General features: G+C 38.2%; 1 protein-coding gene across 3 annotated transcripts; it reads right to left on the bottom strand.

The window, feature by feature from the left end:
• Positions 1 to 18,428: 18,428 nt before the first annotated feature.
• Positions 18,429 to 45,908, bottom strand: TANK (TRAF family member associated NFKB activator). Of its 3 annotated transcripts, XM_051623367.1 has the most exons (10): positions 45,813 to 45,908; positions 45,085 to 45,218; positions 41,413 to 41,559; positions 38,130 to 38,238; positions 37,181 to 37,293; positions 30,331 to 30,510; positions 29,003 to 29,079; positions 26,732 to 26,850; positions 24,570 to 25,135; positions 18,429 to 20,247 (listed from the first exon to the last, which is right to left on the bottom strand). In XM_051623367.1, exons 3-10 carry the CDS (start codon positions 41,509 to 41,511, stop codon positions 20,080 to 20,082), a joined length of 1,431 nt encoding a protein of 476 aa, XP_051479327.1. In that variant the 5' UTR covers positions 41,512 to 41,559; positions 45,085 to 45,218; positions 45,813 to 45,908; the 3' UTR covers positions 18,429 to 20,079. The 3 variants fall into 3 exon arrangements, with proteins under 3 accessions (XP_051479327.1, XP_051479328.1, XP_051479330.1); XM_051623368.1 differs by lacking the exon at positions 45,085 to 45,218 and having other exon boundaries at positions 45,813 to 45,891; XM_051623370.1 differs by lacking the exons at positions 38,130 to 38,238; positions 45,085 to 45,218; positions 45,813 to 45,908 and having other exon boundaries at positions 41,413 to 41,506.
• Positions 45,909 to 60,884: the final 14,976 nt, after the last annotated feature.

Below are 60,884 nucleotides of genomic sequence, written 5' to 3'. Positions count from 1 at the left end.
GCTGTTTACCTGTACTTAAAGGACCTGTGAAATTTGATATGTATATATTATGAGCATTTGGAGTTACTAACTAGAAGAGACAAAATATAACATTGATTAAAATTATTGTGAATCTTTTGGAATAATAATATTCAGAAGACTGTAATTCAGCCACAAGATCTGAAAAGATACCACAAAGCTTTAAAAAAAATCAAGATCAGGCTGCTTAATGTAATTAAGTAAGTCTGAAACCAAGGTATTTTTATCTGCACCTTTAGATAGTCCGTAGAATATCAGAGAGAGATTAGAGAAAGCTACAAAAAAGGATACATTTTCCTTCTTATTGCTGTCACATTTATGCTATTAAATCAGTGATATATATTTTCAAGGAAAGCTTTAAGTTATTTGTGTGAAAAATCATGTTTTGATTTTATTTAAGTAAGCTGAGATTCTCAGTGTTACCCATCACACAATACTGGGAAGTTTTCAGTAAAATCATGGGAGTTAGCGAACTGCTGAAAGCTTAGTGAATTAAAGCTGAGGCAGAACAAGTTGCTACTTAGTGGGAGGTCCCGTCTCACACTCTCATCTAAATCAGTAGTCGATAATCTTTTGTTTTAGAAAGTTTCTTGTCTGTTATTTTTTTTGACACTTAGATCCTCTTTCTTTGATGCTGATAGGCAAAGGGATAACTTCCATCCATCTAGGCTTGCTACTGACTTGTGTGGACCCTTCTTATCACTCTGATCTCTCTATTCATGGCAAAGGAGACCATGCAACGGCAAAAAAAGAGCAAACCTTTCAAAATCTTACCTAGCATTAAGATAAAAAGTTTCTTCTCTGGTAGGGCAGAACAATGGAGATCCACTGGGCAGCTCATCAGTGTCACAAAAATATGTGATTGTAAGAGATCTGCTGTGTTTTTCCCAGACCTTACAATATAACTAGTTAGCAAGAAGTGATGAATGTGAATTTTGCTAATATTTCTCCCATATGCATGTTTTCTACTAGTACCTTTTATTTTACATTTTACTCTAAAATGTTGTGTTTCTATGAAATCTTGTCCATTGAATCCATAATCTTCTGCTTGTCCGGGTGACATTTGTGGTGATTAAGTGCACAGGACTCCAAGTTTCCAAAGATCAAAGACATTTATTGTTCTTACAACGAGCTAGTTACACACTTTGTTAAGCTGAGGCAAGCATCTTTACTGTTGTAACATCTCTCTAGAGTCCATTGTTAAGCTGAAAGCGAGCATTTTTGCAAGCAGTTACAATATTCTTCTGGTTTGCAAGCAGTTGCAATGCTCCCCTGGTATTCAGCCTGCAGAAGCCTATGTTTCAGATTTAGAGGTTATCTTGTCAAGGTAGTTACATTGCCTTACAGTGGTTTCTATGTTCTCTTGTCTTAGTCTCTTTTACTGTGCTGAACACATACTTTTAGTTCAACTTTCCCATGGCTTCAGGCCCATTTAAGCAACTATATCTTGCAGGCCTGAGTCTCCTTCTGATTCCCGTATTCCTACAATTTATGGCTTAATAAATTTTTCTTAGAGAATTCTTACAGAATATTATGGTGTCATATGAATGAATATTATACTAACTAGTAAAACCAGTATAGCTTCAGTAGTAACTATAGCCATATAGCTATTAGTAATATAAAGCTACAACCCTGCTTTTTAATATAACTTCCTTCTTTAATGCAGAGCTGAAGAAAAAATTTGAAAGACTGTATTTCTGAATTCCACAGTTGAGGGAATTGGCAGAGAGATAAGTCACTCTTTAATTCCAGTTGAAAATTCACCAAAGATTTAAAAAAAAAAAAAAAAGTACTACACTAATAAGAAGGAAATTCCTAGAGCTAGTGTGCTATTGAACGATTGGTGTGAAGAGGACCCATGTAGCCAAATCCCACCTGTACACACTTTTGCATTCTGCCAGCATGCTGCTGTGACAATTTACCTTTGTTTATTATTAGAAATAATTATTAGGCTAATTAACTGTCAAACTGTGGATTGTCTTTTGTATTTACTGTGTATATCTTGCAGATATTTTCATGCAGTACATAGAAGAAAACTGTTATGAAGTTACATCTTTTTACATAATTTCAGATTTTATATTCAAATTGAGAAGTAGTACTGAAAATATTCACAAAATATATAAATAGTATATAGTAAATAGTTTAATAATATATAAATTGATTCAACAGCATAGCACCCAAAAGACATTTACTTTCAGAATTATTTAACTGGAAATGTTCTTAAACAAAAGCTATTATTTTAAAAGACTTTTACTGACATTTCAAAGTAATGTGATGTATATTTGCATATAGTAAACAGTAAAGCACTTTTAGAAATGTATTGCATTACATTTACAATTAAATGTTTAAAAATATTATTTGAAACATCAGATTAAATCTCACATCAGTAAAATTCAGTTCAGCATCAAGAGTAGTCAGCTGATAGGCTGACATTCAGTATGCCAAGTGGCTGAAAATACATTAGATGAAGTTACTATTATTATTCCTATTACTGTAATTGATGTGCTTGTGTTTTTTTTTCTTGGGGGAGGAGTATGAAATTACTTGCCTTATGTTTGTTTTGAGGAAGTTCCTTCAGAATTAGATCTTATTTACAGTAAATCCAAGGCTGTGGTTCTGCTGAAGTTGAAGCCAATCTAAATGTTGATTGCTGCAAACCCTACTTCTGGCCATATGTTACCACTGCTTTCCCTTCAGCTCTCTTTGCTGTGCTCTTCTCCAGCATTTCCACTGGCACTTTCATTCATCTGGCTTTAAAGTGGATTTCTTGTAACTCATATGCCTGTTATTAACCCAGAGAAGTATATATTTTATGATTAGTTTTCTATCTCTTTGGCTTCCCTTTGGTGTCAAATCAGTACCTGTGCCAGGGAGGCATGCAACCATGTTGGGGAACAAAAAAGAAGCAGGATAATCTCTTTTGTGTTTTTAGAGCAGCCTAGTTGTATTTCTGGTTTGCACCATGAATGGTAGTCTGCCATGAAACAACTCACCTTTGTGGGAAGGCAGTGGGGTGACAGTATCACCCAAACACTACTGATGATGCCAGGGAGTAGGCAGAAATGCTTGGCAGAAGGCACACAAGCAGCTCTGGTGTAGAACAGTTCAAAGTGTCATGAAGGTGCAACTTTCATTAATTAACTTGGATAGTTTGCTAGGTATTGCTTAGGAATTGTCAGAATATGTTAGCTTTTAATTGAAAATGCCATGTTTATATTTAAACAGAAATAGTGTAGTAATGGGTTAAATGTATTGGTTTAGGGTGGCACACTGAAGCAATTCTAAATTAGTCTTGTAAGATTTAATACCTTGTAAGGTATTAAATTGTTGTTCAAAATTATGCAATTGTTATAATTAATGTTTTGTAAATATTTAAGAATGCAAATCTGAACCTGGTTTCTTTCACATGCACGGAAGATCTGTTTCTCAGTGCAGAATTAGACATACTTTCAAACTCCCTACAACTCACAGTTGAGAGCATCTTACTACAAAACTGGTCACTCAACTATGTATTAGACTCCAGCAGATTTTAAACATTTAGACTTGTCTGCCATTAAGGCTTTCTTCTTAGGTAAGAATGTTCTGTTAATTGCATTAATTCTTATAAGTAACCGATAGTTCTAAAGTGATACACAGAACCTTTTAAAAATATAATAAATACTTATTTCCAAAGTATTTACAAAAAGAAACCCAGGAGCATAAATTGTGTCGTATTAGATGTAAAATATTGCATCATTTAAATTATCTTGAAGCATTGTATCTAAATTGTATTAATGAGGTTAATATCCATAAGAAGACAGATTTAGAATCTCATTGCTAAAACTGGTCAAATAATTCATAATGAATTATTCACCTTGTTTTTTTTCATGAACTCTTGGTGAACAGATTGTGATTTTCTCAGAATGATTAATTATTCAAAGTTATTTACCAAAAAAATTAATAATTCTTGGGCTCAGTTTCTTGGTGGCAATATATTGTGAACATCTGACCAGCCCCAGTATCACAGATCATAAAAAAGTGGGTTTTTTTCCTATTGTGACCTTTTCTGATCTGTTCAAGCCTCCCTGAGATGAAAAGTTTATACAACTTTTTTTTCATACTGTCTAGGGAACTGTCCCTTTAAATCTGCTAGAAACGTATAATAGCAGTCCTAAAACTGAGACAATAATGTCTCTGCCTTTCAGTTACTAAATATTGTATGCTGTAATATGCCTTTACCTAGTTTTCAATTTCTTATTCATCAAGAGGTAATGAATTGTCAGTTATGTATGGATGATGTCTGTTTATATATTGAATTATAAATTCAAAATTTTCTTAGAATTATTGCTGAAAATATATAAGTTGATAAGATTTTAAATTGCTTATCTAAACCAAGTGAATTAATTTTAATATATAGTAGTATTATCTAAATTGTGTACTATGCAGAACAAGACTTTTATTCTCCGTAGTAGTTTACATTGATAGGCACATTTCTTTTTCCATCTGAAACATGGAAGTTATCAATCAACCCCATGAGCTCTTGACTTTCTGTAAAAATGTCTCCAGTGGAACAGCTACAGTTGCTGGAGTAGCCACAGGTTAGTCAGTGTTACGAAGGTTTTTCAAATGTTATCTAGAAATGTGGATTCAGTCCCAGTTTATACTACTTTCCTCTGTAATTCTTCCTTTCTTCCTCAAGAAAAATCCGAATCTAAAGTTGACTCTCTGACTCAGGAGCAGCCCTGTCTTCCAATGAGGCAATATTCTAGAGAATCTTCTTGTGGCTCTTTCCTGGACTTATCCCTTCTTTTTGTTTTTAACTTTCATAAGCAATTTGGTCTACAGTTTTCAAATTATGTCCTTCAAATGCAACATAGTGTCATTTTTAATGTTGGAAGACTCCATGCTTAACTGCTGTAAGGAAAACAAAAGGAAGAAAATAAAGCCTTCTTCATTGTTCTCATGAATCAAATTGAAGTAACCAACACAGATAGCCTCCTGGCACTGTTACTCTTCAATTTCCATCACATTTAACTGACCTGATTTCTTCTTCATCCTTTGCTGTTCACAGCTTCTGGGTAGTAGTGTCAGAATGTACTTGTAGAAGTACATGCAGTTATCATCTGCCCCATTGTACTGCTGTAAATGTTGAAGGATTGCTTTCTACAGCACAAAAATTGGTACTGGATTGGCGGACAAAGGTCTGAAAATCACAGTGATTTGTCTTTCTTATCTGTTATGTCAGGACCACCAAGAAGAGTCCAATAATGAAGTATTAGAATACTCAAAGTGTATTTATTATAGTTCTGTTTCTTATATACCCTTATATCTTTTACTTGTCTCTACTCCCATCCCCTCAATACCCCAAGTAATCCTTAGATTACCTCTGTATCTTAAAACCTCTTTTCCTTCAATGGGGCATCCCCAGAATATTTCTGGCTTTTCCCATAACTTCTACATTTGAATTCTGGCCTGTGAGCAAGGTGAAAGACATCACATTATGAGACTGCTCCAGGAGCTCATGTAGATTTTTTGGTCAACCAACTGCTGCCAAATAGAGCAAATACCTTTTCCCAAGTATTAACAGTTATTTATAACTAATTTTTAATTTTAATCAGTATCTTATGATATATTTCTCAGTCAAATTTGATTGACCTTTGTCAACAGATTTAAAAATTATTAGGAGATAGGCCATAAAGCTCTCAAACCCCTCTTTTCCTTCTTTTCTCTGGAGGCCAGAATTTAAAAAACCCCAACACATTATTTCCTAAAGCAGGATAGATGAACACAGAACAACGTCTGAGTAGCACAGTACTTAGCAAAGAAATCAATAATAAAAAAGTATTTAGACTGTTTGTGCCATTGTATATATAACTGTATCTGATGCAAAGGTCCCTGAATAACAATTATATGGAAACCATACCCAAAGTTGAGAGATTATGTTCTACAATTCCAGATGTCACATAAGTCTCCAAGCAGTGCATGCAGTTAAATAGCACCGCATCCTTTACAGTATGCAATTTTAATGAAGTGAACTGAGAATGAAGGCCCAAACCCTGTTCTCCTTAATAATGAATATAATCCCATTATTTTTCTTCTGAATTTCCTAGATACAGTGGATTACATTAAGCTGTAAACATCAGAGTTGTTTTTATTAGGTTATGCCTTACATTGCTTGAGATATATGTGTAATATTATCTAAGCCTGTTCTTTAAGCTTGACTGATTAAGGAGATTTATGTCATCATTAGAACAGAAGAAGCAAAGAAGTTGTGAGAATACAAAACATTTATATATTTGCACATATATGTATTCATTAAAAGTCTTGAGGACCATTTTTTGCCCAAATTAAAACCTGAAAAGCAAATTCTTAAATGAGAGTGATTATCAGATCCTATGATCTTTTATATAAACATTGGAGTACTAATGTGGGTAAATAATATGAAATTTTAAAGTATACTTAAACTACAGCATGTTTGAAGAACATTTATGTTATATGTGTTTATGAGACACTGGGAAAAATAGAGCAGTGGCTCAACAAAGGTGTTGAAGAAATATTTGCAATCTGGAAAAAGGGATCACAAATAATAATCCAGACAAACACAGAGGTGGGACACTTATCTGAATGTAAATACTGCTTGTTGAATACCCTACAAGCAGATTTTCCTCTGTGTGTCCAGCTGAATTTATATTTTAGTCAAGCTAGTCTTTCTTTTCCTGTAGTCGAGCATTTACGTCACTCTGCCTTTGAGACCTTAGTATTTCAGGAAAAATTGTCCTCAGAGATCTGAGTCTTTAAGGATCTGTGAAGGTAAATGTGTATATAATCCAATTCCAGCTGAAAACCAGAGCGTATGGACCTGTTTGTATGCCCACTTTTCTCTAACTTGTGTGCAACGTTGATTTGATGATGGAACAGAGTGGGGAAGAATTATATTCTAAATCTAAAGATGTTTTCTTTGTCTGACTGCATTATCGGGTGCTATTTAGAAAGCTGTCGTTGGACTTGGGTGGGGAAAGCCTATTTTGAAAGTAGAGGGGAGGGGGCAATCAGATTTAAGGCTGTTGCGTGACTGAGGAAGTAGTAGTGCAGAAAAATCCTTGGCTTGTGTGGTAGCAGATGCTGCTCAGGCAGGCAGGGCTGGTCCGCCCGCCGGTGCGGCGGCGGCGGCTGCTCTGCCGCGGGCTCGGGCTGCGTCTGAGGGGAGCAGCTTGCTGCTTGTCTGCATCACGCTCCGAAACAGCCTCTGTTTGTAACTGAAATATGACTGAAGTACAGAAAAATAAAGGTGTTTCGACTAAAAATGCAGTAACTGAGTCATAAAATGGAAAAGGATTGGTATGGTAGCGTAAGTGACAGCGAAAAAAGAAGGCAGAAGTGGCGGTGGTCCGAGGCTGCTCCCACCACACGGCAGGCAGAAGCAATGCCAGGCAAGTGCCTTCCTGAGGCATCTGCCCCCGGAGAGGAGCAAACTTGCTGGCCTGCCTTCGTGGAGAATCTGCTCATTCTTCCTAATCCTAAACACGCTGAGATTTTTATCCGTGAAAATAAGACTATTAAGAATTCACAGATTACCGAAAACATTTGCTAATCACCCTACGCCTGTCCTAGGCAGACACCGGGAAAAGCGCTGGGGACGAGCTGGTGTGAAATGCAGCAGCAAAGCCTTTCCAGCTTCAGTCTGCTATTACAAGAAAAGGATCATGTGAGGATCCTTTGAAAGGCAATGTTCTGACTAAAGCAAGCAACTGCATTAATTGGGAGTCTTGTATTCATACATGCTGGGCTAAATAAAGCAAGCCAGTTTGCTGCAGCAGGCTGGCGAAAATATGTAAAGCTTATCCTTTCAATTACTTTGTCGTTGATTAGAGTATCCGTAACAAATGCACAGTCCTGAGAGTTCCATGTAGCACGGAACATCTTTTCAGGAAACAGCATAAGCATACTAAATTAAAGCAAAATGACTAAACTTTAATTATTTAAAATTTTATTTGTTTGTTTGTTTGGGGGAATGGGGATGGTGGAGGCGGAGGGGAGGGCGAATTGCCATGATTCCCTGCTTTCGAGAGCTGAAGGTACAAGGTATCCCCCCCCCTTTTTTTTTTTTTTTTTTTTTCCTTTTTTTTTTTTAACTTTTTTTTTTTTTATCTCCTGAAGTTAACTTCCATGATGGAGACAAACTCGGCAGGACAACAAAGCTTTGATCTTTGTGTGAAGGAAGGAAGTAATAGAGCGAGTCTCTCCAGAGGGTAATTATTCTTTGGCCGCGCAGGGTAGAAGTTCCCTGTCACTGTTAAGGTTAATATTAAGGTAGCTCGGCTATACTTCCCATATTAAAAAAAAAAAAATAAAAAAAATCGTCCCCAGAATGTTATACTATTAATTGCCAATTTGCATATGTGTGCAGCTGCTGTTTTGGCTCCGATCTTCCATCCGATAAGCTTGCTGGAGGTATCACAGAGCACTTGGCAGCTTTCCTATTTGAAAAGAAAGCCTTCCTAACTACAGAACAGCTGATAGTCTATCAGTGATAGACCCTGATGGCGTGAATTACAATTACACTACTTTTCACACTAAATCTGGGTGATAGCTACTTGGAAAGAAGTTTCATCATTTTTTACCACAAACTGGAAAAAGAATTACATGGTCATGCTGTGCTTTTAAAGGCAGTTTGGTTCACTTTTGTCTATTTAACACCTAATTCCGAGGAGTCCATAGGCATCTGGAGATCTGAACGTCGTGTAATGAATTCACTGTTTAGATGGGAGATCTTTCAAATCTACCTCAAATTACATTTATTAACAAGGCGAGCAGGAAGTGTTAGAGTTGTTAGACGCTTCATTTATTAAATAATTTGTGGGTATTTTCAGTTGTCGTATCCAGAGTCACGGGGGTTTACTTATTTTTTAATTAGCAATTCCAAAACAATACTACTGCAATTTAACAATTTGTCACGTAATCTGGGGCTGTTCAGTTCACCCACTAGTGCTAGATAATTCAGATCAGTATTTTGAACTGTTTATAACTCAGTTTGTTGTGATAAGGGAAATTAAATGAAAATAAATTGCACGATTTCCTATGGACCTTGTTGCGACCTAGAAGCTACCTATATCGGCTCTGTCTACCTGTTTCTTGACAATATGCCTGGCTTAGCAAAGCAATGGCAATTTTAAAAATTCACGTATTTGTTCTCTCTCATATGATTGGTCCCTATCTCACCTTAGTGTGTTTTCATATATCGCTGCTGAGGAGGAGGTGGGGAGAAATGCAAGTGTGAATGTAAATTTAATTGTAAAAGTAAGTCACCCACTGCTGCTGAGGTCACGATGTCTAACTTTTTGCGTTATGTTCCACCATGTTCATTTAGCGAGGTGCTGTCCTCATAGTTAAATGTAGCTGTTTAAATATCTTATAAAGGCATGGTGGAAAGCCTGACTCCTGACGTAGCTAACCTAACAGAAAATAGACTTTGTTTTCCTTTTTTAGTTGCTTGCTTTATTAGTTTTCTCACTCTCGCAGATTATCCAAAAACTACCCATTGATTGATCGCCCGTAGAGCTGCATTTGGTGTAAAGAAAAACTTCACAGCTTTATTGGCTCCCAGGAGACAAAACAAACATAACAAGATATTCGTATTAATACAAACAACGCAACAAATGAGAAAATCATCACATTTAAATAAGACGGGGAAGTCAGTCCAGTGTACATACTAGCCTCTGATTTCCCAGGCATGGCTGCTCAACTCATCACCGGCGCTCTCAGGCACGAGTCCCCACGGGAGTTGCGTTATTGCTCACAGCATCTCATCATCGCGAGCGCAGTTAACCTAAGGAAATGTCACCAAAGAAAACGTATAAGAGTTCAGTTTAACAGTGTTTTACTGCAGCTTTGTGACTCTAAAAATAAAGATTGAGATTAGTCTGTTTCTCAAAAAGAATATGGAAAAAAAAAAGTTGTTTTTTTTTGTTTTTTTTTTTTAAAAAAAGTGCATGCTTGGACATGAAGCTGTTGCTCATTTTTTTAGGGCACCAGACATCTAATCGTAGCAAAGCGTTTATTTTGGGAAGAGAAAGCGAGAAGATTCGAACTTTCTGCCATTTCTTCTGGACACAAAGAAAAGGACGTGTCCCTTTAGCGAAAGACAGAAAGAGAGAAAGAGAGAAGGAAAGAGAGAAAGGAAAGGAAGGAAAGGAAGGAAAGGAAGGAAAGGAAGGAAGGAAGGAAGGAAGGAAGGAAGGAAGGAAGGAAGGAAGGAAGGAAGGAAGGAAGGAAGGAAGGAAGGAAGGAAGGAAGGAAGGAAGGAAGGAAGGAAGGAAGGAAGGAAGGAAGGAAGGAAGGAAGGAAGGAAGGAAGGAAGGAAGGAAGGAAGGAAGGAAGGAAGGAAGGAAGGAAAAGAAAGAAAGAAAGAAAGAAAGAAAGAAAGAAAGAAAGAAAGAAAGAAAGAAAGAAAGAAAGAAAGAAAGAAAGAAAGAAAGAAAGAAAGAAAGAAAGAAAGAAAGAAGAAAGAAAGAAAAAGAATTCCAAGGAACAGTTTTATTTTTAAAGAAATAAACTTCCCCTCCCAACACAAACACTCCCACACACTCCACGAACTTTTTTGTGTAAAAGAAACTAATATCCTCTTAGCTTCATCTCGGAGCATCACAAAAGGAAAGAGACTATTTTTGAGGAGAGCAAGGCAGCAAGTCTACTGTCTGGGTTATTTCCTACAAACTCTTTATCAAAATACACAACCAGCCTGTTATATAGTAACATTTTCTTTCCCGGCATTTTTTTATAATAGCCATTTTCTTCACCCTTTAATGGGAAAGTCACTTAGGCCCAGTGGGAAATACGGACCTTCTGAAATGCTATGGGAGTCCTCATCATCTTGTTACACTCACGCAAAGGGCTAGGTAATTGCTGTTCTGCTATCCTGGTAATCTCTTTTCTTTGATAGACTGACTAAACTCCAAGATAAGCTGGATTTATTTGCCATAGGATTCTCTTGAAGCCCATAAGAAGTTTGACAGTTCTGAGAATCACATCATATTCCAGGTCTTGCATCCATTCTTCACCGAATGGTGGGGTCGAAAAAGGCTGGAGGCATCTGTCTTTCGGTGTTTTTAGCGTCTTGGGGCTGGACGGTCATTTCCTGACATTCCTGGTATTCTACATGAAGTAAAAAGCAAGGCTAGCTTACGAATGCTTACTGCGTTTACGCCCATTGTGTTTTAATGAGCTTGTGAGCTTGAAAGCATGACTACAGGCTCTGCTGATAACACCTATATTGGTCTTTTTTAACCGGTCTTTAATTTGTCTTTTCTTGACCGTCTAGCCCCGAACACGCCCGCCACAACAGGCACACACGGGATACGTTATCGGGTCCTCTGTGCGGGTGTCGCTTATATTGCCTCTTTCATGCGTAGGTCGGTAAGACTTACATGAAGGAACAACACGCACGCGTTTAAGTACTTTAAGAAAAGTGTAAACCTAAACTAACTTTAAAAGAATTTGTAAAGCATACAGCAATTTGTTGTCCTAGAATAAGCGTTCACGGGTACTACACGTCTTCAAGTAGCTGCAATTGCAGTCATGGCACATAATACCAAGTTATCATTACACGAAGTACATTTTGAAAGTACTCTTAAAACCTTACTAAGGTGTAAGAAGCTATTTGATGACCAAGGGATATAATATTTCGTATTGCTTTCCAGCTACATGTTCTTCTCAGATTTGTTTTGCCTGAAATGCGTGTGTGTGTGTGTACAAAAATAAATAAATAAATAAGCAAATTTTTTTTTAAAAAGAAAAACTTTGTAAATACGCAGGGAGTAGTACACCGAATGAGTTTTCATCATCAGAAACGATACAAAAGAATGAAAAGAAGTTTTAATGATAGAAAGAAACCTGCTGTTCCCTGTCCCTAGCCAGAAGGAGGGGTAAACCTGGCGGCTTTGTGCTGGAAGACTTTTATCATTCTTTGAATACTTAGGGACCTTAAACTCCCTGAATAAGAAAATCAGATGAATCCGTTCTAATTAGGAATATTCCTGTTGCCACTGTCTTGTATCACTTGAGACAACTGGGAATCTATAAGTAACAAGCTTATTTGATCTGTATCAACTTCAGTTAAATGGACACATGGATGAGAACTCTATTAAAAAATCAGTGTATGCGATTTTGGCTGCTGAGTCTCCGTGGGCTTTCACATCTCGGATGGCATGGAGCCCGAGGTTTGTCTCCCGTGCTCCTATTGGGCTTGGACGTGGCTTTTTTTCCGCCCCCACCCTTATGTCCAGAGTTATGTACATGTTTCCACATATTAAAAATGCAGTCTACACTGCTGGGATTGACAACACTATTAGAGCCTCTCCAGACGTATCCATCACCAGGTCTATGTGCGCTTTGAACGCTAGCACTCAAGCCAGCTTGTCCCGTTGGTCTGGTTCTGTACTGGAAGAGAACTTGCCTAAGACTACAATGATATTTTTCTCCCGCTCAGTTCACATTCTGTACCTCCTCCTACAACTATTATAATCCCTTTAACCCAACAAAAACCTCTAACGCTAGACTGTTGATAAATTGATGGGTCGGATGGCCTTTCACCTGGTTGTCATCACTGGAAAAAGTGCTAATGGACATTTGTAGATAGAATTCTCGCCCCACCGGAGGCTCAGTTTCTGCTGTGCAGGTACGGTCTTGTCACACGAAGGCTCGACTCCGCACCCCGTCTGTACGTATACTCCTTTGCATCCACACTGACTCTAGAACAGTTTATGTGTTTTTTCAGGGCACCTGTTGTAAGCAAGTTCTGACAGTTTCATGATCCGCGAACTCAACGACTTGTTTCATTCCGATATGTTGGGTACCCTAGTAACCCGTGCACAGGAGCCTTGTGATGGCGAGAAAGGCAGTTAATCAATTAAAAAATAAATAGAACTTTATTTGTCACTCCTTTGCTGGCGGTCAGTTATAAAGAGGATACTTTCAACGGCAGCATGTCAGCAATGTCAGGAGAGGCGACAGTGAAGCTGTATGGGCTGCCTTGGTTCGTCCATCATTACCTAGCAAATGAGCCAACTAGCTTGTGGGCAGGTACAGAAACCCTGGCAGCCAAGCAAGATAAGATATTATTTTTGCATCTCTTCTGTGAATCTCCAGGGAATTCAGTGGCGTTCCTGATCTCAAATGCTTGTAATTAAGAGGATGGCATCTTTGGGCTGGAGAATTCCGGAGAAAATCATTTTCACAGCACCTAGAGGGCTTGATGTCGCGCTTGATGACAGATGGGAAACCCTTATGAAGGCTCCCTAACCTTTTGCCCTGAGAGACTATACTTTTTGACACTGAAGAATTGGGAGGATATAGATGTTTTTACTCGGGTGATAGTGTGGTGATTTTTTAAAACAACGAGTAATTTATTAAAGTATTTTAATGAACTATGCAAACAGCGAAAACCTGACAAAGCTTGTGTCACTGCTGAGAGCGAAAACATAACTATTAACCATGGAGTGTTTTCCTTACGGAGACTTTTATATTGCACTGAAAGAAGAGATAAGAAAAGACTAGCTGATAAAATGTCATGTTTTTCTTTTGAGATCGTGATCTCAGGAATGCCATGCCACTTCCATTAATCCTTTTATCGACTTAAAAATGCTTGTGTATATGAGTATAGAAAGAAAGAAAGAAAGAAAGAAAGAAAGAAAGAAAGAAAGAAAGAAAGAAAGAAAGAAAGAAAGAAAGAAAGAAAGAAAGAAAGAAAGAAAGAAAGAAAGAAAGAAAGAAAGAAAGAAAGAAAGAAAGAAAGAAAGAAAGAAAGAAAGAAAGAAAGAAAGGAAGGAAGGAAGGAAGGAAGGAAGGGACTCATTCACATTCCGAGTCTGCTTTCTGTCTCACACATACTACATTTCACAAAACAGAAACAATAGAGCTTATTAAGAAAAACTTGTTTTGAATGGCTAATTAAGCATAATGAAAATACACACATTTTTACAAGTAGTCATTTTTTTCACCAATGGAATATTTAAAACATTTTAAAACTATATACTTGTCTCTGCAAAATGTTTTTCTTTTAGCTCATTTTCACCATATCACCCTGCTATATATAGCTATTCAAAATTTTTAATTCGGTCAGCTTAGAGACCTTGTTAAGCACAGCATCTTGTCTGCGGCCAGACATTAACCAATAGGGGTGCCCTACCCCAGCTATTGACGGGCTATATCGGTGTTGGTTTCCAGGCTGAACAGGCTGATGCACGGATCAGTCTACGCTATGGCTTCCTAGGCAGGAAAAAAAGCGATTATTATATTCAAGAAGATACCTCACCATTCGTTTTTGACGCAGATACGTTTTCAGTGCAGCATAAATTACCAAAATACATATAATAATTGATTACCAGTTTGGGAAATTACGTGAAATCAAGAAACAATCCAAGAATCTTTTAATGAAAAGTAAACTTGACCGAATGAAAAATCAATTCCTCCTTTCATCCCTATGTACAATTAAAAAAATCATTACAGTTAATAGCAAATGAAGGCAAATTTTTATTCCCTCATCTGTAAATTCAGAAGCACAGAAAAAAATTCAGTCTCCTTAAAAAAAGGGTACAGAGGTTATATTGAATTTTGGTTTATATTGTAAATCACTTAAATCAGTATTGCTGATATGTACAAACTTGTGTATCCAGTGTTATAAAATATCTTAAAGCATAATGTGCTCGATTTTTGAGGATTAAGGTGGACCTCTTTTTTCTACTGCTTAGGTATTGCAGCGATCTGGAAGTTTATTTTTACAGCCTGAGATGTCAGTATGGCACAAAAGCATGAAAATCTCACCATCTGTATGCCCATGGACAATCTCATCAAGTACACTCAACAACAGACTTAGAATAAGAAAATTTAAACGCTACTACAACCACCTAGCCATAGATACACTCAGATCTGTTTTAAATAGCATCCAACCTGAGTTATCATGTACTTACCTCAGGCCTAGAATTGCTTAATCCCTTTCAGTGTTTGTGTGCCTGCACGAATCCTGTCTTAAAACAGGCACATGCTATTTGAAATAACACTTGCTAAAATAAATGGGAGGTTACACAGAGACGCATATAATTTAGTTTTGCCAAGTGCTGATGCATAACCCAGTGAAACTTCAGGAGTCGAGCAATGGCTTCACCTGGCAGTTTACCTAATGTGCCGGGCAGTGTCCTTCTGGGTATGTGTTACTTGTCAGTGCCAGGAAACAAGGATATGTTTTAGTCGGAGCTCTGTTATAGCAGACACTACATAGTTTAGATTAACTCCTTTCAGTAGTACAGCATCAATGTGTTATTCCCTTAACATAAAACATACAGATTATGTAAATCTGTAATAAATACTATTTTGAAGTGTATAGTAATCAGAAATCTTTCAGGGCAGGATGGAATGGAAACTGAGAAATACTGGAGAGTAAACATTCCAACGCTCATTCCTCTGCTTCTCCCTGGCAGAGCGGAGCACTCGCTGTAGCTGGGCTGCTCATGTTCCAGAACTACGGTTTGCCCTGCGAGTCCCGCACAGCGTGGGCTTTCTAGGAAAGCTAGGGCCAAGTGATCCCGCGGGAAGCATTTCTCCTCTCTCTGCGGACCCTGTTGCACTGTTTGTAAATGGGAGCGGTTGTTCGTGGTCAGAGGGAAGCCCAGCCCTTTTTGTACCTCCTCACAGGGTGCAAACTGGGTACGTGCCGTCATTCACGCTTGCAAGGCCAAGCAATTCGAGAGACAAAAAGCAGCGGAGGAAGAGAGTCCATACAACGTGCTTACAACATGTTTAGCATTCCGGACCCTAATGACTGTGCTGAGCTAAAGATGGCAACAGAGCCCCAGGAGTCCGTCAGTAACTGGCACAGTTCTGCATTTCCCTCACATTTGCGGGCCTGGTCTGGGGCTTCGGCAGTAGGTTGTATCTCACTAGGCAACACTGCTGCGTGCCGGCTATCGTCTGTCCTGTTGCGGGAAGAGAGAGCCGGGATGTCAGCATAAGGAACTATCGCGAACCGACGATTTATTTAGTTTTATGTGGGGGGAGAAAACGGACCGTTCTCCACATCAACCCACAGGACTTGTATGTAGAGCTCCTCGCCTCTGCCCCTTGAGAGAACGCATACTGTCGGGCTTCTTTCTGGAAGCCTGGGCATCAAGGGCGAGGTCTGAAATCTACCACTGATACCTACCAGCCTGCCAGATCCCCTCGGGTGTTTCCTGCCCCGCCGCGCGGTCCCACCGGGACTCTCTCTGGGTTACCACCTATGCCGGGCGTGGTGCTGTCTGCTGCGGAGGGGCCTGATTGTGTTGAGCTTGCCGTGCGGCCAGCGAGAAGGAGGGGTCGCGGCAGGCTGGAGGAGGGAGGAAGGGAAGGAAGGAGGCCGGGCTGATTAGCATGCAGCAGCGCTCGCAAGCCCGGCTCCATTGTTTTAACACCTCCCCTCTCCTCCGCGCCAATCTGTCACCGTTCAGCAGGCGAACGCTGCTGCCTCGAATGCTGCTCTTCTCAAATGAGACGGATAATTAGCTGCCCCGCACGAATGGCGCACTCTTCTCACCCCTGATTGCTATCACCTTCTTGCTCCTGGCAGTTTTGACACCTCGTAATCAGCCTGCTGCTTTTTCTCTTTTCTTTCCTTATTTCTGATTTTTTTCTCCCCCTTCAGTTTTGGTGGGGTTTTTTTGTTTGTGTTTTAATTTTTTTTTTCTTTGGTCTTTAATATAATCCCAGTTGCCATTTGGATTGAAAGTCCTCTGTTGCGTTAACCTTGTATGATTGCAGGGGAGAGGGGAATGTACGGTAGGGAGGAAAAGAAATCGCCTTCTTTGAGTCTCATCTGCTGAGTGAACGCTGGGTAGGGGTAGGAGCATCTCGACTTGATCCTCCAGTGCTTTTGTTCGTAAGGGGGAACAGCCTCTTCTGAGCATCCTCTGAATTAATATTATCTCGGATGGGGAAGGATCGTGTGTTGAGCGACTCCTTCACTCAGATAACGAAGACTGCATTTCTATTGACTTACCCGTTTAATTAAATTCAGCAATATGAGGGGATTTTAAAAGTTAGTTCACACGGCCAGGAAACTCTTACTTCCTCCTGGGTAGGCAGGGAAGGAAGGTATCTTCCCCTGAGCCTCTTACCGTGAATTCTCTGTGATTTCTGGGAGTCGGAAGAGAGCTCTGATTGGAGTGCGACATGGCAGAGCGAACTTCTTCCCTTCTGATTCTAGAAAAATAAGAGATCTCAGTTAATGCTCTGGTGATTTCTGTGAGATCTTAAAAAACAGAGGACTCGTGGAATCTGTCATAGGAGCATTTTCCTCTCCTCTAACAAGCACTGACAGTCTAATTAATGGACCTACGAGCAGCTGTCGAGTTAGCCGGAGAGACAGAGGAGCTACATGTGTTCTACCCGACCGCCGGCACTGAGCCCTTGCACCAGGTTGAAGCAGCCCTAACGCTCAGCATGCCCCTTAGAAACCTCCCAAAAAGAAGGGAGAGCGGTTTAGGTCCTTGCTTTCAAGTCAGAACTAGAGTTCCCGCGAATACTGGCTGTAAGCATGGGGGTTCACGTGTCGCGCACCGTCAGCACGGGGAGCCCTGAAAGCAGCTTCAGCCGCGGGGCTACCTGGGCAGGCACTCCGCTGGCCCTGAGAGAGGAGAAATTCGGTACAACACCTTGGCATGAGCCTGCTGCTTTTTCTTTCCTCTCACGTCCCACTTCCTTCCCCCAGATGATGATGATGATGATGATGATGATGATTACTATTATTATTACTATTATTATTGAAATCCCATTTCCCATTTGGATTCCGAGTTGAGCTTGTGTGGAAGGGGGGCGGAGCGGAGAAATACTGAGCCTGCTCTAGTGACTGTAATAAAGCAGATGTCCCTGCTGGCAACAGCAGCCTCCTCCAGGAAAGCTGTATGAGTGGGGCCCACTCAGGGACCGCACTCATCTCCCACTTCAAGTTCCTCACAACTGCTTAGCCTGAGATTTATTTATTTATCAATCAATTCTTAAACCAGACCGGGTCTGGTCGGCAAGCCTATCCGGACACCCTCAGGCAGCAATAGTTTTAAGTACACGAGATTAAACAGCTTCCCAAGACGCCGCATTTGGCAGCAGATCTCATAGCGGGGTCTGGGTGGGTTCTGCTGCTTGACAAGGCTTTGGACAACGGTGTCCCCCCCGCATCCTCCCTCCGCCCCAGCCTTCCCCGCTCTGCCCTGGCTGCCCGGGAAGCTGCAGCTCTGCAGGCGGAGCGGGGCTGCCAGGCTGCTTCCAGCCATAAGGACCGGTGGCCCAGCGCGGGGACTCGATCTCGGCGCAGGGCTCCCTTCTCTGCCAGCAGAAGAGCTCAATGGGGAAAATGTGTCCGCGTATAGGGGCAGCGGGGAGGAACAGATGACTATTTTCTTTAAAGGTGATTCGCAGTTTGTTCAGCTTTTAATAACGTGAGCTCCTGAGCTCGAATTTCGCGGTGGAGAGGACAAGTTGATTTTGTGTCAGGCTGGCTGGAGATGTGCAAATCCTCTTCTCTCCTCCCAATCCTGGAACTTCTGCCTCTCCAAGGAACCACCCCCAGCCGTGCTCTCCGGGGAGGTACTTCACACGCCACACGGCGAGTCCAGGGATGAACGTATCCCCCTCAGCTCTGAGTACCGGCGGGGGTTGAGAGCTGTTAATAGTAACAAACTCTTTCTCCAGGTCATGTAGCAGACGTGCACTGTACACTGCTGTTTATTACAATATGCTCTGTTGACAGCCAGTCACAAGGATGAGATGTTTAAAATAGTGACAATAATTGCAGAAAAATCACATTTCTAAAAATCATGCAGGTGTTAATTCTTCCATAAATTGGTCACCTGCAAACAAATATTTAAAAAGAGAAACTGTGCTTTGCTGCTATGAAAATATTAATGCTCATTATAAAATATTAGGACTAAAACCTATATTCAGTTCCAATGCAAAAAGTCATCCTTTATAATTTAATTTAAATTACTTAGTAAAAACCCTCCACTTTTTAATTTGATCCAAATAACTCCAGAAAATGTGCAAAGTTTATCAGAATGCAATGTTTCAACTACAGATGAATTTAAACTGCACTGAGAAAGCCACTAAGCATATTCAGGTTAAAAAGAAGTCACCGAGATTTGGTTGATTAGGTTTCCCCTTTCGAAGTTGTCTCAGACTTGAGCAGTCCTTCATAGCACAGCAGAAGGAATGGTAAATAATCTTGATATTATTAGTTTTAGGGAGAGTTTTCTCACTCTGTTTCCTACTAATATAACCTTTTCCCATTAAAATATTTTTACTAATTATTAATGCTAGAAAGGTACATGAACAAAATAATTATTTTTAATAACACCTAACAAATATACATGAAATTGCTACTGTTATATTTTGGCAAATCAGTCATTTATATACTGTGTTTGATTATTCTCTATAGTAAACAATTCACGGGCGAAAGTCAACCATTCATTTATGTTATTAGTGAACAAGCCCATCCTAATTTTGGCACACCTGGCATTCAGTTACTGTGACTATTTTACAACAATCTGAATTAAGAACTTCACTATTGTAAATTCAATTTGGAAATGTTATAACAAAAGGAAAAGTGAGAGCCTATTTCTATTCCTGTTTACTTACAGGAGAACAGAATCACATAACTGGATACAGAGAAAAAAAAATCCTAGCATTACACTCCTTTCCCCAGCCAGACTAAGGCATGAATCCTGCAAGTTTACAAGTCTACACTCATAAATATAGTAATGACTTTGGGCCTATTCAGGCAATGATAAACTGGGGGGGGGAGGGAGGGAAAGTGTTTAAGATAACTCTCAAAGCTACTATTGAAGCACAAGAAGCATAAAAAGCAATAATGTGAGTTACAGTACTGAGTGACTTACAGCTTCATTTTACCTTGTCAAAGGACAACTAAAAATTTGCTTATCTGACAAACAATTTCAGTCATGAGTTGTTGTTATAAGAAGTCTCAGTTCTTAAATTCTTAGTATATCTATTGAATAAAAGAAGTCAAATGTATGCAAAAACAGTGATCCATTGAATTCTCATATATTAAGACTGTACTTTAAAGTGGGAATTCAGATGCCGAAGGAAATCTTCCTTAGATGTTATAGATGGTGGGAAAACTTCTCGACAGAATTCACATATTCCACACTGATTCAGTTCAGAGTCTGTATAAGCTTGTGCCAGCAAATAATTGTCTTGAGGCTGCCAAACGAGCTGGAAGAAACAGAAAATTATTATTGCAATGTTTACAATGTGGTTTGTAGTATGTTGTGGTTTATATTTATATATAAAAAAATATCTGGCTCTTTAAACTAGATGCCCTTTACACATGCCTGGCCAGAGATTAACTAGAGAGTTCTCATTTACGAAAAGCAAGACAGGACTTTGATTTTTTTTAAGTTCTATAAACATACTATCCTTGCAAACACTTAGCATGCCTTGGTATCTATTAATGACAGATACTGCTATGATAAACAGTCTGATAAACATTAAGGCTTTTCTGTAACTTTTGATTCTAGTATTTTATTGCAGAAGCCATAGTACACAACAGCTGTTTAACTGAAATGAGAAAACACATTTTTATTTTAGAATGAAGTGTTTCTTATACAGAGTTAACATTAATCCTGTTTTATTTCTATTCTTATTGACACAAGTAGTTTTCAGTTTACTTACAAAATGACTAGAGCAATGTCATATGGCTTAAGTTACTTTTTTGCTCTGACTGCCTTTAGTGTAAATGTTTCTTATATCGTTTTGGGTTTCCTTCTGCCATAACAGCACCAAACTCAGTGGGACCATTTGAATACCTATCCATGTGTTCAGGCAATTCTGTAAACTATGCTAACTTTGGTTCAGCAACTGTGCTGCTCTTGGTCCCTGAGTGAGTTAGTTAGTTTAAAGCCAGCACATCAGTTTACCTGACAGTGGAGTTAAAGGGACTGATACATACTTTAAGTCAGAGTGTACACTAATTATTGAGCATCACACCAACTAGCAATCAAAAAGTCTTCTATCAGTTTTCAAAGTAAAGTTAAAAATTACATTTAATTACTTCAGGATTAGCAGCACAAGATAAAATGTTATATGGCCAGGATGATTAGATTTTGAGCAAACTGAAAACTAGATGCATATTGCTGTGACTGCAAAGTAGACAGAATGGCAGCAAGCTGGTATGAGCTCTATGTGGGGATGGAACCTAGAAGAGCAGAGCACCCTACAGGTTTTTTTGGCTCAGCTTTCTCCGCTCTTGCTTCACTCACACATGGAAAGGCAAGAAAGAGTACTTTAGAAAGTAGTTTCTTTGGAAGTTTTCAATTTCTTGCTGTTGATACTTACCCAAGTGTTTTAATTTTCAGCTCTTATTCAGATTTCATTATACTAAATAGTTGGAAGCTATTGTTTATTCCTCCCATGGTAACTCACTGTACAACTAACTAGGCTTTCATAGTGGTGAAGCCTTGTTTTTAAACCAGCTAAACTTCTTGGAGTCCATTTCTTGTCCTTCCCCTATTTAAACAGCGTAGAGCTTATCAGATAGCAATAGCAGATTTACTGTCTTTCATTATGGTCAGCAATCCATATAATTAAATTGACTAATTAGTAATGAAGTGCAATCACACCGCTTTTTTTCAGCTCAAAGAGTCTACTTTTTGTATGTTGCTGGTGTAAATTGCATATTAAATCTATCTAGACTTTGACACACTTACACAGCCTTATAGAAATGTGTTTAGAATTACTTGTTTCTAGTACCTTACGATGTAAAGCACCACTTAAAAAAAGATAAAACAGTGTTGTAAAAACACCACAAAGGACATAAGATTTCTAATCTTGGAAGCACAACATGGGGAAGTACTCATCCTGCAACCCACTAAGGCAGGCACTTAACTTCCACTTTTTTAATATGAGTGTTCAGTGTGTGCTCAATATGCTTTTCAGAATAGGACTATATTTAAGTGGATGTTCCACTTAAAACATTAATATTCAGATTAAGATCAATAGGCTATAATTTTGCTTTTAAAATCATGAACAGTCTTGGAAATATTTTTGGTAGAAACAACCCCCTCAAGCTGTGAATACTGATAAACACATGCATCTATATGCAAGTCTCAGTTAAATGCACTCTTGAAAAATCCTAGGTCCACTAATACCCATGTTTATTTTAATCTGCTGCTCTTTTCAGTCACATGTTTTTTTAAAAAGTTACATCCTAGGAAAACAGTACTGAGTTTTCACATTTAGGACCTATATAGAAGGAAAGAGCTAAATTTATTACTGAAACTGAGAGCAGTTCCAAGAACTTACTGTTGCCAAATCTATTGCATTTATGGGGTTTTCCATTTTATAAGTTAACATATGTAGTAAATACTTGGAAGTTTTATCTACATTAGGAAAAAAAAAAGTCAGGTATGTAATTCCTCCTGATTGGAGCTTCATCAGTAGCAGGGATGATAAAAGCTGTAAGCAGTGTAACAACCCCTTAGAAAGGTAGTAAAGCTACTAAGAACAAGTTTATTATAAAGTTAATGCAGTCAAAAGGGCATGTATGCAAGTAACTTTTAAAAGAACAGTACTCTTTTAATTTACACATACATATTATCTGCACAATTAACAGTCAGAAAAAACTCTAAAGCCAAGTCCAGTTCACTGGGAAAAATACTTAAAACCTCTTTTGAAGGTAGAAAAAAGGTGATGAATGTTTAAATGTATTGATATACACAGATATATATTTAATGGTTTCTTAATTAATACTGGCTTTGTTCAAACAAGCTTCTAGATAAGATACAACATATTAATCAATGTCCTGCATGTTCTACAGTGCTATTTTAAGTATGACTTATAAATACTGAAACATTTCACCATTGCCTTTCTTTTCTCCAAGTGTTAGCATTAATACCTTTTCTCCACAAAGCAGATAATTTAAATTTTTAATTATTTATTTTCCAAATTAATTTCCTTGTTTTGCAGAAATGCTAATGACCAAATCAAGGGTTTATTGCTGTACAACTGCAATTCTCTACTTTTTAAGCTGCATACTCCTCTATCGATTTATAATCACATACCAGCTGTTTCACTTGCTGTAATATACAATGCAGGGTGCCATCTATTGAAAAATGAATACACAGACTAACTAGTAAAAAAACAAGCTGGAGGGGAATACAGGAAAAGGATAGTAACAGGCAATGGAGTGAATGCTTCACAGCTCCACAGGAATTCTACCAGTGATAAAATAAATGGTTTAATTTGTTTAACTCAGTCACAACTTTAACTGAGGATCCAATGAAAAATAAAGCACAATAAAAGCTGAGATGAGTCAGTTGATATAGAATTGAGATATCCTACATTACACATAGATATTTAAAATACATTTTGAAAAATCTGGCTTATAGTTTAAAATAAAATTATGAAGAACAGTGAACTTTTCAGGCTTTAGACTTTTCATCCAAAACTGATTTGCAATAGAAAATTAAAACTAGCCTGGGCACATTTTAGGAGAAAAAAACATCAGAGCTATAATGTCCTACAAATACTTTCCAAATGCTGGTTTTTCATGTCATGCAGTGGCCAAATTGAGAGGAAAAGCTGTTCTGCTACACGTACCTTGTCATTAGCATAAAACACAAAACCACATAAATGTAAATAGTAAAATATACCAATCGACCTTCACAGAATTGCTAAATATATTTGCTTATTCTTGAAAAAACTGTCATCTCACAAGGTGTGACAAAAGCCACAGAAAGGTAAAAAAATCAGTTTATAAAGGTCCATAATAATTTTTCCAGTAATTTCAGTTGAGTCAGTATGTTACACAAAAGAAGCAAAGTATTCAGATGTGATTGTCAGAACCTGCCAAAATGTTTTTCTGCATTACAGCAACTGGGCCTTGCCTCCCATGGACTTTGAGTAGCTGTAACTGGAATTCAAGCCCAAAGTAGCTACATAAACCTAAAATAAATTATTTTAGTGAACTTCCCATAATTTGAAAGAGATAAATATGCTTTCCTCCTTGACTGCTTCAACTACAGAAAAAAGATTTAACTTTTCTTAGAGACGAAGCATAGGGTGCCGTTTATACCTCATATTGAGATAAAAACTAGGTAATTTTTCCACAGTGAAGTATATATCTGTTCAGCTTTTGAATTAGTCCCTTTGTCATATTCTCTGCTGTACATTAAAATAAATTAAAATAATTATGTGCCCTATTCAGCTCAGATCAAGGGTGGAAAGAAAGCAATTAAGGGGGCAACTTACAAATAATGACAGCTTTGAGATAGATATAGAAGCAATTAATATCTAAATGAACTTAAATCTGTACAAGCACATCCAGTGCTTGCATCTGCTTAATTTCCTGCCCTTTCACAAGCAAAGTGTCTTGTACACATACCTCAGTATCAGGAAGAACTGACAAGAGACACTCTTAAAAAAAGACTGATGATATACCTCATAGAATATATTAATCCTGTCTCAAAGATCTTTGCAAAGTGGTTGTCTGAATCATTACAAATTTTTTGAAATGTACAGTATTTATAGAACGATACCTGATGAGGACCTCTGACAGTTGTCCCAGCAGCTTCTAAAGATGAAAAAATTACTTCAGGTACACTCTGGTTTGTGTGCTTAGGTATAAATGTGAAATCAGCGTCTGCTGTTTTTAAACATGTTTTGTCACAGATATTTTCTATGGGCATGTTTGCATGATTTGGGGGGTTTGTTTTGTCAACAGTAGTTAAGCTTTGTAAAGCTGAGGTCATGAGATCAACTCCATGAGCTTCAAATGAGTTAGGTTTCAATTGGTCTCTGTGCTCCAGGTTAAAATGATGATCTTGAAGCATGTTTTCAGCTTTACCAGTACAAGGAGCTGTTGGTTTTTCCTGAGTGCTCTGCAAGAAAGCAGAGTCATTGTCTGTAGGTGGAAACTTGACATTAAATTTAGAAAGTGATTCTACAGAGTTGTTGTCCTCATCTTGGCCCACTCCTCTTGGTGTGATAGATGTGATGCATGATACACCTCTATTTATATCCTTTATAACCCGAGGCTTAAAAAGCTCTTCTGCTTGTTCATCAGTTTTATCAGTACACTGTATTGGCATGGAAAACTGTATTTCTGTGAAGAAAGAATGAAGAAAACATTAAATTGTCCACTGAAGTATAGTTATTAAAAGTGTGTGTTGAGGTATTTTTCCCAAGAGGTTTTTGATCGTCTTTCTTGACTTTTTAACCTTTTTTCTCCTCTTTAAAATCTTTAAAATCAGTTTGAGGTGTAGTTCTCTTTCACAAACATTAGCTCTGACACAAAATCTATCGGAACAGAAATAAAAATAAATAAGTCTTTTCTAATAATTCTATTTCTGTTTGATTTATGGCTATAAACATTTTCATTTTATTGAAAATTATGTTGTCCTATACTCTTAACACATACTTGTAAAGTGTTCTGGCAGAAATAGAAGCTGGAATCAAACCCATTTTACATGGTGCCAAGAACATACTAGGCACCATAAGCATGATTTTAGAAGGTATTCAGGTATCAAACTCCCTTTGGTTTCCAGATTAGGTAAATATTTAAACTCAATAATAATTCAGAATTGGGGCCATATTTTCCCTTTGTTTTGAGAACCCCCCCTTTTGGCACTTTATTAACCAAACAGGTAATAATATACATGGTTACTCCTCATCAGGTGAGATAATAACTTCTGTACACATTTATAGTACAGAAGCTGCCTGACATAACTCAAATATTGCAGTCATGTGGGCCACAGAAGTAACAGAAACCAAGGTGACTACATCTATCATGAATAGCTTTTTGCACAGTTGAGTTAGGCACTTATTTAAGGAAAACAAATCAAGTCTGGAATAAGTTGCCAAGTGCTCATCCCCCATAATAAAGTTCAGTAGTGTACATTAAGAATATAACAACGCAGTTCAGACATGGCAAAGTGAAGCCACGAGATATTCTTTACCCCTTCATGTAACAAGACTTCAGTAATGGTATAACCTAAATTAGAAACAAGGGCTGAAATCGGCATCTTTTACGTCAACTGTGTAAGCATGGCCAGTGTTTTCTGAAATCACTTAACAGTCTGATCCTAAAGAAAAGCTAGGAGGGAATATCCATAGTAGCTTACATTATATTAAATGTAAGCATTAGCAGAACAGGACATTCAGGACTTCAGCTGCAACAAGAGGCAAGCCTTTCTTTTGTTTTCAGGAAGTGTTGGATTAAGCTCTTGTCCCATCTAACAAAGCAGTATGCAAAAGTCTGCACAAGGAAGTCTGGAAAATAAGTCCTCTGACTCTTCTCAGTCCGGCAGTTTTGCTCTAACAGATATGGGGCTAGAGACATTCATAACAGATATATTTTGAACTGACAGCTAAATTAAAAGCAAGCAAGTGCTGTCATTCACACACTATGATGGGATATCACATGTAGTAAGTGCCCGCCTCTCACTCCAAGGGACAAAACAAGAGCCATTGATGTGATGACTGTCTTTTATAGCATGTGATTTGGAGCATTCGTCATAGAATGCCAAAACTGGCGGTGCATTTTCATGGTGAAATACTGAGCACCCTGTGAACAGACTTGAAAAAGGCAGATGGTAAACAGTGGAAGTACTTCTATGTATGTGTAATTTACAGTATTTTCAAATATAAAGCAAAGCTTTCAAACAGTTGAATCACAATAAGAGCCTAAGTAGGATATTACCAGTTTCAGGTTCTGGCTTTATCTTAAATTTACACAGTTGGTTTGTTTGTTCTCTGGCTAGCATACATATTCGATGACACTCTTCTTTCATGTCCTGGAAAATAGTCTCCAGATTCTCCCTGGAAGATAAAAATTATAAATTAAAGAGTCAACCAATTCAGTTTGTTGTGACCTCTAATCTAGTCACGCTCACAAATCAGAGAAAAAACAATAATGTAAGATACTTTTGTTGGATACCTTGTTCTTCAACATATGCATACATAGTTTTGATCTCCTCAGCAAAAGCAAGCAGAAAAGGAAAAGAAAATATTGTCAAAGAACAGTTTAGTTCTATCATACATTTGAGCTTAGGGCCAGATCCTGCAAGGACCTCCCCGCCAAAAAATCCAGCCTTTACATTTCTTTCAGTTCCCTCAGGTATTTTTTTGGAACTGCTTCTTTCATAAGGGTACTGTTTTTAATCTCCTAGGAAAATAAGATGCTGCTGCTGTGAACATTAAATGTTTTCCATTGTTTTCTGAGCACTTCAGACTTTGCAGAAGGAACTCAGAAGCATTGCTACTCCTCCTTCCTCCTCTGTCTGCCTGACATATTGGAGAGGGGCTTGTGAACTCATTCCTTCTCTGTTTTACACAGTATCACACAATTTTTCCTTTTATTTTGATGGATTTTTTACATAATAACTTTTCCAGAGTATCACATGGACATCTGAGACTTAGTTATCTGCACTGAGGAATGGTAAAAACAGTTCTCACTGATGTTTTATTTGCCCAGAGGCACTAAGCTATTCAGTTATTGATGCATCCATAACATTCCATTGTGAAATTTTAATGAACTTCTGAGTAATTTATATTTCTAAGCACAGTAAAATAGATTTTATAAAATGAACATAAAGGTTGAAAAAGTGAAGTTGGTGACAAAATGAATTTCTGTTCTCTTTTGTATGTTTGGATCAAAAGAGCTCAAAAAGGATTTTTATTTAATCTAGTGAATTATTTTCCTTTTTATTGCTTATTCATATAGCAAGCAGGCGTGTCACAAGCTGTGTTCCTACTTCTGCTGTGCTTCTCTTTTTGAAGACACAAATATCTATTTGTTTCTCATTTGAAAAAAACCAAACAAACTACAGGAGGAGTTAAAGTTGCTACTGTTAACACATTCTGACCATTTTTCAGGTGTTTTGATAAACAAGAAATTTAAAAAGGCTCTTAGCACAAGTTTCCAATTGGAGCTTTAAAATACACATATGATTAAATGAATCAATCTTAATTTGCTATACATTTGTGATACTACAATCTTACTAATGTAAGATTACCAGTAATCTTATCAGACACATACCTCTTTCCAAGAAAACAGTAAAGTAAGGGAGCTATTTGAGAGGAGACAGAAGAGAAGTAAAGGTTTTTCATTTTTTAGATATGAATTGATAAAGACAAAAAGATCTTCATCACATCACAATATTATTTTCTCTCTTTCTTGTCCTAAAGCAGTAGCAAGTCAGACTAAAGATCCATGTAGTTCACCCAGCCTGTCTGAGCAAATGTCAAAAGCAAATGTCTAGGTAAGAGTATAAGACAGAAAGAATTTATAATACTTTTCCCTAATACTCTCCTAGCCTTACTTCAGAGAATCTTCTACTTGACCTCAGCAAAAACTGTTACATGTAGTATTACTGCCCATCCTGTGAAAAATGCAAACCTAAGTCTTTGGTCAGTATTTTTCCCGTTAGGAAATACACTGGTTTTAGCTCTTTGGTCATAGCAAGAGCTGACTGACTTCAGCTTATTGATAAACCTGGTTTCAAACTCTCTCATTTAGGATGGATCAGGTCAAGAATTATTTTTTCATGCTGACTATCAGACCACCTCCTGGCAGTGCAGCAGGCTCCTCTGCTCTGCTGCCATCAGTTAATCCATTATGGTTGTACATTCTTGTTCTGAAGAGAGTTAATCCAAGGGAGCTAATGCTTACTCAAAACCCAGCATTAACATCCACTGCAGTTTCATGCAGAGTTTAACCTCCTGCTGAATCAAGTTGCTATTTTTCTTCCTACCAACTCACACCTAAATACTTGCAAAGCCCCAGCTATGACTCCACATAGTTGCTGGCTTTATTACCTATCCAAATCAGCTCTTTGACCTGTGCTGCCCGCCCCCCCCCCCCGCCGCCATTTTTTGAGGCATTGTGTAGAAAAGAGGGAAATAGCTTGTCTTATTTAATAGCAGAAAAGACAATTAAGAGCAATTTTAATAATGCTGTGAAAGTGTTTACCTTTCAGGCATAGGAGAAATACCAGAGATCCCTAAAGATAATTCAGGCTTATCTGGAAGAACTTTCTTACTTTTCACCTTGAAGCAAAATATGAAAATATTGATCACGGGTTAGCATATTCATTTTGCTCTTCATCCTGATATGAATAACAATGTCATGGGATCCTTCACGTAGTCCTTCTGGAAGCTCTCAAAACATTCACAAAATGATAAAAAGCAGTTTTTTACTGTTTGTGTGAATTCCTATTTTTAGTTTAACTTAGCAATTCAGTGTGGCATTCCTCTGCTCATACTCCCTTGAAAGGAAGCTGGTTCTAAGAATATTGCTGTTTCAATCATGTATAAGGTAAGGATATGTATTGTGTATAAACTAGTTAGTGAGCTATCCAGATATTTTAGCTCTTAAAAATAAATTTATTCACTGAAATTTTCAGTGAACACAGCCCAAGCTAATATGTCAGGAATTCTAGCAGGTTTTTAAAGTAAGTTATTAACTTTCACTACCACCGTGTGGTTCACTCTAGTATTACATAGTTTTAAATCTGCCAGGCATTAAGCAAAGTATTGATAATAACCAGTCATTAAACCACAGTTCAACTAGATCTACATTACCACATGGCCTGGGTAGTTCATAGATGCTCCAAATCAGACAGAACTTCATCATATGCCTGCCAAATCAGCTGATTGTTTATAATCACAGACACAGAGACTATAGGTTTGTCTTACCTTGGACTGAAGTGCAACTGCAGCTCTTGTAGACACATATTTGAGCTGCCTTATACCTAGCGACATGGGTTACAAATGCTTGCCACAGTAAGTTAACCATTGCTTGGGAAGTGTAGCAGCAACGAATTACAGATTGCTGTGCTCCTACCCTTACCTATGTTCACTTTAAATTAGCTAGCTAAAATATGCTCACATGGTTCAATACATATGAATGACTGCACTCTGGCTATCCCAGAAGGACAGAACAGCACTCTGGATGCTATTCCATAACAAAAATATGGTGGCATAAAAATGAAAAAATCAACTCAATCTTGGTGAAAACTTCCAACTGAAGGTTATAAAACAGAAATGCCAATTTGGAGTTTTCACAAATACTAACATTTTAATGACATAGCATAAAATAATTAACACACAAAAACCACATACATATGTAATAGTTTGGTGTTCCCTATGTGTTATATACCGTAATGATTTCATAGTAATTATACAATGCTGAAATTTAACATCAATTTCTTAAAATAATTAGTGTAACTATGTTTGAAAGCAGTAGTAATTTACAATTTTTTTTTTTAAATTTTATCTCTACTTGGTTGCTTATCTTACCTCCCTTTTATATGTTGGCATCTGTGTACCCTTTTGTGCTTCATTTAATTCTTCCAATTTGCTTTCCAGAGTTCTTATTTTATCTTCTTGGTTGGAAATTATAGATATAAGCTTCCTTTCCTTTTGATTGTTTTTGTCCTCAAGTTGCTTCAACTTCATGCTCTCACTTTCTAACTGTTCCTAGAAAATAATTTTAGAAACACCAATACAATTGATAGTGATATTCCACAAGCCTCAATTCTATTTAACAGTTGGGAACAAGCTAAATAAAGTTTTTGCAACTTAAGTAAGGGTCGGTCTTATTTATTACATTAATTTTACATGGGTAATAAAGAGATAGTGGATACTGGAAGGGCAACTGATGTCATCTACCTGGATTTGTGCCAGGCATTTGACACTGTCCCACATGACATCCTGGTCTCCAAACTGACAAGACATGGATTTGACAGATGAACCACGTGGATGGATAAGTAATTGGCTGGATGGCTGCCACACTCACGTGGATCCAGATTAAGCCTTTTCTGCTCAGTGGGTTCAAAACATTGTCTGGGATGATTCTACTATAGCACAACTCCTTAATCCTAACCCTCCTTCCACGCTTAGCACTTCAGGCAGGTGGTGGGGGAAATCATATATGTAGTTCTAGGACTGATCATAAAATGCTTTCTATACTCTTATAGTGTACAATCTGTATACATCCAGTGAAGTAGATGAAAAAAACCCAAAATAAGCAAGCAGCAAAGAAGAAAAAAGAGTATAAATATTTTATAGGCATAGTTCTGGAAAAAAACAAACAAAAAACAAACAAGGAGACTGAAGATTTTAGGCTAAAGAACTCATACCTAATCTACAGAACTGATGCTACAGCAGCTAGATTTCATTTTTTCAAATGGCACAAGATCACTAGGAAGAATTACAGTCCTATGAGGCACAGGAAGTTCAAAGCAAGGTAAGGAAGTATCTGATGAAGGAGTAAAGACAATCGTATCTACTTATGTGAGAAAAAATTAACAATTTATATTAAGAGGACATGGAAACATGCATAAAAGTATTCTTAACAGATCTGAAAATACTTTGAAGAAGTAGGACCAGATGCTGAACGTTATTTTGTAATTATATGCCTTTCCCATGTTCTTTAAAGACTACAAAGTCACAGTAGCTATAGTATGGGGAACTGCTATTTGCCAGGAATGGAAAGGCAGTGGTATTCCATGGTGTGGATCCACAGACCCCAAGCTATCAATGAGCCATTATTTGGTCACAGGGTTCCCAAACATTAGAATCATAGAACAGTTTGGGTTGGAAGGGACCTTTAAAGGTCATCTAGTCCAACCCCACACTGCAGTTAAGTGGGGACATCTTCAACTAGATCAGCTGCTCAGAGCTCTGTCCAACCTAACCCTGAATGTTTCCAGGGACAGGGCATCTACCACCTCTCTAGGCAATCTGTTCCAGTGTTTCACCCCCCTCATTGTAACAAATTTCTTCCTTCTATCTCATCTGAAGATTCCATCGTCAAATTCCATTTCCCATTTAAAGAACCAAGGGGGCACAGCTTCTCCTGCATTTTCCTTTGAAAATGACTTGCTGGAAGTACAAACACTGAGGAAAAATCTTATGTCAAAGACAGCACTTGCCCTTAAAGAACAGCTCCATATTAAGGACAGTAAAATAACTTTCACTGAGCCTGCAGTACACCTTTGGTCTGCACACACATAATTTATCTGCTTGAGACTACTGCAGCTCCAAGTAACGTGGACTTTCAAAAACTTTCAGATAACTGGGAGCACTGCAGTAATGGCCAGTAGTTCTCTTCCATTTCTCAAATGGGGACAAGATTTAAGCAAGCAGTGAGAAAAGCTACTTGGGAACCAATGTGAGAAGAGCCATGCAGCATGTTGCAGTGAAGCAGCATCAGTACACACTGATGTAAATCGTCATTCTTATGTACCATGAGGCTATCACACCATGATGAACACTGGAGAAACAATTACACCTTTGGGGATCTTTCAATAATGCAGCTCTTCAGGCCTTCATGATCTTACAGTTTCTAATATTGACTGAGTTTGGGTGCTTGCAACAATATGGTAATATTTATAAACTGGCTGAAGTTTATAAAGCTAAGGCTGTAACAAATAAGTATGTCACACCAGCTCGTGCCAGCTCAGTTAAGTACCTGGCCACACAATAGATCTTTTATGTATGCTGGTATTATCATCCAGCAAAAAAGTTACATCTGTATTATGAACAGATCAATATATTTTCTTTTGGAGATGCTTTACGGCACCAGAGGATAGTTCAAGCTGGAATGAACCTCAAGGGTTCTCTAGCTCCTAAGTTCTTATCAAAGCAGGGTCAGTTATGATGCCTGATCAGGTTACTCAGTTTGGTCTTGAATTGCCCAATGATAGAGACTGCACGATGTCTCTGGGCTACCTTATCCAATGCCTGGCTGTCCTCATGATGAAAGGTTTTCTCTTATGTCCAGTCTGAACCCTTCATGTTTCAATTGCCTGTTGTACTTCCATCCTCTTGACATGCATCGCTGTTAAAAGCCTAGCTCCATCTGCCTGATAACCTCAGCATTGGTATTGGAAAGCTAGTAGTTTCCCCTGAAGCCATCTCTTCTCCAGGTCACACAGGTCCAGTTTCTGCAGCTTCTCGGCATAAGGTATGTAACCCAAGTCCCCAGCAATCTCAGTGAGGCCTCAGCTGAACTCATGCTAGTTTATCAGTGTCTTTCCCATACTGGAGGTCCCCAGACAGGATGCAGTATTTAAGACAGAGTCCAACAAATGCTGAGTAGAGGGAGATACTTGCTTCTCCGGGTGTGCTAGTTGTAATCCTGTTAATACAGCCAAGGAAGCCAGGACATACCGCTGGCTCATGTTCAGCTTGCTGTCTAGCAAGATTCCAGTTCACAGCCAGTCAGTCCCCAGACTGTTCTGTTACAAAAGCAGGTCCTTCTATTTTTCCCTGAAGTCTGCTATAATGGCCTGTTTCAGTGTCTTCCTAGAATAAACAGTTAGATAGTTTCAAGGAAAAATACTGCTCAACTGATGAATTACTGTGTCTCCGAGAATATTAACTGTAACTTCTAACAGTTTAACCACAAACTCTTCCTTAGTATTGGGTAGAGATCACTTAAACAGACAAAGCAATAAGAAAAAAGGCTATTGGTACCAGAATTTCTTATCTCAGGTAGCAGAGCCTAGCTAATCCTACTGCATACATCATACCAGCAGCAAAGAACAGTTAAGTGCATACAATTGTCAGCTAGCATAAAATAATGAGGTACTGCTTTCTTTGATAGGAAACAAAGTGACACTAGAGAAGCTGGCATTGATTGGAACATACAAATCCACACAGTAGCTGCTCTTAGTTACCTAACTCATTTTAGCACCATAATGTTGAGCACAAAGTTAACTACCATACATTGGCCATTCCTCTGCTTGTATCCTGCACAAAAAAAGACCTAAACATTTATTGCAGGATGAATGTTTTTGTATACGATGTGCATCATTCATTTTTGATATACAGTTTCCTTCTCTTTTTCATGGCACAAGAAATTCCAATCAACAAACTCCACACAGTGTTTAATACTAAGGTTCTTGACCCAGGAAAATATGAACATGAACATGTTTTCTTGTCACAGGTATTGACTTCAGCGTCATGTTTTCTGGAGTTTACAAGGATTCTGATGTCTGACTCTGTACTAAAAACAGCACGCAGGAGAAGCTTTACTTGATACTGTCTAATTTCACTTACTAAGGTTTTCTCTTTGCTGGGCAGCTTTGGGTCTGCAACAGTAACTGGATCCAAATTCTTCCTAGTTAATAAAGTTTAGCCAGGGTGTACTCAAAAAAAGACAGCAATTTAGATCTCTTTAGTCTCCTTAAGAAGGACTCAAAAATCTTGTATATAGTTCAGTACAGACTACCAAGGTAATCTGGCCCATTCAATTCTTTCAGTGAAGATGAATGTGAACAAGAAGCAAAAATAAAAGCCAAAAGCCATTTTATGACATGCTGGCAACAGAATTTGACAACAGCAGGTAACATACACAAGTTTGGCCACCTACTAGAAAACACAGAAAAGCTAACCCCTCCCTCATTTTAAACCTCTGAAATTTAATCTCTAACCATCCATCTAGCAATCCAGGATTTCTATTAACTTTCATGAAGGACAGAATATAGCCCACTGAGAAATCCCATTAGACTTAGCAAAAGACAGTTTCAGTAGGTATCGATAAACCCAGGCAACTCCAGCCACGGGAGAGGCTCTTGAGTTTCAGGGAAGGACAGGAATTATCAGCAACATTTTAACTTAAAGACTGTAATAATAATTTGTTATCTGAAACTGTACATTTGGAAAGCCCGAAAATTTTGGTTGAGAAGTAAAATAAAGCAGTATAGGATAATGGCTGTAGACATAATTTACTTGATTTAGAGCAGAATGTGGAGACACTATTATTAGAAAAATTCAAGCTTTCAGATAGACTATCCAAGCTTCCAAATTTCAATAGCTGAAAAAGCCATTACTTTATTGAATTGGATACAAGAGAACTATATTGTGTCGGTGACTGGATGATGGATTTTTGATCTAACAGATATCAAAATACCATGTCTAGGGAAAAGTACAAGAAAACAGGAGGCATTAATGATACTTCAATAAACTCTCAGACCTTCTTGGTAACAGTTTCTAGGTATTTATTCACTTTCAACAAATTTCCCTTACATGAAGTTGTAATATTTTCCCTTGAAGCAGCAAGTTCCACTCATTGACCACCTATCCTGTGAAGAGTCAGGTCTTTTTTTTCCTTTGCACAAAAGTGCAAAAATTGGCAGTTGCCATAAAAGCGTATAAAGCGTTTATGACAGTACAATTCATTTTCTGTCATCTTCAACAGGAAGTTGGTGCTATATGGTTCTCCTCCCCTGATGTTATTCAATAAAATGAGGACTTGTAAACAGAGACTGCTGTGTATCTCCACTCCCAGACAGTCCATGAATGGCACAGCCAAGACACAGGCAGAGCTAACAAAAGTGTGTATACCTTGGCTGTGCTGGCTGGACATCTTTGTATCGCTCCTGCCAGGTTAGCAGAAGCTTACTAGGCACAACATCAAACATTAGGATATGTCTTAGATGGGAAAGATGGTGTAAAGATATCCATGTGCCCCTGCAGAAGCAAGCCTTGGTCCAGTCAAACGTCTTCCTCAAGCTCCATGCTCTCAACACTTACAAGAAGAGAGCTGCTACATTCCCAATAGCAGGAACATAGAGTAGGCTGGGTCAACCAGACTTTGTATGGGTTTAAATCTCAACTGATCTTCTCTGAAAAGACATTATTTGTATAGCACTGTGCCGGGGTTTAAATGCAGACAGACAGTATAGTTAATATTTGATTCTACATGGAATTATACCAGAAATATTTCTGTTCATGGCACAGATGAAGCAAAATCCAGAGGAAATACCTATTGCTGAGAGGTAACTGTAATAACTGACTCCATAAAAATATACAGATAAAGGCAAATAGGTTTGGACTGGGCTCTGAGCACTGGTCCAGTGAGAAGTGTCCCTGCCTTTGCAGGCAAGCCGGAACTAGATGATCTTTAAGGTCCCTTCCAACCCAAATAATTCTATGGTATTCTATGAAATAACTTAAATCCCATTAAGAAAGCAGCCCCTGAAATTATGATTCCAGCTTCTCATGCCTGTAATCTTCTGTACAGATCCATCAAAGAATTAACCCTTCGGGTGTGTTGTACTCCAAATAAATGCAAAGATCAGAAAAGAAATTACATCTTGTGGTTAGAGATTCTAGTATACAAAAATAATATAAAGACTTTTTTAAAATAAAAAGGAGTGTAAATATAAAAGCTTAGTAACAGTACGTTAAAGTGTTGGCAAAGGCTTAGTCTCATATGAGATTCCTTCAAGATAGTTAAGCAAGCATCAGTAAGCCAATGATTTTAAAATTAACATTTCTGATTGCATTTATGTGACTTTAACATGATTTATTTATTTACAGCTTGTATGTAGGAAACAAATCCTGAAATTAATTATTTTTTGATCCAATGCCTGGTTTTGTATAAGGGTCTTTTTATGGCCCTTGTTGGTTCCCTCCTGTGGAGATTCATATTCCAAAATGAGATTTTGTGTTAGTAGACCGTTCTCAAAAAAACACAATAGGATGTCTTAGGATAACAACAATGCAACTTTGTGCATCTCTGTCACTGTCTTTGCTCAATATGCAAAATCCATTCAAGGTATTTTCCCCATCTATTCTGCACTACTTATTTACTCTTATTGCTGTTACTCAACTGGCTGTAGTGAAAATCTCAGTATCACTTCAGTGAAGATGGGCAGAAGAGTTATCATACTAATACAGGCTATTTAAAAAAACCCAAACAAATTATAAGTATTTCTAGAGCAACATATAGTTCACTTTTCACACCATCAGTTTTTGAGTGCAGATTCTCCATTTCTTGCAAAAACACACATATTGGTTGCAATATGGAAAGCTCTTCTGAGAGAAAAAAGAAAGCCTCTTCTTGACCATTTGTTTTGACAGGTTAAGAAAAAAATAAGCAAGTAAGTTCCTACTTTAGGATGAAAACTAGGGAGCTTGATGTGCAAACAGCAATTGCACTGGGAAGGATCAAAGATAGAAGTTTAGTTCACCTAAGCAGACCACAGTGGCACAATGGTCATGCACTTCAGGTGAGGATCTTGTATTAGATGAAATATCGTTCAAAGGCACCAGTAAAAATTTCACTTATCTCCTTAGGTTCTCGTTGTATAATCACAGCATAAATCTATGTTAAACATAATGCAGGTGACCATACCTTTAAGAGTTTTTCTCTCTGCTTTGCTACATTCAGTTTTTCAGAGAGCTGGCTGAAAGATAAGTTGGAGGTTTCAATGTCTTCGTGCATGAGAATGTAGGGATGCACATTACCTTAAAAAAAAACACAAAACAAAAGGCAGCTGATTGTCACTGCATTTTTCACCAGCCAGCTTTTAAGAACAAGCAAGATTAAAATAAGCTAGGCTTATAGTATCTTCTTTATTTTCTGTGAGCAAGGCTTCATACTAAACAACCAAGAGAAGCCTAATTTCATGCTTAGAGATGATGCAGGACTAAACCAGCAATAAAGAACATATAAGTACTCTTAAAAATAAAAGCCAACCACTTTACTAGTATTTACGAAAACCAGGAGTGTTAGGCTAGTGTGAATAAATATTTAATGAGCATAGCAGATTAACACATGGTTGCTTTGACTCTTTTCTCTTATTTATGTAATATAGTCAAACGGGAAAATTATCCATCAATGACTATTCGATTTGAAAGAGAATTACTTGCTTATAAAGCTTTGGTTATCCAGTAAGATTAGCATCACAAGACTCATCTAACATAAAAGGCACATAGCACTCGCATCTAGAACAACCTGAGCTAAACATATTAACAAATAGTTGTAAAATTAATATGTAACAATTTTGTTTTAATTCTAGTGAAGGATTTGAACCCATATTTTTGTAACCTTTATTAGCTTCAGTGTTGCAGGTTCTACATTTAAAGAAAATGTCACCATTTCTTGAAAAGGATAGACACACCTCAGAAGTGTTGCATAAATAGATTTTGAAACTGCACATTTGCAGTAACTCTCACATTCACAGAAAAGTATGATACTACTTTGAGAGATGTATATTATAAAAGCTGAAGCAACAAAGTCAGAACTATTCATCAATGCAACACAGCATAAAAAGAAGTAATGTGCAAACTGGAGTACATACCTCTATTAGCATTCAGAGCAGCTAACTGTGATTTCAGTTTTGCAATAACGCTATTTTGAAGCTCTATCTTTTCCTGCTGTTCACGTATTTGCTGCATGTAGTTTTCTGTCTGCAAATGTAATTCAATTAGCATTAATTTTATCCTATACTGTCTAGGGGTCTCCTATTTGGCATATAAAAAGCAACTCTGATTTTTAAAGATAATTGTAGTTGTGTGACCTCTCTGTGAAAACGCAACTACAGTCACCTATGGCAAAGCCATATTTTTGAGACTGCCCTGATTAGAAAAAGTATTATAGTAATAAAATCCTGATTTTCAGTAACTGTTTCAACTGTGGCAGGTGTAAAGGACAGATACCTTTTAAGTATATGCTTATTCATTTGTAGCCATAAAACACATCAGGTTTAAAATTAGAATTTTGTTATACTTCAGAATGCTGATCAGTTAGTTTATCTACAGAAAAAATGTAATTTTCTTCCTCCATATTTTCTAAAAAATAAATGATATAAATAAAGACTTTGAAAAAGATTTTAAATGGAAAACAATAACATTGCTTATTCCATATAACAGTTTTGCCTGTTCCTTTGAATGCAGTAGACTTGTTTTTCTAACCTAGAAAATGGGGAGAGTGGGGTGGAAGCAAGGAAGCAGCCCCATTCTTCATCTAGGCATACTCCATCCCAGGCTATGAAAAGGCCATAAAGAGCCTAACAAGACTGCTCACATTTCACCAAAGTGTGTAAATATTGTTAGACAGCCAGTTAATTGAACAAGCAGTCAGGTGGCAGGAAGATGCTAATATTAAAAAAACTATTTCATTAGCACATGTCTAATGTTGCAGTTATAGCAGTGCTAAAAACTAAGTAAGAAAACTTGTGAAGCCCCAGCAAGAAAGCTTATAGGAATTAATTTTCTGAAATTATGATTTTTTTTTTAAATTAAAAATATGTCTGTTACGGAACAGGTCATGATCTGGAACAAGACTAGGTACTGTTTTCATGGTTATTCATAGTTTATCTGTGCTGCTATCTAATTCTCAAATCTCAGTCACACTTAAGCTGCACAACCCCCTACTGCCCAAAGTGTCTGTCTGTAAAGCAGGCAGGAAAATTCTCCAAGCAAAATTTATTTTCAAAGGCCATGTAGTATTTGTACTATGAGAGTATATTAAAAAAAAAAAAAAAAAGAAAAAAAAAAGTGATCAAAGAGCAGTACACTCCAGCAGCTATAAGAGACCTCATGAAGCAGAAAAATCACTGAGAACCAAATTGAAAATGTACAACAGCAATGTCTTGTCAACACTTCTGTACAGAGCACAGACATGACAGCTAAAACAGACAGAAGAGAAGATGCTTTTGACAGCCAGTGTGCACAAATTATTCCTTGAGTCAGATGGCAGCAACAAGTTACCAACTAGAAGATCTGCATGACAACCAACCATCCATCTGTATCAAACACCATCTGGCCGAGATGACTCTGGCTTCTGTGTGCTTGACATGGCTCCCAGCTCTAGAGACTGGCAAAACAAGTGGCCTATCGGTAACTTAAGTAGTAAACTGTTAACAACAGAATTGTGGACAATCCAACAATGTGTGAAGGCCACACAATGAACAGAGGAAGTTACTGAGTAAAGCACTGTATAAAGGTCATTACAAAACCAGGAGTTTGATTAAAAAACTGGAAAAACAACACAAACCAAATGCCCCAAACTAATTATAGTATCAACTCTTGAAAAAATGTTTGATTTCTTTCGAAATAGTGAAATCCAACTACTGAAAGTTTGATTAGGACAAAGATTTGAATGGGTAGTAATCTTTTATGTGAAAGGCTTTGGTTTTAAATTTCTGAACCAGACAAAATGCATAGAAAAATCTTATATTTAGTTCACCTAACACTGATGATCTCACAAACTTCAATTATTTTCTTCGACAGACTTTAGAAGGGCTACATGACCTTTTACTTGTCTTGTTTCTTGGGCAGAAGTTTCCTTTGTGTACCATTAGATGACCCAGGAGTATTGATTAACAAGATTGGTTTTCCTTAAAATAATTAAGTGTTCATCATAAAAGACAGAATTTAAAAGATTCCCAAACATTCTAAAATGTGTTGCCTTTTGTTAAGTTAGTTGCAATGTCAGCACCAAAAGTACTGACTGACACACTGCTTATGCTCGTTAATATTTGATACAGATTTGCACAAGCACCACTGCAACAGACTATGAATGGATAGCACAGCGGATGATTGCACCCCATGACTGACTTAATAACTGTTCTGCAGTGCCTTGGCTAGTTTATTTTGCCATGCAAGGGAATGGGAAGATTGTGCCCAGATATCAGAATATTCTCTAGTAGAACTATTCCTGCTCCCAATTCTACTAATGTTTCCATAACTTGATACAAAGTATGATTCATCTGCTCCTAAACAAAGTTCCAGCCTACCAGTTCTAGGGGAGTATCAGAAAGTCCTCTAGCATCAAAAACATTCAAGCCTTGCTATAACAGAGGTTTCATTACTGGGCAGAAGATGCATAACAAAACCGACAAATTATGACAAAGTTAAAAACTGATAGCTTTGCAATATGCTGGCATATACCATGAGAGGTCCTAGAAGAGTTTTGGCTGATGTAATACATTCTACAACAAAGTAAAAATTCAAAGGTGCTCCTTACTGGCCAGAACGTCTTCCAAATCTTTCTGTTACTTCAAAATTAGAGAACAATTGTATAGATGATTATTAAAAAAACCTTAACACTATTAGAATAAGTACTGAAAGTTTGCTGTAAATGTTTCAACACACAAACTGTGTTGTCTTAGTAGCTTGAACAGTGCTTAACATATTAGTCTTCGACACTTAGATCAAGTAAAGCAGTAATTCATATGGCATATGTTTCTATCAACAACAACAAAAAATTAAGATATTTACATTAAAATTCTAAAAGTAATTTTTAAATAAAGCAAATTAAATTTCAAAAAGTACTTCATTAAAGCTATATGAATTTTATATACATGTCTACTCTTTACATTAAAAGACCTCATTACTACAAAACAGACAACACTTTTCTCACCTTTAAAACCACAAAAAAAATTAAAGGGCAAAACCCTGAAACCCACCAACTACATTCACAGCCTAATGAGTTACTTTGCAGTGTGCCAGCCTGGTTTCATCCAACTTTATGAGATGTACTGCAGTGTGCATAGCTAAAGTGAAACTGAAATCTACATGTACCACAATCCTCCATGGGAAGGATGGCTTTAAAGATAAAATTCAGAACCCAACACATACTTTTTGCTGTAGTTCTTTCACAGCATGGTCCCTATCCATGCATGCTTGTCGATAGGCTTCATAAGCTTTGTTAAGCTGCTCTCCAATGTTTTTGTCCATAATTCCCAATATAGTCTCATCACTGAAAAGATGGTCAAGTTAACAGACCTGAAAAGTAACAAAAAGAAAAAAAAGAGAGAATGCTAAGAAACACAAGTATGTAACTAAAAGCATATATAACATGGCTTGTATTAATATTAAATTCAAGTAATATGTGCAGTATGTTTGAGCATTAACTTGCGTAATAGTTTGAACTATAGCTCTGCTTACCTCAACATTTAATTTTATGTTCAGAGATGCATTTAAACAAAAGACAAATAAAAGTAGGGTAATTCTGAATCAAATTCTGAATGTACAGAATGTGTAAATATATATGTAGTTAGTGTTTGAGATCTGAGACTTAAAATAGGTTTAGATCACCAGTTACCTGATTTTCTGACATTTCCAACAGTTTAATGTTTACCCAGTTGTGAAATAAGAGGTTTAAAAAACAAAACAAAACAGAACTCATCTTTTGGCATTAGAAAATAAAAAGAAAAAAGCTCAAAAACATTAGGTCACATGGACCTATCCTGTTCTATGCCATATTTGAAAATGGCAACACAAGCAACACTACAAGGTGAACCGAGACTTCTTGCATCTAAAAATCAGTAATACAAACTGGTAAGAATTAGCAAGTATTCACACAATACTATCAACTTTTTACACTTTGTGAACAATTTCAATAACAGTTCCTGAGAGTACAGCTCATGAACTTTGACACATAAGCCTACAACACTAGTAAATGTCACAGACTTCAAATATAGGACAGTGAACATCACAAACGCAAGTTCCTTACTTCTGTAGTAATATTACATGAATTTTAAGATCAAAATTTATCATAATGTAAATATAGCAGAAGACAGGTTAGTAAAGCCTCAACAAAACTCCAAAACCCCAAAGTATCAGCATTTAAAAAAAAAAAAAAAAAAATCACATCTCCTCTCCTGACATTTAAAGCTTGGTTACATCACAGTGCACAGTATGGACAGTCACTGTAAACTCTTACTATCTGCTAGGATTGTGCATAAATCACAAACACTATTAATGAAAGTGGTGCAGTCAGAAGAGGATAAGCCAAGTAAGAAGGGTATGAGGATAACTTTCCTTGGATTCTGGTAAAAATTCTAAGGATTGCAGCTTGAAGCTTTTCTTCATGTTTTTCTGCTCTTGAGTATCTTCCATATCATAGAGCCTGAATACAGAAATGTGGTTTCACTTTCCTAGAAAGTGCAACAGACTAGTGTACGGATGTCATTGCTTTTAGTTCTGAAAACTTCATTTTAGTGGTATGTGTGTATTGCAAAAAGCAACTCTATCTGTATTCTGGCACGGCTGTACTTTAATAGTGGCAAAGTAAATTCTTTAACTGCTTGGAATAATTTCAAGATCCTTTGACATAACAAGTATTACTGAAATTCAAGCTTATAAGTTTTGTGCAAAACTCCTTCATATGAAAGGCAGTGGGTTTTTTTGTTATTGTTTTGTTGTGTTTGAGGTTTGTTCTTTTGTTTATTTTTTTTTCCCCAGTAGTTTATATTCTCAGTTCCATGAAGAGTATCTTAAAGCATTACAGGCTACTTTATCCACCTTCCTCATCATCCAAAGAGTATCCCTCTACTAACTGGAATATTCATTATAATACCTGGGGCACATCTTTAAATAGTGGACAGGCTTTTCTTCAGTTTCAAATGACGGACTGTTTTATGTAGTTCAATGAATAAAATCAGCTATTACAGCTGGCTGCAGGAGCAGGTATTAAACTGCAGAAGGATATTGTTATGGCTGAAAGTGATTGGGAGTGTGCTCTCAGAGTCTTAAAAAACTTGAAAGTGGATTTAAAAGACTATGTTCAGTTTCTATCAGAGGGAATAGGGTTCAGCTCCATATCACACCCAGCTGACAGAAAATAAAGGCATTAATTTCATTCATGCAAATTCAAATAGCAATTTGAAAAACAGTATGTAAAATTTATATCTAACTTCCAGCCTTCTACTTAGTGATGGATTGAGACTGGCAGTATTAACAAAGAGTTTTGCTCTTATCTGGACTGCTAGTACCAAAAGTAATTGATCCAACAGGCAGAATTGTAGCACTGCACCTGATTTTCTACTTGGTAGAGAAAAATAAGGAAAACGGCAGCTAATTTACTGTTAGCCCTCTAAAATACAGACTCCATGCAGTAAGAAAGGGACAATAAAAGTCATTACTAGCAACACTGTAAGACAGAACTGTAAACAGAAGAATTGGCCCTAGACACTAATTTCTGCTTCCATCTCACCCTTCCCCTTCCTCCAGCACAAGCAGCCTTGCTGTAAGCAGTACCACAACTAAGTGCTACAGGCAGTTTTGCTGTGCTAGTTTTAATGCAGATCAGCTCCACAGACCACTTCAACCAGCATAATAACCCAAGGGAGCCAGCACAGCAGCAGAAAACATCAGCAAAAGGCAGACAGAACTTGTGCTCAATGGCAGCACTGGCTTAGAAATTTTAACATGAAGTCATGGTTATGTAACAGTGACATAAATCTGCACTGCCACAGAAAAGGATACTCCTGCCTTTCCCCATCTCTGGCCATGTCATTTTGCCACATATTGGTACTAACATTTCTGTGCTACACAGTGTGCCCAAGTAGCTCCCTACTTCCTCAAAAAAGCAAACCCAAACCCCCTAAAGAAGCAACCCCAAAATTAAAACTGGAGATGGCTCACTGTGAGGCTGCTGGAGCACTACTACCAACACAGGGAGGCAGTGGGAACATGAGAGTTGCCGTGGGCAGGACTGCAGCAGTCTAGATTTAGATTGGATTAAACTACTCTGTAGTCACACCCTGAAGTGCCTGCTGCTGGAATAAATAACTGCTTCTTATGTTCTCTATCTCATAGCCAGAACTCTTTGCAGTTAGAAAAACTGGCTCCTTTTCTGGCTTCTCCTCCATAGGCATCAATATTTATCAGGGAATTTGCCAACTGTTCCTTGTCATTTACTCTTCTCTCTACATCCAGTTAGAAGGAAAAAGAAAACCACCAACAAACCAGCACACAACCCCCCAGAATAAATATCCTCACTATTTTAATCAGGCTTAGGTATGCTATATCCATGCAGCAACTGGAACATATTCAGTCTAAATTTGACATCCCTAATCTTTGTCCTGCAAATGTGAGTACCTGGGAGTGCTGTATTGCTGGAGCTATGGCAATGAGAACTAGGATTTCATCTTTAAGTAAAGACTTGAACACTGGAAAACAACTGGGTATAGCAAATACTGTAAGACAAACTTATAAGTAAACAAACTGTATGACACCTGCAGATGCTCTTAAAATACTAGCTTCAAATAAGAAACACTTTTGTGATATAGGTGGTAAAAAAAAAAAAGGCAGTAATACGAATTTTCTGAGTCAAATGCCAAAAAACCCCAACACAAAGATCAGCAACATAGTGCTGTGTACATCCTGAAATCTCAACTCCACAGATCACTAAAGAGGCACATTTTGAGTTTTCATAGTGCTTCAGAAAACACCTTAATTTATTAAAAAATAAGGTGTTAGATAACCCTGTGTATATATACATTCATTCATAATACACATGCCTACCTCCTGTGGGTTCATATGAGAACACAAATGCCATCCAGCACCAAGTACTTCTCTACATATTTCTGCTTTCAGAACAGCTTCTTCAATTAAAATATTTTGTAAGTTACACGGCCATCATCTTGGGAGCGAGAAACCTGTTGATGTAATGATCTGTGAGTGACTGAGAGCTCATTGCACCTTCCTTGCGGGCTTGGTTCTTTTTTCTTTTGTCTAATGGACAAAATTCCTGCTTTGTCCTACTGCGGGAAGAGTCGGAAACCCAGTGGGAGTCCCTAATACCACAACAGCGGTACCACTCGGAGCGCAGTCAGCGCGGTGACTACCGGAGAGCCGGGGCTTTACCCCACGCCCCTGCCCTGTCACTGCCCGCACAGGCAGCCCTCGCCGCCGCCGCAGGCGACAGCCACCCGAGAGCGAGCCCGCTGTCCCCGCGGCCCTCCCGCGCGGCGGAGGCGGTGACTCCCGCCCCGGCCGTTCCGCAGGCACTGCGCGCCTCCACGCTCATACTACGCGCCCTTTACCCTGCGCCCGAAGCCGGGCAAAGCGGCGCCGCAGGGGGAACCGGCTTCCCTACGAGCCGGTGGCGGAAGCGCGGAAGGGCCGAGGGAAGTGGGGGAAGGGGGGGCGGGGAGCCAGGCGCCGCGGCCCCCACCCCAGCCCCCCGAGCCGAGCGCCCGCCGCCCCGCGCGGAAGGGCGCGGAGCGGTTTTAAAAGCGACTCAGACTTACGAGCGCCTCGCGGAGCCCACGGCGGCTCCCGGCACCGGGCGCTCGCTCCTGCCTGAGCACCTTTACCCAGGAACCAGAACTGACTTCCTGTTGTGCCTCTCCCCGCCCAGTGACGGGGCGCTGCCCGCGCCGGGCCGGTCGGGTCGGGGCGTCGGGCTCCGCGGGCAGCGGGCAGCGCTGCCAGGCGGGGGCAGCGGCGGGCTGGCCCGGGCACGGCGCCTTCCCCGCCGAGGCAGCACAGAGCTGGCCTCTCCGGGCCCGCGCAAGGATCAGCGTCATTCGCTTCTCTTCCATCTGTCTTGCAGCACCCCCATCGAGCGGGGCCTGTGCTGCTCCGACTTCAACAGCCCCCCTTCCTATTTCAGTCTTTCCATGATTCAGCGTGATTTGGAAATAACAGTACTTATATTTGTAACATAATTATACTTTTAATACCCAGGCTACTTTCTATCTAAAAGGCATTTTACTTCGGCAGGTTACTAAGGTGGCATATATTTTCCTGCATTTAATTCATGCAGGCAGTGGATTTTGTAGATAAGAATGAATGGAAACACAGTTTTAATTTTGCTACTGCTGCACGCTCTTTTCTCTTTTAGGTCACATGAATGAGTACAACTTTTTCCTGAAGGTGTGTAGGATGGTGGGGGTTGATGGGAGAAAATGAGGCTTTTCTTACATACTTGCACAGTGTACAGTCACGGAAGCAGCAGCAAGGAAGCATTACATATTCTGACTTAGCCTCAGCCATCCCTGAACCCCGGCTAACATACCCACGCTGCTGGGCTGTGATGTTTCATCTGCTAGATTAGCTCACAGATCAGAACCCGCATTTCAACTAAGGCAACTTTCCTTACCCTGGGTGTGTGGACCTGGAAGCCTGAGGACTTGAGCTCAAACATAGCCACAGGACGGGTAGCCAGGTGTTGTTTTCTGTAGTCTTTTGAAGGTTATTTCTATTATAATTTACCTTTTCTGCTAAGTCTTAACAACTATTTTGATCTGTATTGGCCTCTAATAAGACTAAAGAGACTTACAGGTAGATAGTTTAATGAGTCAATAAATACACTTCCTGGTTGGCCACTTTTAAGAATGTTAGGTGAGGTTTTAATGAACTATTAAGGTTCAGAGAGGGTTTACTCTGTTAGCAGGTTTCCAAGAAAGAGGGATTCAGTTTCCTCTTTCAGAGGCAGAGTGAGATATCCAAGTTAATGTCTAATTCAACCAGGCCTTAAAAAATTCTGTATTTTTAGTTTTTATTCAGTCTTGCCAAACAGTTCTGCACTTAAAATGGTAATGGATAGTTTGGTAACTGAAATGAATCCTGCACTTCTTAAATTCAGATCAATGACTGTAAATATAATTCGACTGATACTGTACTTATAATGGGATAATATGCAGAAAAATACAAGTAGGTGTTCTATCATGATAAACATGTATTGACTAAGATTATGGCTACCTGAATTTGAGTAGAGCCATGACACATATACCATCTCTGAAACACTGTCATTGCACCTTGTTATTGGAAACAAAATTTTGTTGATTAAATTCTAGAAATGTACTTAATGTAAATTTGCTGTGAAGGTCTCAAACCTGACAAAGTAAAACTGACAACCATCTAAAAACATGACTTTTCAAATCACGTGCGTTATTCTCTTAGTACTTTATCACTAATATTCTTTCACCATAAAGCACAAGAGAAGCTGGCCTTTCTTGCTACATTTCCTCCCAAAATACAGTAAAATGTATGTTACAAGCTTTACAGTAGCCCATCTTGACATTCTTAGAGACTTCCAACCCTTTGAATAGAAGAAAATAAAAATACCTGTGAAAATAATATAAAACCTATGTTGTGTAGCTATTTTGATCTCTAACTTTGGTCTTTTGGAGTGGTTTTTTTATAATAAATTATTCTATGTTCTTTTCTTTCTCATCTTAATTTCTTTTTCTCTATTCTTCTGCTTCCTCCTCATCAGTCTCTATTTCCTTCCCTGCAACTATTCCAATAACAACTTTCTGTATTTCCATCCTGCGTAAAAATTTCACATTTTATGTCAAGGCAGAATTCCTTTCCTATATGTATGTACTCTTCACAAGATAACCGGGAAGAACAAGTATATAGCAGCATAGTTTAAAATGGTTTAAGTTTTTAGGAATCTTCTAATCTTAAAAACAGTTGTAAACCACTTAGAGTTTGGGAGTGGCGGTTAAGAGGTCCATGTCTGTATTATCTTATTTCACTTTGTCTTCAGACTCAGAGAGAGTCGTAGATTAATTATACTTAGAAACATTTTTGAGGGGGTGGAATTAGCAAGTTGATACTTTTCAGAGTGCAGATTTGAAAGTTTGCCCTAAGTGGTTTGAGCCATCTACTTAAATACCTCACATTATCTGTGTACAGTTTACTGTTTGACGTTACTTTCAAAATGATAGTTTAACAGGAATTTTACTTACTCTTTAGTAAGTAAAATGTGTTAACAGTGTGCTTATTGATTAAACTGTGCTGGAGGAACTGGTTGCTCTTAAGGTAGGCTTGTGGTACAACAGTTGTCAAAAGACTGGTTCAGTAAAAGTTTAAATCTGATTAATCTATACAGTTTTAAGCTTATAAATACGAATTGGCTTCCACCAGTTGTCAGAAAGAGGTTAAAATGTTTCTTGCAACTTCTTAATGTAGCCGTTCGTTCAGACACTAGGTGGCTCACGTCAGATGGTTAAACCTTTTCCGAAACTTTTAAACTCTGGTCCCAAAGAAATGTGTGGCCGGTGCTGGGTGCTGAAAGGGCCTGTGCTACTCTAAGGGGTTTCTCCATTCTTTCAATAGCTTTTGTTTTAACAACATAAAAAAGCGTGTTTTGCTCTTGAAATGCCTTTCCTGGTCAGAAAAGGAGAATTTGGATTAGTTTAGACCAAACAATGTTGTTCCATAGTGAGAAAGAATGTCGGGCTGAATCTTTTTATTTTTTTTCCCCAACAAGAGTAAGTTGGTAAGCCTGTGGAAACCTTAGTATATGCAATGTCATTAAGGTACATGTTTTGCCTACAAGTTGTAACAGACAAAACCTGGGTTCCAGAAATTAACTAAAGAAAATATAATCAAAGTATATATATACAGACCTGGTGCACTGTAAGCAACAAAATAAGTGTTAGTACAATTATAAAGTTTGTAGCTCATCTTGTAGTTTTCTGTATATGTGAAGTTGATAAATATACTCACTGTCTTTACAAAGTGTAGAAACCAAGGGTTTTTCCTTTTCCCACCTCTTTAGTAACAATATTACCAATTTTTATGTTGCCTGGGAGGAGTGTAAGCAGGATTATGAAATGCAACTCAGTACTTCAGTACTTAGTCCTATGTGGGGGGAGAAGACAGGCCATTCTCCACATCTGCTTATGACTAATATTAGCTGGGAACTTCCACTGAGAAATAATCAGCTGAAGAACTTCCTTAAATGCAACTTCAAGCAGACAGTCATTCTCTGAAGAAGAAACTTCAGCAGAAACAGCCTGCAAACCGGCTTTGGACCCAGTGCAACTTTCCTTATTTGTGTAAGTGATGTCAGTGATCCCTGGAGGCTCACTACCCCGGGAAAAGGTTACCGTGCATGAAAAAGGAGCAATGCATGAACAGGCAACCCTGCATGCTTGGGAACAGTTAACTTAATTGATGCACACATGTGAGTTTGCAGTTTTATAAAATTCATAAACATATAAACTATATATATACATATATACATACACATAAACATCAATTTCATAAGTATATAAAACATATGTTATGCAGTTGCCATGTGTGTTTTTAGGAATGAAACACCATTACTTTCCTGTACCTTTACAGTATTCTCCAAAATGTGTTAATTTTAAGCAGAAGAAAATGAGGGTTCAGAAAGCCACAAAGCCACAAGGAACTCAAGGGACACTGGGGCTGTAGAAGGCATCCCGAGGGGAGCATGGCTGCACCAGCATTGCTTCCTCCACAACTTTCTCATCTGGGCTGCTCACAGTGCTGGGGAATGAGGCCTCAGCCCCACACCACCAGTACTGTTCAGGTTAGAGTTCAGACAACCACAAAGCTTAGAACTCCAGGAACACTGGGGCTGGAGAGCACATGCCAAGGGGAGCACACATTGCACCAACATTGCCCCCTTCCCACCTTTCTCATCTGGGCCACCCATAGTGCTGCAGAACAAAGTCTCAGCCCCACCCTGTCATTACTGACTTGGGCAAATGGCAGCTAGGCAATGCTGAGGACCTGCTGGATGGAGCTATGGGGACCACCTGATTCCCTCTTGTCTGTCACCTGCTGGCCAGCAAAGGCATCTCAATGGGGTGATGACCACACCAGTCCTCAGCTGGACACTTTGCAGAATTTTTATTGTGATTTGTGCATGGTAACCAATGAAAGACTGCCTTGTATTTGTAAATAGTGTATATCCTACTTGCTTGCTTGTCTCTCGTAGGCTAAGAATGCCCAAACTAATTTACCAAACAAGGGGGAGTAACACTGAAGAAGAAGAAAAAAAAAGGTTAGGGATAATACAATATAAATATGTGGTGTAAGTCTACATCTGAACTAGTGACCCTTAAGTTCTTTTAGATTCAGATGAGATTAATAGACACTTCAAATCACAGAAAACCATGAAATCACAGGATGGTTGAGGTTGGAAGGTACCTCTGGGTATCATTCAGTCCAACATTTCTGCTGAAGCAGAATCAGCTAGAGCAGATCACTCTTGACCTTGTCCAGTCAGGTTTTAAATGTCTCCAAAGAAAGAGTCTTGGTAGCCTCTCTGGGAGAGATTTTACACATAAGCATTAATTCCTTAGACCTGTCAATGTGAAGAAGTGAGATATTTTGGTATCAACTACATTACACAGGCCCTCTGTTCCTTGCTAAAAATCTGTAAATCTTGATAGCTGTTTTAGCTAGAGCTATACTATATTCAGTATATAACTTAAGAAAACATGAGTGATTTAAGGAGCCTTTGCACTGTTGAATGTTGTTTGATCCCAAGCCTTTATTCAGGCTGTCAGTGTGAAGTAAGAGTCAAAGAAGAGATGCATTTGATATAACACATTTCATTTCTGGGATCTTAAGACCTCTTTTCCTCTTCTGCAAAAAGGGGAGCTATGTAATGCAGCAAGGTCACAGACTCCATGGTATTATTTTTGTTTCTGTAGCCTCATAAAATTCCAAAGTTTTAGTAAAAGAAAGAGACGGGTGTTGGTGCAAAGTTATTACATTAATGGACCTGTGTTAGTATACTGTGGAACTTCTTGTCAAAACTGTTCAGGATGTGAAAATTTTGGATATATTCAAGGGGAGACTGGACAAATAAATACTTGAGAGTTTCACCCAGAGAAACTAAAGTGACAGGCAGCATTGATCTCAAGAAATTCTCTGACCTGAAAATAGCTGTCAGCTGGGACAAGTCTCTGAGGAAGTATTACATATGCTGGAGCTGCTCCTGTTTAACATCTTTATTGATTGTTTGGATGAGGGGATAGAGTGCACCCTTAGTAAGTTTGCAGATGACACTAAGTTGGGTGGGAATGTTGATCTGCTTGAAGGCAGGGAGGTTCTGCAGGGGGATCTGGACAGGCTGGATTGATGGACCAAGGCCAAGTGTATTGAGTTTCAGTAAGGCCAGGTGTCAGGTCCTGCACTTCAGCCACAACAACCCCCAGCATTGCTACAGGCTTGGGGAGGAGTGGCTGGAGAGCTGCTCAGCAGAGAGGGACCTGGGAGTGTTGATTTACAGCCGGCAGTGTGCCCAGATGGCCAAGAAGGCCAACTCCATCCTGGCCTGCATCAGGAATAGTGTGACCAGCAGCACCAGGGAGGTGATCCTGCCCCTCTACTCAGCCTTGGTGAGGCTGCAGCTTGAGCACTGTGTGCAGGTTTTAGGTACCACAGTATAGGAAGGACATTGACGTGTTGGAGAGGGTGCAGAGAAGGGCAAGTAGGCTGATTAGGGGTCTGGAGAACAGGTCTTATGAGAGGAGGCTGAGAGAGCGGGGGCTGTTCAGCCTGGAGAAGAGGAGGCTGAGAGGAGACTTTATTGCTCTCTACAGCTACCTGAAAGGAGGTTGTAGTGAGGCAGGTGTTGGCCTCCTCTCCCTACTGACTAGTGATAGGACAAGAGGAAGTGGAATCAAGTTGTGCCAGGTGAGGTTAAGAATGGATATTAGGAAAAATTTCCTCACAGAAAGACGCTGCCTCATTGAAACAGGCTGCCCAGGTATGTTTGTATGGTTCTATCTCTGCAGTCTTTTCCTTGTTGATATATAGTTGTTCGAGCTCTTCATGTAAATTTTAAAATTGATTTATACATGAAAAAATGACTTTGTGACTCCAACAGATTGTTTTTCTTGATTCTTACCCATAGTCATCCTATGAGAGTTTGGTGGGTCTAAGCTTGACTAATTGGGGTGTAAGATGTGAGTAAGATGCTCAGATGAATTTTTCTGTAAATCTTACAATGTACCATTGCAGTGAAGTTCCATAACCAAGTAAACAAAAAAGATTTGAGCAGTCCTTGAGCAGTCAGGCTGCTCAAGTTTTAACTAAAATTTCTTGATATCTGTGTGCACTAATGATAGATGAGCAGCTGTGCCTGCTGAATTCTATGGTAAATCCTCCCAAACTTTAAGCAAAGCAAGCTGTAAGCTATGTTTTGTGTCGTGGCTTATTGTGTGCTGACATTGTTCTTGGTTGAATCCAGCTTGATTGTCTGTGAAGCTAAGAGGACTAGATGCTAAAAAAAAATGCAGATCAGCTTCTTGCAAATGATATTTGCTCTTACTGTACTGTAAACAGGAATAACTGTACAAAAAGAGAGAGAAAAAAAGGGTAATTCATTGTGTGTTCTCAATACTAATAGAGAAAATGTATCACAGGTAATAATTCTGACTTTCTTTAAGATTTATTCCTGGTGAAGTAGGGAGAGAAACACATGATCAATGGGTTTGGGTCTTTTTGCATAATTAGTGGCAAACGTGCGCACACACACACATGCACTCACTTCGTCTGGCACAGCTTCATTCTTCTTATTCACCAGCTGCTAAGTCATTTTCATATCTGTAGCTGCTTTCTCTCAGTGAAAACACACCTGCTCTTCTAGCATTGTATCCATTTATTGTTGGCTTCCTGGAAGCAAAAGATGTAAGAGAATTTTGGCTGGTCTCAGAGATCTGAATAAGCATGAAATAACTCAAAACTGCCATGCTTTTATAAAGCTATTTTACATTAATTTGTCTGTATTAATTACCATTTCCCTTCAGTAGATACACATTAAGGGCCTAGAACAGAATGTTCTAAGTGGCACTTTACTCACATTATTTTCTGTCTGTAGTATTTGGAAATAATCTTATTTGACTAGGTTTTGACCATTGCTATAGTGTTACCACATACCTGCAAGCACTCTTGAATTGCACTGCTATCAGTTTGTATCAAATGGGAGAATTCTACAAAGAACTGAAAAATCATTCCCTGCAACAGTAACAACTGCATTTTAGATAAAAAGAGATCAGGCAAAAAGGACACTAAAGAAAGGCTACTCTTAATAAAGCCAGGAAAGTTAAAGTGATAGATACTGGTTTAATACGGATTAAGAAAACTAAGTACCAGGGGCCTTCCTTCCCTGGGTCTTGGCTTTACCTTTGCATCCGTTCTCTGAAGTACAGCTAAATTGATAGCTGTCTCTAAATCCCTCTTTTTGAGGATTTGATCTATCCTATGGCCTGGGCCTTGTAGAAGTGGTCTTAAGTTTCTTCTCCAAATTCTTCAGAGTCAATGGGCTGATATTGTTCTATCAGTCCAACCCTGATACATTTGTATCTTCCAACCTACCTACTCCTACTTTGTTGACAGGAGAGTAGCTAAAGACAAGAATCACAAAAGGAATTTAGGGTTATGGTACCAGCGGCTTCATGGAGGCTGCTACAGCCTCTGGTACATAGCTTCTTTCCTACATAGATTATGGGGCTTATTGAAAAGCAAGACTTTGATTAGAGCTGCTGCCTCTGAGTAATACTCCGTAGTCCTGAATACTTCCTTGTCATGTCTCTTGGAGATGAAAATTCAATTTTGCATGGACTATTTAGGGCAGATCACAGAGATTATATTTCTCCAGTCTCATGGCTACAAAGATCTTTGGGTTCCAGCCTCCATTCTAAGAATGTTTGTGTGTTTTATGGCACAGTAGCACGAGGTCATTCCCACTTAGCTGTTTTTGACAATCATCAGCTTTACTGACTGATTTTCTGTTTTACTGGTGCCTAGAACCAGCTCTCTGAAGATACCATCCTTGCCAAAGGCAGCATCAGCTTTACCTAAACCATTTCTAACATATGTTTGCCTGTTTTGAAGATCTATATTGGTGATAAAGATTTCACAGCCTCCCAAGGGACCTTCTGTTCTTTCTTACAGATTTTTTTTCTGAATCTCTAATTATTCTTCAGTTGAACCACACTTTCCACAAGGTACAATGAACAAACTGGACAATATGCTTCAGCTGAGACTTTCTTCCATAGTTTTCAACAAATACAGGCTGACTGTTTTCTATTCAGAAGACAGAACAGAAATTTAAGCTTTTAAACAAACTTGTTCAAGTATGTGCTCCAGTATTTTTCTCAGAATGAAAGTATGTAATTCTCTGGTTTCTTCTGTTCTCTCTTAAAGATAAACATGTTGTCTGTCCTTTTTCATTCATTTAGAAGCTTGTCTGTTCTCCACAAGTTCTCAAAGATAACTGCTAATGGCTCAAAAATGTCTTTATTCTGTTCTCTAAGTATTCTGAGAGGAATTTCTTCAAGCCCAGCTGGTTTGAAAATATTTTATGTAAGCTATCATTCTAGTCTGTACTCTCTCACCTTGTCAGGTGATACTAATTATCTTAGCTGGGTGATTGAGTTTGACCCTTCTAGTGAAGAAAAGTAAAAAAGTTATCAGCCTTTTCAATGCCATTTCTAATGATCCTTTATCTCCACTGAGTAACAGATCTCTCTTTGTCTTGCTACTTATATATTACCAGAATACATATTTTTATTCTGTCTTGCTATTTATCCCACTTTTTTGCCTTCATTTTTCTAATTTTGCCACCTTTTTAATACTGTTGTATAATCCTCAGCAATTTAACTTATAGCATAGAAGTTAGAAACCTTATTGAGCTTAAGGTATCTAAAAAAAAATCTCACTGTTATTTAGTATGTCAGGATTTTTTTAAGCTTGCTTCTTTTTTGTTCTTAGCATTGGTGAGGTTTGTGTTATCTCCTCTTTTTCTAAAGGAGAAAGAAAATCTCTTAAACCCCTCAATTTATTTTCTTCAGCAATTGTAATGATGCCTGCATACTGGATTTAGGCACTTAAAATGTCTATATAGATCTAGTCCTGACTGATTTGCCAGAAGTCACACTGTACATTTATGTTAGAGGTGGGTCTGAAGCACAGAAATGCCTTGCTCATGTCAGTGGCTTCTGATCCTGCTTGATTTTTGAACTGACTAAAGCAAGATTATTTGGTTACTATCTGATTTGTGCAAGTTTATTTTAATGCTAGGAAATTGCCTTACTTACCAGTCTTCTTTGCGTGCCCTTCATTGTCCTTGTTTATTTCTACATTGTCTTGAGGAAAAAAATAAAGAAAGAAGGAAAAAAAAGTTCCAGTATGTATTTTTCCCATCTGGTTAGTCCAGCACTCTTCTTAATTAGTAAAATGCCATCCTGTCAGATTCTCTCCTGCCAGGAAGTCATTCATCTACCAAATCACTTCTTCACCTCCATCATATATTTTAACATTTGAAAACAGCAAAACTGTAAGCTATCATGTTCTTCCTTACAGCAGAAAATGCTAAATCAACTACAGCAATGCTAATTAAGCATAGTTTAGATTTAATTTGAATTTAAACCAGGCCTCATGGGATTTCAAAGTACGTACCCAGAGTGTCATAAAGTATGTAACAGCACTTCTCAATTAACGTGAATTTATTTGGGAACAACTAAAAGCAGCACAAGTAGGCACAACCTGTTCCTTACTCTTTATCCAGGAGCTTATGCTCTGCCCAGACTGCTTTCCCTACTCATTATTCCAAAGGTCAGCTCCTTCTTATAGCTGGGCAATACCAGACTGGATCAAGTATTACTGTATTCCCTTTCTTGAGGCTTAAACATTTTTTTTCCTTTATAAGGCCATTTAATGACAATGTTTTTATCTATTAAATAATAAATCTTATATTTGAATGCATTGATTGTGTAGCAAAAACATAATTACTGTTTTTTTTTCATTATGCCAAATGAAATGCCAGCTGTTTTAAGATTGCGGTATGGTTTAATTAATTTATTTTTACAATTCTTATCATATCAATGCAAATATTTAAATCAGTCAATTCCATCATACTGATTATAAAGAACAAAGACAGTCTCAAGGAGAAACCTAAGCTACATCTGTATTTGGAATATATAAAGATATTTTAATAGTCTGTAAGCAATCAGAAACGTAGGAGAAAATACAAAGTTACAAACCTTCATGGACTATTTTTGTAGAATTTGCTAAGAGGAATTCAATAGAAGTGAATAATGTATATTTCTATAATTTAACAGAGATTATAGTATTTTTCTATCTTCGTTAATTTTTTTGTAACTGAAATAGAATATGTAACAAAAATCTATTTCTCTTAAATTCTGTAGGAATTTTTGCTTTTACATGGAAGAAATTTGAAAATAAGTATTAATTATAATTACACTGTGTATTTCTCCCAAAATATTTCTGCTATATTCTGAATTTCTCTGTGATGTGGGCTCTTCTGTTTCCTCTCTACCTGCAAGGTATGTTGTGGTGAGCTTTAAATAAAATGGAGTCCAAGTGCGAAGGGTGAAGTAAACTACTCAACAAATCTTCTGCACATAGAACTGGCTTCCCTGAGCATCCACTTCTAGTTGCTGTTGGAGTCTCTGAACCACTCTTATGCAACAACTTCTACTGATGTGGAATTACACAAGGAAGGATTAGGTGATAGCGGCTTAGCTCTGGGTACCATCAATTCTGTAGGTGTGACTGTTCCAAGGTGTGAGAAAGCTGCGTAAACTCATTGTATAGACTAGGTTTTACCACTCGTAGCCCAGCAGAGGATGAAAGCAATTATGTTTTTCCTTCCATAATGTAGCTTGTGAAAAGTGCTTTGTGTGAATTGAATGATACAAATCCTCTTTGAGTAGAGGCCATGTCCGTAGTGTGCAGCCAGGCTAAAATGTTACGCAAATGTAATGCAAAATGTGATGCTTGGTCACCATAGTTCTTTTTTATGCTTCAACCCCAACTAAAGAAACTGAAGATGCCCAGACATCACATTAGTAACTGAGCAAATCTTTCTTCTTACTTCCAGCAACACAGCCACATAAGGTGTTGGCACTTCAGCCAGTAGGCAGAGACCCTGTGAATATTCCTTGGTTCCCTGAAGCTCTCCCTAGCATACTTACACTGTTCTCTCAGACTGGATTCACTCCAAGAAATAAGTTTAGCAAAGCGAGTATTTTAGAATGTGGAAACAACCTCCCCCCAACTGGTCTTTGTTAATCGCTGTCTCTTTGGACAGCATTTTCTTCCTTAAGTGTTTGTCAGATTTGTGCCCCAGGCATGCATACTTGAGAAATAGAATTTTATTTGGGCATTGAATAACATAATACATCTCATAAGTAATAAGCTGCTTTTTCTGACAGAACATAAGATTTACTAAACATGACTGTTGGGTGCACTCAATGTCTAAACAGGACCTCGCTGAAAATCCTGATCTACTTGAGCAGACATACAGTAAAATGCCATGGGTAATATCTCATTATATCATTAGGAATAATGATAATAAACAGCAATAAAGAACCTCTTGGCCTCATTTATATTAAAAGAAAGGAGAGTGTAATGTCTTAAACTACAGGAAAAAAACAGTAGTTGACAGGAGGTTAAGGTGCATATTCAGTATAATGAAAATGGTTAATTATAAAGAGATGTGAGACAACAATTGTTTCATGGTAGTGTTCTGTTACATTCTAAATGCCGCTTTCATTCCTATTCCTACCTTTAATGGCCAATTAAAATGCAAAGCATCTTAGGAATGTGCTGTGTATTGGGAATTTTTTGCCAACAAAACTGAGGAATGCTAGGTAAAGCATCCTCTCTTTCAGCAAGACATTGTCTGCTTTCACTATGGATTGGTCTTTCTGTTTGTTCCTTGTCCCCCAGATTCATTTCCATTCCTTCTGTATCCTCCTGTCTTCATTATCTGCTGCTTCTGCATGGCTTCTAGGAGTTTCTCAGTTTTTGCTCTGCCTTAGCCCAGACTCCACCAACTCTCTCTAACTCAAATACTCCTTCCTATTCTGCTTCTTATACCTCAGAAATCTTCCAGCCTTTGAAGTCTTTGGCCATCATGACATTTTCCAGTTAGATACTTCTTTAATATGTTTTTCATATGTTTCTAGCTTGTGTATTCTGGCATGACAAACACTGGCCCCATAGACTGGCCGCAGAAAGAAGCTTCCCCAGTGCTTGAGATTAGAAAACAAGAAGGTTTTATTCCCTTGCTGCCTTAGTACTTCAGTAGGAAGTATTTTCCATGTGAAGTGGAAAATGTAGGATGGAAAGGCTGAGACTTGGGGCTGTTTAGTCTAGAGAAGAGAAGACTGAGAGGGGATCTTAATGATGTTTACAAATATCTGAAGGGTGGGTGTCAAGAAGGAGGAGCCAGTCTCTTTTCGGTTGTGCCCTGTGATAGGACAAGGGGCAATGGATGCAAACCAGAACACAGGAAGCCCCACCTCAACATGAGGAAAAACTTCTTTACTATAAGGGTTACGGAGCACTGGAACAGGCTGCCCAGAGAGGTTGTGCAGTCTCCTTCGCTGGAGACTTTCAAGACCCATCTGGATGCATTTCTCTGTGACCTGCCCTAGGTCGTCCTGCTCGGGTGGAGGGGGCTGGATTTAATAATCTCCAGATGTCCCTTCCAACTTTTGTGATTCTATGAAAGCAGGAATTCACCTACCTTTAAACAGATGATCAAAGAATAAGAAAAATTGTGAGATGAGGAAAACATTGTTCTAACAAAGGATTCATAGGTCCAGGCTGAGATATGTGTGGTGAGATCATTTGTACCTTGATGATGAATCTGATTTTCCAACTAGCAACCTGGAAGGAGCCATGAGTGTTGTCAGCTTTGAATTATTTCTAAAGAGTGACTGTAAGAGTGAAAAAGGACACTGGGTGTGGAATATTGAGAGAGAAGATTCTTGAAGCGACTTCTAGTGGTGATAGAAGGTAAAAGAGAGTACTACTTGGGTTCTAGCTTGCATAGCACTAGTTACCCCTCAGGCCACCTCTACCCTTTTCCTGCCAGGTAAATTTTTCGCTGTCTGATCTCACCCCCTCCACAACATTCAGGATAATGTTCTGACTGAATCGTTAAATCCACTCAGCATTCAGACTATATTAGATTGGGTTTTTAACCAAATAGTTGTTCTTATTCTTAAAACTTGTAAGTTTTCAAAACAAATTTACTTGGAAGCAAGTATCTATCTGCATTCTTTCATTGTCTGAAGGCCCTACAAATGTCAGGCTGGCAGCAAGGATAATGAATATACCATGTTTATATAACCAGATTTATTTATTTTATCAGATTTATTTCTTTTCCTTATCTCCACCCTTATTTTATTTTGACATCTGAATGTGTTTGGCATTAGGGTAATGTTAAAAAAAATACCCAACAAACAGCTTGGCTAAGATTGATTGAACTGCGTCTGAGAAAACAAGAACTGTCTTGAACTTTTTTTTTTTTTAAATTTAAAAAGATGGCATATACCTGAAGCTTATCCAGCTCTCCTGGGATTTTTCCCATCTGTGCTGCAGGTATGATTTCCCTATTACTTTTAACTTTTCTGTTGCTAATGCTTGAAGATACACATGCCTACACTGCTAGTAAGCATGTCTCAGCTAGCAGCTACATAAATAATACAAAGAATGAAAACAGGTTACTGAAAAGTAAAAAAAACCCACGAAAATACTTCAAATGCTGTCAAATGCAAAAGGTCTTTTTGGAAATTATTAAAAATTCTACCTTTTTATGACCTCTATTCCTGCCCAAGGTATAGGAACAAGATATTTATAGACATGTAATTTCTAAAGAGATAGGATGATTTGTTCTAAACCATAGATTTTTAGAAGTCAAAAGACTACTCATCAAAATAGTGCTGTAAACAAGTGTCCAAGCTAGAATGATTGACTTCATAAGATAGGTGATAATGGTGTTAGGAGTTGATTGTATGATGTTTGCCTTCTATGTGCTATCTCTTGCTGACTAATTAAGGTGTTTTTGAAAACATTTCTATTACACTCATCAAGCCTCAGAATCACTTGTTAAATGTGAATTATAGTGTACAGAAAATTTTACAAGTCAATGTATAATTTCTCCTTAATACAGCAATTCATCGTATCTTTTTAGACTTTGACATTTAGAGAAATTTTCTGTTATTTGTAAATACCTTTCTATATACATTATAATGCAGACTTTTACTGATTATTCCTGACATACCATTGGATACTGCTGTTATTTCTACTACCTACACTTGAAGCCAAATCAGGTATTTAGAAGCCACAGGGATTGTGACGTTAATTAAAAGATTAAACAGTATTGTTCTACTGAAATGCTTGATCCAGTGATCTTTTCCAGGTGAGTCATTCTTCTTTATATGGTTAAGCTAAATGTGAAAAAGGATACTGTATTTACAAAGCTGTGAGCACTACACACATATATATTTCTTTTAAAAGAGAAAAATACATGGATCACAAAACATATGGTATTCTTTCCTCATCTGTCATTCACTAGATTGTATTTCTAATGTTAAAATATTATGTGCCAGTTTTTCTATGGCTTCAATGAACTAGAGGTTTTTAGGGCCCTCTGTATTAGAATAGTTGGGAAGGATGTTTCAAAACTACATTTGTGTGTTCTAACTCAGGGAATCCTGACAAGTATCAGTATTTCAGATATGGAACATCTCCTTTCTTGTTTTAAGTTATATTGCTTCCAT

The sequence above is a fragment of the Apus apus genome, chromosome 6, assembly GCF_020740795.1.
Source record: "Apus apus isolate bApuApu2 chromosome 6, bApuApu2.pri.cur, whole genome shotgun sequence".
Lineage (NCBI taxonomy): Eukaryota > Metazoa > Chordata > Aves > Apodiformes > Apodidae > Apus > Apus apus.
The sequence above is the reverse complement of the archived record's forward strand: the minus strand, read 5'-3'. Positions and strand labels throughout refer to the sequence as shown.

Coding starts and splice junctions, on each gene's coding strand:
- TANK (XM_051623367.1), bottom strand. CDS start 41,511: ATGGACAAAAACATTGGAGAGCAGCTTAACAAAGCTTATGAAGCCTAT. Junction 38,239..41,412: donor TGAAAGAACTACAGCAAAAA/GTATGTGTTGGG, acceptor TTACATTTGCAG/ACAGAAAACTACATGCAGCA. Junction 26,851..29,002: donor ATTTCTCCTATGCCTGAAAG/GTAAACACTTTC, acceptor TTTATCTTCCAG/GGAGAATCTGGAGACTATTT.